Source organism: Arachis ipaensis, chromosome B7 (genome assembly GCF_059453495.1).
Source record: "Arachis ipaensis isolate K30076 ecotype BB chromosome B7, ASM5945349v1, whole genome shotgun sequence".
NCBI classification, from domain to species: domain Eukaryota; kingdom Viridiplantae; phylum Streptophyta; class Magnoliopsida; order Fabales; family Fabaceae; genus Arachis; species Arachis ipaensis.
Window position 1 is genome coordinate 67,105,609 of NC_142442.1, and position 72,089 is coordinate 67,177,697.

Genomic DNA, 72,089 nt, shown 5'->3' on the forward strand with positions numbered 1-72,089 from the left:
TCAATAGCTTGACAGTGAGCTCTTAGAGAGCTTCACAGATACTCAGAGCTTGATGTTGGCCTCCCAACACCAAACTTAGAAGTTGAGTGTGAGGGCTCTGTATGACTCTGTATTGAGAGAAGATTTTCATGCTTCCTCTCCATGGTTACAGAAGAAGATCCTTGAGCCTTAAACACAAGGTGATCCGTATTCAATTGAAGGACTAACTCTCCTCTGTTCACATCAATCACAGCTCTTGCTGTGGCTAGGAAGGGTCTTCCAAGGATGATGGATTCATCCTCATCCTTCCTAGTGTCTAGGATTATAAAGTTAGCAGGGATGTAATAGCCTTCAACCTTCACTAAGACATCCTCTACAGTCCATAAGCTTGTTTCCTTGAATTGTTTGCCATCTCTAGTGAGATTCTTGCAGCTTGTACTTCAAAGATCCCTAGTTTCTCCATTACAAAGAGTGGCATGAGGTTTATACTTGAACCAAGGTCACACAGAGCCTTCTTAAAGGTCATAGTGCCTATGATGCAGGGTATTAAGAACTTTCTGGGATCCGATTTCTTCTGAGGTAATTTCTGTTGAACCAAGGTATTCAGTTCATTGATGAGCAATGGAAGTTCATGCTCCCAAGTCTCATTACAAAATAACTTGGCATTCAGCTTCATGATTGCTCCTAGATACTGAGCAACTTGCTCTTCAGTAATATCTTCATCCCCTTCAGAGGAAGAATACTCAACAGAGCTCATGAATGGCAACAGTAAGTTCAATAGAATCTCTATGGTCTCTGTATGAGCCTCAGATTCCTTTGGTTCCTCATTGGGGAACTCATTAGGGGTCAGTGGACGTCCATGGAGGTCTTCCTCACTGGAATTCACTGCCTTTCCCTCCTCTACAGGTTCGGCCATGTTGGACGTGTTTATGGCCTTGCACTCTCTTTTTGGATTCTCTTCTGTATTGCTTGGGAGAGTACTAGGAGGAATTTCAGTAACTCTTTTACTCAGTTGACCCACTTGTGCCTCCAAATTTCTAATGGAAGACCTTGTTTCAGTCATAAAACTGTGAGTGGTCTTACTTAGATCAGAGATTATGGTTGCTAAGTCAGAGAGGCTCTGCTTAGAATTCTCTGTCTGTTGCTCAGAAAATGATGGAAAAGGCTTGCTATTGCCAAACCTATTTCTCCCACCATTATTATTGTTGAAGCCTTGATTAGGCTTCTGCTGATCCTTCCATGAGAGATTGGGATGATTCCTCCATGAAGGATTATAGGTATTTCCATAGGATTCTCCCATGTAATTCACCTCTTCCATTGCAGGATTCTCAGGGTCATAAGCTTCTTCTTCAGAGGAAGCTTCTTTAGCGTTGCCAGATGCAGCTTGCATTCCAGTCAGACTCTGAGAAATCATATTGACTTGCTGAGTCAATATTTTATTCTGAGCCAATATGGCATTCAGAGTATCAATCTCAAGAACTCCTTTCTTCTAAGTTGTCCCATTATTCACAGGATTTCTTTCAGAAGTGTACATGAATTGGTTATTTACAACTATTTCAATGCGTTCCTGGGCTTCTGCAGGTGTCTTCTTTAGATGAAGAGATCCACCAGCAGAGTGATCCAATGACATCTTGGGCAATTCAGACAGACTATCATAGAATATACATAAGATGCTCCATTCTGAAAACATGTCAGAAGGACACCTTCTGATCAATTTCTTGTATCTTTCCCAAGCTTCATAGAGGGATTCACCTTCCTTCTATCTGAAGGTTTAGACTTCCACTCTAAGCTTGCTCAAGTTTTGAGGTGGAAAGAATTTGGCCAAGAAGGCATTGACTAGCTTTTTCCAAGAGTTCAGGCTTCCTTTAGGTTGTGAGTCCAACCAGGTCCTAGCTTTGTCTCTTACAGCAAAGGGGAAAAGCATAAGTCTGTAGACCTCAGGATTAACCCCATTGGTCTTAACAGTGTCACAGATTTGCAAGAACTCGGCTAAGAACTGATGAGGATCTTCCAATGAAAGTCCATGAAACTTGCAATTCTATTGCATTAGAGAAACTAATTGAGGCTTAAGCTCAAAGTTGTTTGCTCCAATTACAGGGATTAAGATGCTTCTTCCATAGAAGTCAGAAGTTGGTGCAGTAAAGTCACCAAGCATCTTCCTTGCATCTCCACCATTGTTATTAGGTTCGGCCATGTCTTCTTCTTTTTTGAAAAGTTTTGTTAGGTCCTCTCCAGAGTTTTGTGCTTTAGCTTCCTCTTCAGAGTCCTTTCAGGTTTAGGATTAGCTTCAATAAGAATGTTCTTATCCTTGTTCCTGCTCATATGAAAAAGAAGAGAACGGAAAAGAATAGGAATCCTCTATGTCACAGTATAGAGATTCCTTTATGTGAGTAGAAGAATAGAAGAATAGAATGAAGAAGGAAGAAGAAGAAGAATTCGGACACAGAGAGATGGAGAGGGTTTGAATTTTTAAGAAGAAGAGAGGTGTTAGTAAATAAATAAATAAATAGAAAGAGATGAGAGAGAGAAGAGTATTCGAATTTTAATTATAAAAAAGAAAACTATTTTTGTTTTTATTTTAATTATTGGTTAGTATTCGAAAATTAAGAAAAGAAATAAAATAAAATTTGAAAACTAAATAAATTAATTAAAAAGATTTTTGAAAAAGTGGTTAGTGATTTTCGAAAATTAGAGAGAGAAAAGTATTTAAGTGGTTTTGAAAAAGATATGATTGAAATAGAAAACTTTTATAATCAAACAAAAAGTCAAGTAGTTAATTGAAAAAGATTTGAAAATCAATTTTGAAAAGATAAGAAGTTAGAAAAAAATATTTGAAATTAAGTTTTAAAATAGATATGATTGAAATCTATTTTGAAAAAGATTTGAAAAGGAAATTAAAAAGATTTCATTTTTGAAATTAAAGTTGATTACTTGACTAACAAGAAACTAAAAGATATGATTCTAGAATTCAAAGATTGATCCTTTCTTAATAGGCAAGTAACAACTTAAAAATTTTGAATCAAAACATTAATTGTTAGCATTAATTTCAAAAATATGAAATAAAAATAAGAAAAATATTTTGAAAATCAATTTTTAGGAATTTTCAAAAATAGGAAAGAAAATTGAAAAAGGTTTGATTTTTGAAATTTTAAAAATTTTTGACTAAGTCAACTCAAAATTTCGAATTTTATGAGCAATTAAAGGAAAAGATATATTTTTTATTTTTGAATTTTAATGAGGAAAGAGAAAAATAATACAATGACACAAAACATAAAAATTTAAGATCAAAACTAATAATGCATGCAAGAACACTTTGAATGTCAAGATGAACACCAAGAACACTTTCAAGATCATGATGAACATCAAGAACATATTTTTGAAATTTTTTTTTTTAGAAAAGAAAGACATGCAAGACACCAAACTTAGAAATTTTTAATCTATAGACACTAATAATTCAAGAATGCATATGAAAAACAAGAAAAGACACAAAACAAGAAAAATTAAAGATCAAACAAGGAAAATCATTAAGAACAACTTGAAGATCAATGAAGAACACAATGCATGAATTTTCAAAAATTAAAGAAAAATTAAAACATGAAATTGACACCAAACTTAAAATTTAACACTAGACTCAAACAAGAAACAGAAAATTTTTGGTTTTTATGGTTTCATTTTTTTTTCTTGTATTTTTCGAAATTTATTTTGGAAAAAGAGAATAAAGAAATTCAAAATTTTTAATAAGAATTCCAGGAATCATACAATGTTAGTCTAAAGCTTCGGTCCAAAAATTTAGACATGGCTAAATAGCCAGCCAAGATTTATGTGAAAGCTTCGGTCCAAAAGATTAGACATGGCCAAATGGCCAGCCAAGCTTCAGCAGAGCATTACATACAACAGCCAAATTGATAGGAATCAAAAAGCTCCTGTAATGATAAGTGAAAGCCTCAGTCCAAAAAAAATTAGACATGGCTTAGCAGCCAGCCAGGCTTCACATGTCATCTGAAACTCTAGAATTCATTCTTAAAAATTCTTAAGAACATAATTAAATTTTTTTTTATTTTTTTCGAAATTAAAAATAAAAAAGATTAAACATAAAATAAAATTACCTAATCTAAGCAACAAGATGAACCGTCAGTTGTCAAAACTCGAACAATCCCTGGCAACGGTGCCAAAAACTTGGTACGCGGAATCGTGGTCTCATACTTTTATCACAACTCCACGCAACTAACCAGCAAGTGCACTGGGTCATCCAAGTAATAAACCGTACGTAAGTAAGGGTCGATCCAACGGAGATTGTCGGCTTGAAGCAAGCTATGGTCATCTTGTAAATCTCAGTCAGGCGGATTCTTCCAACCATGCGTTACTTCCTTCCATGGCAAGCTGTAAGATCCTCTCAGTGAAAATGGTCCTCTACGGTTTCTGCACGACTAATCAACTGTCAAATTTCTCGTCTCGGATGAAAAATACCAGGTACAGCTACCGCATGGCTAATCATCTGTCGATTCCCACTAGAGTCGGAAAATAATCCATTGATCCTTTTGCACACTGTCACTTGTGCCCAACATTCGCAGGTTTGAAGCTCGTCACAGTCATTCCTTCCTGGATCCTACTCGGAATACCACAGACAAGGTTTAAACTTTCCGGATCCCAGGAATGGCTGCCAATAATTCTAGCCTATACCACGAAGATACTAATCTCACGGACTCGGTCCGTGTATTAGATATCCAAGAGAATATACTCCGGCTGTCGTCCAATGACTACGTTTAACATCATGTAGATCGCTTTGTGGTTGTCAGGCACGTGATCTTGGCTAAGCGAGTAACGAAGATTGGGTGATTGTCACGGGTCACCCCTTCATTCTGACTTAACTGAATTAAGTACGAGAGTATATCTTGGAGAAGAAGTAGGCGTGAATTGAATAGAAAACAGTAGTAATTGCATTAATTCATGAAGAATAACAGAGCTCCACACCTTAATCTATGGGGTGTAGAAACTCCACTGTAAAAAAATACATAAGTGAAAGAAGTCTAGGCATGGCCGTGAGGCCAGCCTCCAAACGTGTACAATGGTCTATGATAGCATAAGATTAAAAAAGATATAAAATAAATCTCTAAAAGTAGTTTTTACACTAAACTAGTAACCTAGGTTTACATAAAATGAGTAACTAAGTGTAGATAGTGTAGAAATCCACTTTTGGGACCCACTTTGGGCCATCAAATCCTTGAGATGTTTTAAACGCCGGTGTTTTACGCCAAGATGTTTTAGGCTGTCTTTGAATGCCAGTTTGGGCCATCAAATCTCGGGCAAAGTATGGACTATTATATATTGCTGGAAAGCTCAGGATGTCTAGTTTCCAACGCAATTAAGAGCGCGCCAATTGGGCTTCTGTAGCTCCAGAAAATTTACTTCGAGTGCAGGAGGGTCAGAATCCAACAACATCTGCAGTCCTTTTTCAACCTCTGAATCAGATTTTTGCTCAGGTCCCTCAATTTCAGCCAGAAAATACCTAAAATCACAGAAAAACACACAAACTCATAGTAAAGTCCAGAAATATGATTTTTGAATAAAAACTAATAAAAATATAATAAAAGTAATTAAAACATACTAAAAACTATGTAAAAACAATGCCAAAAAGGGTATAAATTATCCGCTCATCAAACAACCTATATACTTCATCAGCAAAGCACTACAAGGATCCGAACTAAACTACCAAAAAATAGAAAAATTCACCTACGCCCTCATATTTACGTCTCGACGACTTCGCCCATATTTTCAAGCCCACATCATCAAGGTTCGGACCAACCAGCCAATAAAAGGTATTCTGTAGAAAATAGACTTAGCTGGAAGAATCTTACAGTGGGCAGTCGAGTTGTCCGAATTCGACATTCAATATGAAGCTCGGACAGCCATTAAATCACAGTACCTGGCCAACTTCATTGTAGAGTTTACTAACACCCCAGAAATCCCTACAGAGTGGAATCTCTACGTAGAAGGTTCCTCAAACAAACCAGGAGCAGAGCAAGCGTGATAATAGAAAGAAATCAGGGAACCCAAATCGAACTCTCCCTAAAGTTTGAGTTCCCTGCTTCAAACAATCAAGCCAAATATGAGGCATTGCTAGCTGGTTTGAAGCTGGCTAAGGAGGTTGGAGCTCAAAAATTTATTATCTTCAGCGACTCACAAGTGGTCACCTCACAAATAACAGGGAGCTACCAAGCCAAGGATCCCACCATGAAAAAGTACTTGGACAAAACTAGGGAATAGCTTGGACAACTCGGGGAATATCAAGTCCGCCGCATACCTCGGGAATAGAATGTTTGAGCTGATGCACTCTCAAAACTAGCCAGAACCAAACCAGGGGGCAACAATAGAAGCCTCATCCAAGAAATACTGTAAAACCCGTCAATTTCGGAAGAAGAAAAGATCCTAGCCATAACCGGTCTGGATCAAGGATGGATGACTCCCATAATTAACTACCTCAAAACAGAAATACTCCCTGCAGATAAGAAGGAGGCAAAAAGGTTAAAACGGGAGGGACAATACTACACCATCATAAACAATACTCTATATAAGAGAAGAATTTCAATACCACTATTAAAATGTGTGCCGACTTCCAACACAAAGGAAGTTTTAGAAGAAATACACAGTGGCATCTGTGGCAACCATCTCGGAGCACAAGCTCTCACCAAAAAGGTACTCCGAGCCAGATTCTACTGGCCAACTTTACAAAAGGAAGCAACAGAGTTCGTAAAGACATGTCCACTATGTTAGAAATATGCTAATTTCCACATCGCCCCACCAGAGAAACTCATCAGTGTAACCTCACCCTGGCCATTTGCAAAATGGGGACTCGACCTCCTTGGGCCCTTTCCTCAAGGATCAGGACAGGTCAAGTTCCTCATCGTAGGGGTAGACTATTTCACAAAGTGGATTGAGATAGAGCCCCTAGCTAACGCCACTGCTCAAAGAAGTCGAAAATTTCTATATAGAAACATTGTCACAAGATTTGGGGTTCCATACTCCATTACCACAGACAATGGCACTCAATTCATAGATGCAGGCTTCAGAAAATTGGTGGCCGACTTGAAAATAAAGCACCAATTCACATCTGTAGAACACCCCCAGGCTAATGTACAAGCAGAAGCTACCAACAAAGTCATACTGGCCGGGTTAAAATGGAGATTACAGGACGCGAAAGGAGCCTGGGCTAAAGAGCTCCCACAAGTCCTATGGGCATATCGGACAACTCCACACTCCACCACAAAGGAATCACCTTTCCGATTAGCTTACGGAATGGAGGCAATGATCCCAGTGGAAGTCGAAGAAGGATCGCCCAGAGTGATCCACTATAGTGAAGAGGCCAACTCCCAACTTCAAAGGGAAGAACTTGACCTACTTCCAGAAATCCGAGAGAGAGCTCGGATCAGGGAAGAGGCGTTAAAATGTCGAATGGCCTCAAGATACAATTGGAAGGTAGTACAGCGAACTTTGCTAACAACGACCTCATCCTAATCTGAAATAATATCCGAACAAGTCGACCGGGAGAGGGGAAGCTAGCAGCTAACTGGAAAGGACCCTACCGAGTCACTGAAGTACTGGGAAAAGGCTACTATAGGCTGTCCGAACTAGAAGGGCGAGAGCTACCAAGGTCATGGCATGCCTGCAACCTAAGAAGGTATTATAGTTAGAGGTAATAAAGATCTTAGGTCAAGGGGCACTCTTTTTCCTGAAAAGTTTTTTTAACGAGGCGCCAAGCCAAGATCTATGAACTACCTGACTTAGAGAGATAAAGCACATACATGTATATATTTGCATAATTTCTATCTTAAATAAAGTTTCTTCAAACTTTCTACAAATCTTCTTTATCAAGAATTCATCACCCGATTATAAAGCTACAGATCGGCAAAAGTGAAAACCAAAACTCACTGTTCGATCATTATAAAGCCGGCAAAGATGAAAACCGAATTCATTAAAGGTCAAGCGAGGATCAAAATTGGCAAGATGAAAAGCGACAAAAACAGAATAATGCAAGAATTTACAAAAAGCGATCCCTGAATAGAGACCTGACGAGGTATGAAACAAAAATTGGATTGCTAAAAATAACTTAGAATGGACCGACTTAAAAGAAGTCAGACCAGATCAAAGCTACAAAAAGTTATAAAAAGTAACCCATAAAAAGGAGGCCTGGCCAGCCCTGAAATTGGAGTACTAGAAATAACTTAGAAGGGATGAAGTCGGCCCGACAAAACTACAAAAATTTATAAAAAGTAATCCATAGAAAGAGACCTGACAAGGTCCAAATAAAATGGATTACTAGAAATAACTTAGAAGGGACCGACATGATGAAGTCGGCCCGACAATACTACAAAAAGTTATAAGGAAGTAATCCATAAAAAAAGACCTGACAAGGTCCACATAAAATGGATTACAAGAAATAACTTCGAAGGGACCGATATGAAGAAGTTGGCCTAAGCCAATTAAAGGTACAAAGTTATAAAGATAATCCATAAAAAGAGACTTGGTAAGGTCCAACTAAAAAATGGATTACCAGAAATAACTTAGAAGGAACCGACACGAAGAAGTCGGACCAAACTAATTCAAGCATCAGAATTATAGAAAGTAAATTCCAAGGGATTACTAAAAATAATTCGCGAGGACTAAAAAAAAAAAAGAAGTTGACCGATAGAAGGCGTGCGCTATAAGGGAATAAAGCCGGACCCAGAAAGCCATGACCTTAATCTACAAGTACTATATCAAAGAATGCGAAGAAAAATAAGCCGAACAAAGCTAGCCTCAAAGGCCATTTCGAAAGCAGAAACCAAAATAGAAGTATATTGAAAGAGGTTGAGCATCAAGATGCCAGAACTCTAAAGGATGCCAGGAAGTGCTAAACAAAGCTATACGCAAAGCATATCACAAAAGAACAAAGTTGGCATAGTAAAAAGCTCAAGAGGCCACCCAAAAAAGCCAACCTCAAATGCTTAAAGAAACTACTTTGTTTTTCTACATAAAGTTGCTATAGAGAAGCAACCAAAATATCTGAGTTAAGTAGACTACAAGTTACAGAAATAAGAGTTTAAAAGCCCACAGACCAGGCTGTACACAATATATCAAAGAAAACTATAAAGGATTCAAAGACTCCTGATAGCTGAACATTTCCGTCGACTAGGAATTTAATCTCAAAATAAGATTGGCATTGTTTGTATAGTTCCTAGCCAACAAGTAATGCTCAAATCAAATATTCAAAATCAAAACAAAATATAAACCGAGAGTAATTAAACCTCGGGTCGTTCTCCCTAGGACTGCAAATGAAATGTTACTTCTTTCGATTGTGAAGAGGGCAAAAATGGGTTTTGAAATCAAAGAACAAAAGATTAAAAGAACTAAGAAATGGTCAAAATTGTAATTAATGCAATTAAAGGGAAGTGAGATCAAAACTAGTGAAAATTCTATAAACGCAATAAAAGAGCCTTGACTTGGGAGTGAGTATCCAAGGAATCCTATCATGGCCATAACCACAACTATGGTAATTATCACGAGTCAATCTCGCCTAGTCAACCCCAACCATCGAGGAGTAAGTCAAGCAAGCATAATTGACCTTAATCCATAAGTCCTAACCAACTTACCAAACTAATTGATAAAAGGCTAGCGTCAATGGAAACAAGAGCCAACTAACTACCCAAGAATTACCACTAAATGTCAGACATTATGACTCTAATATCCTAAAGACTCAAACCATAAGCCAAGGTGGGAAAATCTACTCAAAATCTAGAGTTGGCATTTTCACAAACATCTTGTGTGCATAAAAGTAAAACATGGAGAATTGCAATGTAAAATGTAAAACTACAACCAACTATCAATAAAACCAAACTTAAACAAGCAATCAAGCATAAAGGAAGCATGAAATGTAAAATTCATCAATCAAAAATTCAAGAAACACAAAATTGCAATATGAACAAAGTAATTTGAACCAAGAGAAATTGAAAGTAAAAGTGCTTGAATTAAAGAGGAAATTGAGAGTACTTACAATTGAAAAAATAAAATCAGAATCAAAGCTTGCTATAAAATACCACAATGGAAATTGATAAACCCTAAGAGAGCTTTCTACTCTACACAAAACTATGTAAAAATTGCTCTAATGCTTCCCCCCTTTGATAAGTGTTGAAGTCTCCTTTATATAGCACTCCAAAATAGCATTTCAGCCTTCCAAAAATGAGCCAAGGGCCCCAGAAATCGCGAAACACGTGCATCATTAATGAAATCATGTGTTGGGACCTGTGCGGACGCATACGCGGCTAAAAATTGACCTGTGCGTACGCACCCATATGGAAATTTCTTCTTGTGCGCACGCACGCAGGTCTGTGTGCACGCACACACGGATTTTCTTGCTTGTGCGCGCGCACGCAAGGCTGTGAGCATGCACACTTCGCTGTGTGTGCTTTTCCTTGTTTTCTTCATGTTTTCTCCGTTGTACATGCTTTCTTCCACTTTTATCCTTCCATTCTTGCCTTCAAGGCCTGAAATCACTCACAAACCATATCACAGCATCGAATCACACAAAGGTGGGATCAAATTGCTCTATTTAAAGCACAAAATTGTATGTTTTCACATTTAAGTTCAAATTAGGGATCAAACACAAAAGTATTCTATTTTGGTGCTTAAGTGTGAGTTTATATGCTAAAATCCATTCAAAGTGAGTTGAAATATACCATCAAATATGGACTCATCAACTCCCCCACGCTTAAACAATAGCATGTCCTCATGCTAAACCAATAAGGAGAATGATCAAAAGGGGTAATCAATTTATTGAATGCAACTACCTATATACATGCGAGTATGTAAATACCATATATCTATCTATTTATCTATCTATAGTACCTATAAGAAATTGGTGAAAGCAAACAATCAAATTCCCAAGCAAGTATAGACAAACAGGGCTAAGCAAGGAAATAATCCAATTTAACCCAAAAATCTAGAGAATTGATTTACTCATCAAAATGAAGTAACTTGCATGAACACATGATAAGAAGCATGGAAACATAGAATTGAGTAATTGAACCCTCACTAGGTGTGTATACACTCTAATCACTCGGTGTCTAAGGGTCAATTCACTCAAGTCTCTTCTAATCATGCTTTCAAGAAGTTGCTTTTCATCTAATAATCAACAACAAGTGATGCATGAATACAATCATCATGAGGACTTATTGGGGTTGTAATGTGGTTAGGGTAAAGGTGAGATAGATATGGCTAAGTGGACTAAAATGGTTGAATCCTTGATTAGTTTAAGTATCCATGTCAACCTGTATCAGTCAAATCAAAACAAAATGCAATCCTAAGCTTCCATAAATTCTTTTCACTAATTCATGTATGCTTATCTCATAAACCTCACATATGCAATTCTTTATTCAATTGTTTACCCTTTTTGGGTGACTTTGCGCCTTTTATGATGAAGGGTTTTTTTTTTTTTTTTTGAAATGAGAATTGCATATGGTTAAGTAGTTCATAGATGAATGTTCCCATTTTCCAAAGTTTTCAATGAGATACCCAAATTAAACATTTTCATTCCCTACCAATGTTTCCCAAAAGATTTCCCCACACTTACATGAAACACACTTCTTTAACCTAAGCTAATCAAGGATGCAATCCAAGGTAATTCATGGTTTTTCGCTTAAGGTTGTGATGTGCTAATATCAAGAACAATGGGGTAAATAAGGCTCAAAAGGGGTTAACAATGGTGAATGCAAGGGGTAAGGCTATATGGGTAAAGTGAGCTTTTAAACAAAGATGACCTCAATCATGCTCAATGCAATTCAAGACATCAATCAATGGAAATAAAGAATCAAGCAAGACTAAGATCACAATCATAGAAGAGATTTATCACACAATAAACAAAATTAGTGGTTAAAGTGTGTAACCACTCAATATAGCTCAAAGACTCATAAGGTATTTATTCTTTACTCTTCTATGTTCCAAAAGAAATAATTCAAGCAAGTTTGGAAATAGTTTTTTCAATCAACTTAATAGAATGCCCTTGGCAAAAATTCTTGGAAAATTTGTTGTTTTTTTTCACCAAAATTATTTTCTATATGTATGATGTGATGGATGCAAAATTTTTCAAAATTTCCTAGCTCTTTTCCTAATTTTCAACAAGCAAAAGTTAACATGAACAATTAGGATCAAGATAACCAGGCATATGCTATTCACATCATCCAATCAAAATCCATATCTATACTATATACCAAGCAATATAAAGATGCAATATATATATATATATATACCAAGACTAGGGATGCAATACTAAAGATGACTAAAAGCAACTAATATATATATACCGAAAAGTAGTAAGCAATATGAGAAAGTAAAGTGCTGTCAATATCCACAAAAGCATAATAAAACTAAAAGTAAACTACATGAGAGTGTTCAGGAGAGAATATTTACACCCAAAAATAGAAGATCCTCCCCCACACTTAAGCTATGCACTGTCCTCAGTGCCAAAGGAATCAATCGGGAGAGGCCAATCATGTGAGGTTCCACCGCCTGGCGGTGGTGGGTGGTGATGGCGCTGGTAAACAATAAGGGCGCTAGATGGCTGTGTGGTGGTCTGTGCTGCTGGCGGGTCCACTGCCTGGTCAGCTGCCTCCGCTCTCGGCTCGGCTGCAACTGCCGGCTCCTCCACTGCATGCTCCTCAGCTCTGTCAACTACTACCTCCTCAGTCATGGGCTCCTCAGGTATCTACTCAGGTGGCTGGACTACCTGGCCAGCTTCAGCTACTGGCTCCTCAGATGCAGGCTCCTCGGCCTCTGGCTCTGGCGTATCTGGATGAGGTGGCCCAGGGTCTCTACCCTCAAACTTCGCCACTATCCACTGGAAGCGGCAAGCGTTACGGCGCTCATAGCGGTGGACGGCCTGAAGGATCTCCCGACACATCTCATAGGGTGTCTGAGGTTGGTGTAAGGGTGCGGGTGCTGAAGGAGGTGCTGAAGGCTCTGCTGCTGCTGATGGAGGCTCAATAGTCTTCCTTTTCTTCTGAGGCGGCCCGTCATAATCGCCGTATGGCAGATACGGCTGCTTACTGTTGTAGACAGACGTCCAGTCTGTTGGACGTCTCTCTACCCCAGATAAGGCTGCTAATCTGGTAATGAGGGATGGGAAAGGAATGTTGAATTTCTGTTGTAGGTTCACCTTCATCATCGACTCTCTAATAAGGGGAAGAACAGATATCCTCTTCCCCTCCAGAATAGACCATAGTATCACTACCACACGAATCCTAATATGTGTGGCATGCGTGCTTGGAAGGATATAATCGGCAATGATCTGCTGCCAGATCCTTGCGTCCAGGTTAAGGTCCGTGCACGTAATGCTCGCGGGGATAGGCTGCTCTCCCTTGCTATATTCCCACTTAGCCTCAGGCTGGCCAATCTTTTTCAGGACCGCATCCAAAGAAATTTTTCCTTTGGTGATGTCCGTCATTATTTGAGTGAGAGCATCCCTAGCCGGAGGAATATGCGGAATGTCCAAGAGGGCCTCTAAAGCAGTATCAGAGGTGTTCAAGGTGACACCTCTGAGAAAAATTGTTTTGGCATCCCTCGTTAGGATATTTGCGTAAAATTCTTTGACCTGGTGTTCATTTACTTCCACCGGATTGAATTTTACGAATTCCCAATGATAGAAATTGATTCTGTTTAGAATGGCATCCACATATTTTTCAGGCAGGTTTAGCTTCCTCTCATAATAAAAGGCGCGCTTTTCTAGCTTTTTGTATTGCTCTTGGGCCTCAAAATTGATAAAAGTGTCTAGATGGTCACTGGGAGGCACGGGAGGAGGGCGAGCCAAGGGGTTGGCTTTCTCTTTTCCCTTGTGACCCATCCTGAAGAAGACAAAAATAGAACACAACTCAAGGAACAGATAAAATCACAGAAAGAAGAAGGATATAATCAAACAATTCAATTAAGAGCCAGTCAGATAAACAAATGCCAATCAGGGAAAAACATGTGTAAATAGTAAAATGTTCCAAAGAGAATGCATTTTCCCAAAATCAAGCAACCTAGGTGACAAATCAATGAGTAAACAATAGTTGGAAGCATAGATGGTACTTAGGTGTATGTGAATTGAATGGAGAGAAATTGATTGTCGCCATTGTGCTTTAAAGGTTGAAAAATTTTGTAAAACTTGGCACAATGGGTACAAATCAGATTCAGAGCGAAAGCCTATTCATATTCATGTTTAGAAGATAGGAGATCACCACATATACACAAGGTTGCATTGCTCAAAAACTTAAAGGAACAAGTTATTATGTACATGGCTTTGATGTTAAACACACATGAATAAGCAGTTATTTAATTCACCAAATAAACATTATATTTACTGCTGCAAAAAGCGCCAAACAGAATTGAAGATTGATACTATTCAAGCTAGTTTGGGTTTAAAACAAGATGGTTTGGCAGTTAGCATATAATGCATGGAATCAGCATGCTATACACTTAAAAGTACCAAATAGGAGGATCAAAGATGTACATTCCAATCAAATTCGGTTTCAGGACAAGATCAGCAAAGAAGTGCATAATAGCATGTTAATTCAAAGAATGATATGCTCAGCAAAAGGCGACATCAAACACGAGAATTACATAGGCAAAGTGACATTCAGATTGATGTTTTGAGTAGGAGTACATAATATACTAAGCAAATCATCTCAGACTGCAAATAGAATAAAAGAAGATGTGCACAATCAGAAATTAATAATGCCAAATGGAAGAAAATGCAAAAACCTATGTTGAACAGACACAGAATTTGAACCAGAATTTCCATTCAGGCATTTAATCAGGTATGTCATGTGCAGAAATTGACAAGCAGCATTCACAGTTCAAGTAAGAACAGCAATTTCATCCAGTGCAAAAAATGATTCAAGTATTCAGCCAGCATCACATATTCATATTCAATCCAAAAAATTATAAATCATCTAACCTAAAACCACCTAGAAACTAAAGCAGAATTAAAAACAAAAGTAAAAGGAAGCAGTAAAATAAAGTAGTAAAGAAATGGAACAGGGGTGAAGGAAAACAAGGGTCAGACCTGCAATGTAGAGGGAAGGAAGGGTGGTAGATGGAGAGAGGCGCAGCAGCACAGGGGACCGCCGCTGCTGGGTGCTGCTCGCCGGACAGAAAGGCGCGGCCTAGGGCAGCGCTGGCGCGGTGGCAGAGAAGCGTGAAACAGGGACAAGGGGAGAGAAATGTAGTGCGAGAGAGAAGAGAAAGGAAGAGAGAGATGGAGGGAGGGAGAGTGACGGCGGCGGTAGTGTGGTCGCCGACGGTGGTTGGTTGTAGGGTGGAGGGACGAAGGGGCTAAGAGGGAGGGTATGTGTGGTGGTGGTATGGTTACTGAGAGAAGAAGAAAGGTTTGGGGGGGTTGTGGTAACTGAAGCGCGAGCCCTGATAAACCCCGTTTTTAGGGTTTAACATGTATAGAATTTAAGGGTTTTATCAATGATCTTCCACACTTATTCAGATAAAACTGCATGATTTTGTGTTCCTTTCCTTATTTTGCCTCATAGATGAAAATATGCTTTTTTTGCATCAAAATTGATATATTGTAATCCCCCTCAATTACCATTCGATGCCTTGATCTGTTTGTTAAGTGGTTTCAGAAGTTACAGGGCAAAAATGGCTAAGAGGAATGAGGGAAGCATGCATGAATGGAAGGAGCAAGGAATAAATTAAAGAATTGAAGTTTGGAGATGTGCGCGCACGCGCACCGTGCACGTACGCGCGGTTGTGTACCCCCAGAGCCGGCTGAGTGGAGCCGAGATGAGAAGCCGGCACGCTCATATGGCTGGGCTACAAGTCATTGGACGCGCGCGCGCACTATGCGCCTACGCGCAGATCGCAGAGGACCCCAAGTGCGCATACGCGTGCCGTGCGCGTATGCGTCGATGGACGCACGTGATTTTTTAATCAAAATACGTGACCAGTGATTTCAGGCTAGGCCCTGTTTTGGAGCAGAATTTTGGAGGGAAAAGCTTAAGAAGGCCAAGGATTAGGAGTGTTAGGACAATTAGTCATAATTCTAGATATTTTAGGGAGTTAGTTACATTTTGTTTTTAGAGAGAGAAACTCCAACTTCTGTCTAGGATTTCACTTCCTCCATTGCAATTCTTCTTTGATTTCTTGGTGAGATCCATTGCTAATTCACTTTCACTTTGATACAAGTTGTAGATCCGCTCTTCTCCTACTCTTAATTGATGTTCTTTTGATTCAATCTCTTAGATCTAAGATTTGTTTGACTTTGTTACTTTGAATTTGGATTGATGAATTGTGGATTTTCATTCAATTGCTTGACTGTTGATGATTGTTTGGATTAGATAGCTTTAATTCAATTTTCTTCTTTTAATTACACCATGTCTTCTATGATTGCCTACCAATTATTTGTGAAAATGACAACCCTAGCTATGGAGTAGATTTCTCTTACTTGGCTTAGGGGTTGAGTTATTGGAGACACTTGAATAGTGGATATCAATTGTAGATTATGAATTGAGAATTGCTAATTGACTTGGAGTGCACTAAAGCTAGACTTCCCTAGGGTGAGACTAGGACTTGTGACTCAAGTTAGTTACTCTCACTTGACTTTCCTCCATTGTTAGGGGGTTAACTAAGTGAAGCAACAATCAATTCTTATCATAATTGAAGGAAGCTATAATGATGGAACTTCCAATACTTACCTTTAGCCAAGGCCTTTATCTCAATTAATTGTGGTTTGCTCTTATTAGCTTAAATTCTTGCACAAATTCTCAAAACCACAAAAGATTTCCTAATCAAGGATGTGCATTTTAAGGCAATTCCTAGGGAGAACGACCCGGGATCAACACTCTCGGTCAGAGATTTTAGAATTGTTTGATGCGATATTTGCGTGTTGGTTAAACTATATTCACGATTGAATTCATCACTAAATTCTAACCGGCATAAGAATATTTGGTTCATCAAGCCCCTGATCTTTTCGAATTAATGTTCGAAAAGTGACCTGTGCAGACGCACAAGGTCGTGTGCGGATGCACACAGGGGAGAAAGAGAGGTATGTGCGCGCACAGGGTCATGCGAGCGCTGCAAGCAGAAGGTGGAACGCAACCTGTGCGGGCGCATACTTGGTATGCGGATGCACAGGGGAGGGAAAAGGGTTGGGAGCATACACACAGCTTGTGCGTGCGCTGCGACCAGGGGGTGTTGCTCAAGCAGTTTTTCTTTTTTTTTTAGAGAAAAAAAAGGGATGCCTACGGCCGCACACATGGTGTGCGGCCGCACGCATGGTGTGTGGACGCATAGAAGAGGGAAAAGAAGAAGCTGTGCACGCGCACAACTTGTGCGTGTGCGGTGAACAGAGGGGCTTTTGGGGGCGTGCGTACGCATACTGCTGTGCGGACACACAGGGATGGGAAACAGGGGAGCTGTGCGCATGCACAGGTCTGTGCGGACGCACAGGTCTCTGTTCCTGTAACAAGAATTTTGGATCTAGGGCACCAAATTTGACATTCCAAACAGGTTTTCAAGCCCCAAAACATCACAAAACTCCCAAAAAAAAACCTTATTTCATTAAAACTACTCGACAACCATCAAAATAAAATAATCAACCAAGGAAACTAACCAATTATTTATGAAACAAAATCTAAAAGTGAATAGGTTAGAAGGATATTACCATGGAGGGTGCCTCCCACCTAGCACTTTGGTTTATAGTCCTATGTTGGACTTGGTGAGGAGATCCTTGTTAGGGCGACTTATGCTTTCACTCCTCCTTGAATCTCCAACCAAGTTTGCTATTGATCCGACCTCCGGGGTCCCAACTAAGTTGCATCGAACTCATAAGAGACTTCAAGCTAGTAACGAGGATCCTTAAGTATTGATTCTTGAATTTGATGCTCGGATCCCACACTTGAGTTCCTCTATCACCATTGATACGCTTGTGCACTCTCCGGAATCCACTAAAGTGACTCATGCACCAAAATTGAGCTCCAAATGTTGAGTCGGCTCCTTTGATGAACTTTCCATTTCTTAACCAATCAACATTCTTCTCTTCACCATCCACTACTCCAAGAAAGGTTCGAAGTTGGCCATCCGTTTCTATAACGACGTATTGATATGGGCTTCGAAATCTTGTTAGAGAAATCTTCACCTGTTCAATTCGTTCTTGCACAACTATCTTTACTTCTTGGCAAACAGAATCTTCCTCAACCTCTTTTGAATCTTCTTCATTATCACTCAAGTCAAATATCGGAGGTTGTGTGAAGTCCACATCGACATCTCTTTCCAAATCTAATGATGCAGGTTCATGAAGGTCATAGAAGGAATTACCCAAGTTGGACAAAAAATCTTGAATGATGGAATCCTCTTGATCAATTCCTATCCACTCTTCATTTATCTCCTCTTGCACTTCATATGGTGTCTTGCCATCTTCTACTTGATTTTTCAATTCTTCTTTCACTCCACACTTCTCACTTGGTTCCACATATTCATCCACTAGAGTTTGTTGCTCGTGGCATGAACGTAATAAATCTAAATAACCCAAAGCCTTGGCTAAGGTAGACATGACTTGCTCTTGCTTCTTCCAGAACTCTTGTTGTTCTTGAATGAGCATGAAAAATACTTCTTGTGTGGTTTAATCCGTATACGAAGATGAGGATTGAGGCGATGAAGGTTGACAGTCAAACTCATGAGGGTAAGGGTTTTGCATGTAGTGAGGGGGTGGTGTGTAAGATTGGTAACTATAAGGGTAAGTATTTGGGTTCCATTAGGGTGCATAGTGGCAATGGTGAGAAAAAGTCATTAAGAAAATATAAACAAAATCCTACTAACAAAAATGAACAAACAACCAAAAAGAGCTATTTACACTACTAACATATTCACAACAACCAAAAGACATAACACCATTTGCAGATCCCCGGCAACGGTGCCAAATTTGATAGGTTGAACATTTCCGTCGACTAGGAATTTAATCTCAAAATAAGATTGGCATTGTTAGTATAGTTCCTAGCCAACAAGTAATGCTCAAATCAAATATTCAAAATATAAACCAAGAGTAATTAAACCTCGGGTCGTTCTCCCTAGGATTGCAAATGAAATGTTACTTCTTTCGGTTGTGAAGAGGGAAAAAAGGGGTTTTGAAATCAAAGAACAAAAGATTAAAAGAACTAAGCAATGGTCAAAATTGTAATTAATGCAATTAAAGGGAAGTGAGATCAAAACTAGTGAAAATGCTATAAACGCAATAAAAGAGCCTTGACTTGGGAGTGAGTATCCAAGGAATCCTATCATGGCCATAACCACAACTATGGTAATTATCACGAGTCAATCTCGCCTAGTCAACCCCACAAGCAAGCATAATTGACCTTAATCCAAAAGTCCTAACCAACTTACCAAACTAATTGATAAAAGGCTAGTGTCAATGGAAACAAGAGCCAACTAACTACCCAAGAATTACCACTAAATGTCGGACATTATGACTCTAGTATCCTAAAGACTCAAACCACAAGTCAAGGTGGGAAAATCTACTCAAAATCTAGAGTTGGCATTTTCACAAACACCTTGTGTACATAAAAGTAAAACATGGAGAATTGCAAAGTAAAATGTAAAACTACAACCAACTATCAACAAAACCAAACTTAAACAAGCAATCAAGTATAAAGGAAGCATGAAATGTAAAATTCATCAATCAAAACTTCAAGAAACACAAAATTGCAATATGAAAAAAGTAACTTGAACCAAGAGAAATTGAAAGTAAAAGTGCTTGAATTAAAGAGGAAATTGAGAGTACTTACAATTGAAGAAGTAAAATCAAAATCAAAGCTTGCTATAAAATACCACAATGGAAATTGATAAACCCTAAGAGAGCTTTCTACTCTACAATACTCCTACTCCTAATTACTATGATAACTATGTAAAAATTGCTCTAATGCTTCCCCCCTTTGATAAGTGTTGAAGTCTCCTTTATATAGCACTCCAAAATAGCATTTCAGCCTTCCAAAAATGAGCCAAGGGCCCCAGAAATCACGAAACACGTGCATCATTAATGAAATCACGTGTTGGGACCTGTGCGGACGCAAAGACATGTGCGTCCGCACACGCGGCTGAAAATTGACATGTGCGTACGCACACATGGAAATTTCTTCTTGTGCACGCACACACAGGGCTGTGCGCACGCACACACGGATTTTCTCGCTTGTGCGTGCGCACCAAAGGCTGTGCACACGCACACTTCGCTGTGTGTGCTTTTCCTTGTTTTCTTCATGCTTTCTCCCTTGTACATGCTTTCTTCCACTTTTATCCTTCCCTTCTTGCCTTCAAGGCCTGAAATTACTCACAAACCATATCACGGCATCGAATGACACAAAGGTGGGATCAAATTGCTCTATTTAAAGTACAAAATTGCATGTTTTCACATTTAAGTTCAAATTAGGGATCAAACACAAAAGTATGTTATTTTGGTGCTTAAGTGTGAGTTCATATGCTAAAATCCATTCAAAGTGAGTTGAAATATACCATCAAATATGGACTCATCAACTCCTCAGTGGCAGCATCTCGGGGTGAAGGAGGACGAGTCTGAAGGGGGACAGCGTCGACAATCCCATCCGCCCGATTCAGGATCTGAACATCAGGATCCGAATCAGGGTGTTCGACCTTGGCTGCAGGTGTTGAAGAGGTCCGGGCAACAGAAGCCTTGGTGGATGGCACTGGAGGTGGATCTGCATCATCATCTTTATCCGTGGCAGGGACGATCTTCCCATCTTCCACAACATTATCTAAGCTGAAGAAAGAAAGGTCGAGATCAGGAGCATGAACTCGGACCTGATCCTTCAGGTTCTCATAAGCAGGAGTCACACTGCCCACAAGATGGCTCTGAAGCTCGGCATAGTCAGCTCGAGCAGATTTCAAACTCTTCCTAAGCTCCATCATCTCACCATAAGTCAAGACATAGCTCTCCTTATGCTTCAGTGCCATATCCTCAGCCAACTTCGCAGAGGCCACCGCAGCAGTAGCTCGAATCTTCTCACCCTCTAACTCTTTTTTCAGCCTCACCATCTTCACCTCAAGCTCCTCCTTCAACCCCTTGATCCTGTCGAACTACGATTTGGCCTCCTCCATAAAAGCCTTTGTGGCATGAATGGGAAGATCCTGGGCAGTTCGGTATAAAGCCGCTCCCATATGTGCCATCTTAATACTACTCCGGTTAATAAAGTCCAAATGACGATGGAGGGAGACATCATCAGTAGGAACAACACCATAAGGAGCAATTTGTTGATCAACAAATCCAACGGCATCAAAGTCCGGGGCGTCCAAATTGAAAGGCTCAACAGTCCTCTGTCTTTTTGGAGAAGGGCCAACATTAGGAGAAGAGGTAGCAACAGAAGTCTGGGGAGGATCAACCAAAGGGACCTGAGGAGTCGGAATAATCCTCCTCGGTCCAACAGAGCTCAAGATCGGCTTCTTAGGAGGAACTTGGGAAGATCCCTCCCCTACAGCCTTGGCCGAGATGTTCTGGGTAGCGGTAGCCTTCCTCGCCTTCTTAAAGGCTTTCATGGAATCATTGGTCTTGGCCATCTCTGAAAAAAATTAACCAAAAAAAAAATTATAAACTGGAAAGAAAAGAAACAAAAGTAAGTAAAACAAAGCAAAGGAAGTCGGTCACTACCCAGCTCAACTCGGACAAGAGGGGGGTCCCCCAAAAATCTCTTTGTACCGAGATGGGGAAGTTGCCCCCAAATATCTTCCAACACATTCACAAAATCCTACTCGACCTCATCAAGCATCTCCCACGAGTATCGAGACACCACAACATTCTTTTGCCAACACAAGGGGAAGGCAGGTTCATTATTCGACTCTAAGAAAAATGGCCGAGCTCCCTCAACAGCTCGGACCTTAAAAAAGTAATTCTTAAAGTCCCTAAAGGACTCGTCATACATAGCAAACACTTTATGTCCTTGAGCAGACCGAAAAGAAATCCAAGAAGCTTTCTTTTTAAAGAGATCCCGGGTTTAGTTAAAACAAAAAGATAGAGAAGGAGAGTTTGAGAAGGTTTGGCATCCAACTCTTGGCAAAGAAACTAAAAAATCTTAATAAAGCCCCATGAGTTAGGATGAAGCTGGGACAGAGCTACATTACATGACCACAGCAAATCAGTCTCGAAAGAGGTAAAAGGTAGGGTAATATTCATCTGGCTAAAAAAGTAATCGTAAGCATAAAAGAAAGGGCGTTCCCCCGGGGTTAGAGAAGGAAAGCAAACCCTCTCGTCAGAATCCGGCGCCACCAACTCATAGTTCTTCTCCTGCTCCCTACTACTATAGATTCGATGATGTTTTCTAAGCTCCACGCAGAACTCAGAATTAACTACGAAAACACACATCAGAACGAGGGAGTCCAACCAGTCAGACATTCCCTCGGGGACTTTGGAGGATGTCTCGATAATATTTTTGCGAGAAGACATGGTCAACTAGTCCTACAGCAAAGGAAAAGAGAGAGGATTACTAAATAACAACTCGGGCATAACAAAAACAGCTCGGACGAAAACAGATACAATAGCAAAAGGAGACCCCGGGACACAACCCAAGGTCCAGGGGCATCCTTTGGAGGCGGTAATAGAACGAAGACTTGGGGAAATCTACAAGGAAAATCTACAAGGTCATCTCAACAAGAAAAATAACCTTCTTTCTTTCAGGAAAATCTACAAGGTCATCTCAACAAGAAAAATAACCTTCTTTCAAACAAAAGACACTCCGAGAAGAAAATCACAAAATCAAAAAGTCATCAAAAGTAGCCATCTTTCAACAAAACTACTAGCGAAGGAAACTGTCAACAATCAAACAGATCAAAATCACCAAAAGGCACAATCTTTTTTAGAATCAAGCAGTTCATAAGCCACAAAAGGTACGGTCAGAAGCAGTGACAACATGCAAAACCCTAAAAGCATCAAATTATCAGGGAATACACCAAGGAGCATATATAAGTCGAAGGAACTCATGCGTCACAGCAACAATCAAGCATGACGATATGAAAAGGTTCAAGCTTTCCAATGCAAATTCAAGCAAAATCAAAATTTTGCCAAAAGATAGAACAATGCAAGCACAAAGAACGGTGAAAGAGGTAAAAGAAAGAAACAGAAAAGAAAACCTACCTGCAAAAGGGAGGAGACGATGAACACTGAGAGGTTGAAGACGAAAAACGAGACCAAAGATCACCTTTCAAACAAGCGAAGCACCAACAACCACCAAATGGCGCCACGGAGAGAAGCGTGAAAACGTGAAAACAAAAGTCCCAGGCGAGCCAGAAAAAACGGAAGGGAAAGGATGGAGTTACAGTGAAGCAAGAAAGAGGAGAAACGGAGAACAGAGACTCTTTGAAAATTTGAAATGAAGAAAGGAGTGGGAAGCAAAGGAAATGGCAAAGGAGGAAGTTAAGGAGCATTTAAAGCCCTCGCGCGTTCCCAAGGCAAGGAACACACGTTTTCAAAATTAAAGGAATAAAGAAAAACGTTCCACATTCAAAGGGAAGCTCTACAAAAGAGATCAACAAATGCTCGAGCTCAGCTTTTCCAGAGAAGGATTGAAGTCCTAAAAAGGACTCGACCTCAAAAAAAAAAAAGACCACACTTGAGCAGGGGCACTGTTCATACCATGTGTCGAGCTGTCCGACCCGGGCTGATTGACGACAAGTCGACCACCTCTTCGGGTCAGGATTACCGGACCTCTTCTTAAAGAGTTCGGCCAAATCATCATGAAGAAGCCCAAAAAGGGCCCAAATAAAGGGACATAGCCCAATCTAAAGGCAACTAAAGCCCAGGAAGATAAGGGCGGCCCCCCAGAAGATAAAGATGACTTCACTCAAAAATAAGATAAGATAAGATAACTATCTTATCTCCAGAAAGGTCACTCCACACTACTATAAATACACTGGAGCACCCAGGTATAACTCATACTCTGATTCTACAAAAAACCTGCTTAATACCCTTGCTAACTTAAGCATCGGAGTCCCTTGCAAGTACCACCACCCTCCGGTGACGAAGGATCAGAATTATCACCAAGTCGAACAAGTCGGACACGGCGGCTCCGGCCACCATCAATAAGTCGGACACAACAGCTCTGATCAGTACAGAAGATCTCGTCTGAGATTGACCCACAGTTTCAGGTAACCCTCGGAACAGTGTGCAAAATTAAACTCCACACAACTGAACTGACAAGTGCACTGGGTCATCCAAGTAATACCTCAGGTAAGTGAGAGTCAAATCCCACAGAGATTGTCGGATTGAGCAAGCAATGGCTGCCTTGTAAATCTTAGTCAGGCGATTAGAAAAGATGATTGTTTGTTTGAAAGCATAAACGAAATACGAGATTGATGTGAAAATAGTGATAAAGATTCATTTAAGCCTTCGGAGATGCGTATTCTTTCCAGATTAACTTTTCTTACTGTCTACTTCAATAACAAATGATTCATTCAATGGCAGCTGGTACACGAAATTGTGATCATCAATGGTGCCAACAACTTGGTACGCACAATTGTAATCTCAACTCTTTATCACAACTTCGCACACCTAACCAGCAAGTGCACTGGGTCGTCCAAGTAATAAACCTTACGTGAGTAAGGGTCGATCCCACGGAGATTGTCGGCCTGAAGCAAGCTATGGTCACCTTGTAAATCTCAGTCAGGCGGATTCAAATGGTTATGGTGAATTGATAATAAAAACATAAATAAAATATAAACTGGGATAGAGATACTTATGTAATTCATTGGTGAGAATTTCAGATAAGCGTATAGAGATGCTTTCGTTCCTCCTGAACCTCTGCTTTCCTGCTGTCTTCATCCAATCATTCCTACTCCCTTCCATGGCAAGCTTTATGTAGGGCATCACCATTGTCAATGGCTACATCCCATCCTCTCTGTGAAAATGGTCCAATGCGCTGTCACTGTATGGCTAATCATATGTCGGTTCTCGATCATACTGGAATAGGATTTACTATCCTTTTGCGTCTGTCACTACGCCCAGCACTTGCGAGTTTGAAGCTCGTCACAGCCATCCCTTCCCAGATCCTACTCGGAATACCACATACAAGGTTTAGACTTTCCGGATCTCAAGAATGGCCATCCATGGGTTCTAACTTATACCACAAAGATACTAATATCTCGGACTCGGTCCTCTGTATTAGATATCTAAGAGATACTCATTCTAGCTTGTTTGCATGTAGAACAGAAGTGTTTGTCAGGCACGCGTTCATAGGTGAGAATGATGATGAGCGTCACATAATCATCACATTCATCATGTTCTTGGGTGCGAATGGATATCTTAGAGAAGGAATAAGCTTGAATTGAATAGAAAAACCAGTAGTACTTTATATTAATTCATGAGGAATAGCAGAGCTCCACACCTTAATCTATGGAGTGTAGAAACTCTACCGTTGAAAATACATAAGTGATAAGGTCCAGGCATGGCTGAATGGCCAGCCCCCTAAACATGATCAAAGGATCAAAAGATAATCCAAAGATATCCAAAGATGTAAATACAATAGTAAAAAGTCCTATTTATACTAAACTAGTTACTAGGGTTTACATAAATGAGTAAATGATGCAGAAATCCACTTCTGGGGCCCACTTGGTGTGTGCTTGGCTGAGCATTGAGCTTTACACGTGTAGAGGCTTCTCTTGGAGTTGAACGCCAGTTTGTAACCTGTTTCTGGCGTTTAACTCCACTTTGCAACCTGTTTCTGGCGTTTAACTCCAGAATGCAGCATGGAACTGGAGTTGAACGCCAGTTTGTGTCATCTAAACCCGAGCAAAGTATAGACTATTATATATTGCTGGAAATCCCTGGATGTCTACTTTCCAACGCAATTAAGAGCACGCCATTTGGAGTTCTGTAGCTCCAGAAAAGCCACTTTGAGTGCAGGGAGGTCAGAATCCAACAACATCTGCAGTCCTTCTTCAACCTCTGAATCTGATTTTTGCTCAAGTCCCTCAATTTCAGCCATAAAATACCTGAAATCACAGAAAAATACAAAAACTCATAGTAAAGTCTAAAAATGTAAATTTTAATTAAAAACTAATAAAAATATACTAAAAACTAACTAAATCATACTGAAAACTATGTAAAAATAATGCCAAAAAGCGTATAAATTATCCGCTCATCACAACACCAAACTTAAATTGTTACTTGTCCCCAAGCAACTAAAAATCAAATAGGATAAAAAGAAGAGAATATACTATAAATTCCAAAATATCAATGAAACTTAGCTCCAATCAGATGAGCGAGACTTGTAGCTTTTTGCCTCTTGAATAGTTTGGCATCTCGCTTTATCCATTGAGGTTCAAAATGATTGGCATCTATAGGAACTCAGAGTTCAGATAGTGTTATTGATTCTCCTAGTTCAGTATGTTGATTCTTGAACACAGCTACTTTATGAGTCTTGGCCGTGGCCCTAAGCACTTTGTTTTCCAGTATTACCACCGAATACATAAATGCCACAGACACATAACTGGGTGAACCTTTTCATATTGTGACTCAGCTTTGCTAAAGTCCCCAATTAGAGGTGTCCAGGGTTCTTAAGCACACTCTGTTTTTGCTTTGGACCTTGACTTTAACCGCTCAGTCTCAAGTTTTCACTTGACACCTTCACGCTACAAGCACATGATTAGGGATAGCTTGGTTTAGCCACTTAGGCCAGGATTTTATTCCTTTAGGCCCGCCTATCCACTGATGCTCAAAGCCTTGGATCCTTTTTATTTACCCTTGCCTTTTGGTTTTAAGGGCTATTGGCTTTTTGCTCTTGCCTTTTGGTTTAAAGAGCTTTTGGCTTTTTCTGCTTGCTTTTTCTTTTTCTTTTTCTCTTTTTTTCGCATTTTTTTCTGCAAGCTTTTGTATTCACTGCTTTTTCTTGCTTCAAGAATCATTTTTATGATTTTTCAGATTATCAGATAATATTTCTCCTTTTTATCATTCTTTCAAGAGCCAACATTTTTAACATTCATAAACAACAACTTCAAAAGACATATGCACTGTTCAAGCATTCATTCAGAAAACAAAAAGTGTTGCCACCACATCAAAATAATTAAACTAGTTTCAAGGATGAATTCGAAACCATGTACTTCTTGTTCTTTTGTAATTAAAACATTTTTCATTCAAGAGAGGTGATGGATTCATATTCATAACTTTAAGGCATAGACACTTAGACACTAATGATCATGTAATAAGACACAAATATAAATAAACATAAAGCTCAGAAATCGAAAAACAAAAAATAAATAGACAAGGAGATTAAGGAATGAGTCCACCTTAATGAGGGTGGCGTCTTCCTCTTCTGGAAGAATCAATGGTGCTCTTGAGCTCCTCTATGTCTCTTCTTTGTCTTTCTTGCTCCTCCCTCATAGCTCTTTGATCTTCTCTAATTTCATGGAGGATGATGGAGTGCTCTTGGTGCTCCACCCTTAGTTGTCCCATGTTGAAACTTAATTCTCCTAGGGAGGTGTTGATTTGCTCCCAATAATTCTGTGGAGGAAAGTGCATCCCTTGAGGCATCTCAGGGATTTCATGGTGGGGGATTTCCTCATGCTCTTGTTGAGGTCCATGATCTCTTGTTTGCTCCATCCTTTTCTTAGTGATGGGCTTGTCCTCTTCAATGAGAATGTCTCTGGCCTTAGGTGCCCTAGATGGTTATGAAAAAACAAAAAGCAATGCTTTTACCACACCAAACTTAAAAGGTTTGCTCATCCCCGAGCAAAAGAAGAAAGAAGTGAGTAGAAGAAGAAGAGAATGGAGGAGATAGAGGTGTGTGAATGGTTTGGTCAAGGGGGTTTAGGTGGTTATGATGTGTGAAAAGGAAGGAGTGATGGTTTGAATTTAAGTGGGTGGGTGTAGGTGGGTTGTATGATGGTTTTGGAGGAGTAATGGAGGTGATTGGTGGAGGTTAATTGAGGAAGAATATTATGAAAAGGGATGAAGATGAGAGAAGAAGTGGTAGGGATCCTATGGGGTCCACAGATCCAGTGGGGCCAAGGACTTAACATCTCTGCTCCAATTAGGCGTGTAAAACGCCCTTGCTGTGCAATCCTGGCATTTAACGCCAGACTGCTACCTGTTTCTGGTGTTAAACGTTCAAATGTAGCTTGTTTCTGGCGTTTAACGCCAGGAAGATGCTTGTTTCTGGCGTTAAATGCCAGCTTGGTACCTGTTTCTGGCGTTAAACGCCAAACAGATGCTTGTTTCTGGCGTTTAAACACCAGACTGCTCTCCTCCAGGGTATGCTGTTTTCAATGCTATTTTTCATTCTGTTTTTTATTTTTTAGTAGTTTTTGTGACTTCACATGATCATCAACCTAATAAAACACAGAACAACAAAAAGAAAATAAAATAGATATGATTAAATAACATTGGGTTGCCTCCCAATAAGCGCTTCTTTAATGTCAATAGCCTGACAGTGAGCTCTCATGGAGCCTCACAGATGTTCAGAGCATTGTTGGGACCTCCCAACACCAAACTTAGAGTTTGAATGTAGGGGTTCAACACCAAACTTAGAGTTTGGTTGTGGCCTCCCAACACCAAACTTAGAGTTTGACTGTGGGGGCTTTTGTTGACTCTGCAGTGAGAGAAGCTTTTCATGCTTCCTCTCCATGGTTACAGAAGGAGATCCTTGAGTTTTAAACACAAGGTTGTCCACATTCAGTTGAAGGACTAACTCTCCTCTGTCCACATCAATCACAGCTCTTGCTGTGGCTAGGAAGGGTCTTCCAAGAATGATGGATTCATCCTTATCCTTCCCTGTGTCTAGGATTATGAAATTAGCAAGGATGTAAAGGCCTTCAACCTTTACTAACACGTCCTCTACTTGTCCATAAGCCTGTTTTCTTGAGTTGTCTGTCATCTCTAATGAGATTCTGACAGCTTGCACCTCAAAGATTCTAAGTTTCTCCATTACAGAGAGTGGCATGAGGTTTATCCCTGACCCAAGGTCACATAGAGCCTTCTCAAAGGTTATGGTGCCTATGGTACAAGGTATTAAGAACTTTCCAGGATCCTGTTTCTTCTGAGGCAATGTCAGTTGATCCAGATCACTCAGTTCATTGGTGAGCAAGGGAGGTTCATCTTCCCAAGTCTCATTACCAAATAATTTGGCATTCAACTTCATGATTGCACCAAGGTACTTGGCAACTTGCTCTCCAGTAACATCTTCATTCTCTTCAGAAGAAGAATACTCATTAGAGCTCATGAAAGGTAGAAGGAGGTTCAATGGAATCTCTATGGTCTCTAATTGAGCCTCAGATTCCTTTGGTTCATCAGAGGGAAACTCCTTGCTGATCACTGGACGTCCCAGGAGGTCTTCCTCACTGGGATTTACGTCCTCTCCCTTCCTTGTAGGTTCGGCCATGATGGTTAAATCAATGGCCTTGCACTCTCTTTTTGAATTCTCTTCTGTATTGCTTGGGAGAGTACTAGGAGGAGTTTCAGTGACTCTTTTACTCAGCTGGCCCACTTGTGCCTCCAAATTTCTAATGGAGGACCTTGTTTCATTCATGAAACTTAAAGTGGCCTTAGATAGATCAGAGACTATATTTGCTAAGCTAGATGGATTCTGCTCAGAATTCTCTGTCTGTTGCTGAGTCGATGATGGAAAAGGCTTGCTATTGCTAAACCTGTTTCTTCCACAATTATTAAAGCCTTGTTGAGGCTTTTGTTGATCCTTCCATGAGAAATTTGGATGATTCCTCCATGAGGGATTATAGGTGTTTCCATAGGGTTCACCCATGTAATTCACCTCTGCTATTGCAGGGTTCTCAGCATCATAAGCTTCTTCTTCAGAAGATGCCTCTATAGTACTGTTGGATGATTCCTTCAATCCATTCAGACTCTGAGAGATCATATTGACTTGCTGAGTCAATATTTTGTTCTGAGCCAATATGGCATTCAGAGTATCAATTTCAAGAACTCCCTTCCTCATAGGCGTCCCATTATTCACTGGATTCCTTTCAGAAGTGTACATTAACTGGTTATTTGCAACCATATCAATGAGTTCTTGAGCTTCTGCAGGTATTTTCTTTAGGTGAATAGATCCACCTGCAGAATGGTCCAGTGACATCTTTGATAGCTCAGACAGACCATCATAGAATATATCCAGGATGGTCCATTCTGAAAGCATGTCAGAAGGACACTTTTTGGTCAGTTCCTTGTATCTCTCCCAAGCTTCATAGAGGGACTCACCTTCCTTTTGTTTGAAGGTTTGAACATCCACTCTAAGCTTTCTAAGCTTTTGAGGAGGAAAGAACTTAGCTAAGAAAGCCGTGACCAGCTTATCCCAAGAGTTCAGGCTATCTTTAGGTTGAGAGTCCAACCATACTCTAGCTCTGTCTCTTACAGCAAACGGGAAAAGCATAAGCCTGTAGACCTCGGGATCAACCCCATTGGTCTTAACAGTATCACAGATCTACATGAATTCAGTTAAGAACTGAAAAGGATCTTCGGATGGAAGTCCATGAAACTTGCAGTTCTGTTGCATCAGAGAAACTAATTGAGGTTTAAGCTCAAAATTTTTTGCTCCAATGGCAGGGATTGAGATGCTTCTTCCATGTAAATTGGAATTTGGTGCAGTAAAGTCACCAAACATCTTCCTTGCATTGTTATTATTTTCGGCCATGTCTCCTTCCTTTTCGAAAATTTCTGTCAGATTTTCTCCAAAGAGTTGAGCTTTAGCTTCCCTTAGCTTCCTCTTCAGAGTTCTTTCAGGTTCAGGATCAGTTTCAACAAGAATGTTCTTATCCTTGTTTCTACTCATATGAAAAAGAGGAGAAAACAAAAGAAAATATGGAATCCTCTATGTCACAGTATAGAGATTCCTTATGCAAGTATAAGAAGAGAAGAATGTAAGAAGGAGAAGATGAAAAATTCGAACACAGAGAGGGGGGTGGGGTTCAAATTTTTGGGTGGAGGAGAAGTGTTAGTAGATGAATAAATAAATAGAAGGAGGTGAGGAAGAGAAGAATTCGAAAATTTAAATAAAATAAAATAAAAATATTTTAAAATTAATGTTAAAATTCGAAAATTAAAATTGAAATCAAATTAAATTGAAATCAAAACAATTAGTTAATTAAAAAGGAAATTTGAGAAAGAGAGAAGGGATTTTCGAAAATTAGAGAGGGAGTTAGTTAGGTAATTTTGAAAAAGATAAGAATCAAATAAAAAGTAAAGTAGTTAATTGAAAAAGATTTGAAAATCAAATTTGAAAAGATAAAAAGTTAGAAAGGATTTTGAAATTAAATTTTGAAAAAGATGTGATTGAAATTTAATTTGAAAAAGATTTGAAAAAGAATTTTAAAAAGATTTGATTTTGAAAATTAAAGTTGATTACTTGACTAACAAGAAACAAAAAGATTTGATTTTAAAATTTAAAGATTGAACCTTTCTTATTAGGCAAGTAACAAACTTAATATTTTTGAATCAATCACATTAATTGTTAGCATTGAATTCAAAAGTATGGAATAAAAATAAGAAAAAGTTTTGAAAATTAATTTGAAATTTTCAAAAATATGAAAGAAAAATTGAAAAAGATTTGATTTTTGAAAAAAATTTGAAAAAAGATAGAATTTTTAAATTGAAAATTTGATTTGACTCATAAGAAACAACTAAATTTTAAAAAGTTTTGAAAAAGTCAACTCAAATTTTCGAAAATTTATGAGTGAAAAAGGAAAAGATATTTTTTTTTATTTTTGAATTTTAATAAAGAAAGATAAAAAAGGAAAAGATATCTTTTTGATGTTTTTCTCTCTTTTTTTTTTTTCATTAAACAGCAAGAATGAAACAAAACATGAAGAATTAAGATCAAAACCAAAAATGCATGCAAAAACACTATGAATGTCAATATGAACACCAAGAACACTTTGAATGTCAAGATGAACACCAAGAACTTATTTTTGAAAAATTTTCAAAAAAAGAAAACATGCAAGACACCAAACTTAAAAATTTTTATTCTTTAGACATTAATGTTTCAAGAATGCGTATGAAAAATAAGAAAAGACACAAAACAAGAAAATATGAAGATCAAACAAGAAGACTGCCAAGAACAACTTGAAGATCATGAAGAATGCAATGCATGAAATTTTCGAAAATAATTTTTTAGAAAATTAAAAAGATGAAATTGACACCAAACTTAAAACTTGACTCTAGACTCAAACAAGAAACACAAAAAAATATTTTTGATTTTATGATTTTATAAATTTTTTTTTTATTTTTCGAAAATTAATTGGGAAAAACGAAAAAAGAAGAAATTATTTTTTTTATTTTTCAAAAATAAGAAATAAAAAGCTTAAAATCAAAATAAAATTACCTAATCTGTGCAACAAGATGAACCGTCAGTTGTCCAAACTCGAACAATCCCCGGCAACGGCGCCAAAAACTTGGTGCACGAAATTGTGATCATCAATGGCGCCAACAACTTGGTACGCATAATTGTAATCTCAACTCTTTATCATAACTTTGCACAACTAACCAGCAAGTTCACTGGGTAGTCCAAGTAATAAACCTTACGTGAGTAAGGGTCGATCCCACGGAGATTGTCGGCCTGAAGCAAGCTATGGTCACCTTGTAAATCTCAGTCAGGCGGATTCAAATGGTTATGGTGAATAGATAATAAAAACATAAATAAAATATAAACTGGGATAGAGATACTTATGTAATTCATTGGTGAGAATTTCAGATAAGCGTATAGAGATGCTTTCGTTCCTCCTGAACCTCTGCTTTCCTGCTGTCTTCATCCAATCATTCCTACTCCCTTCCATGGCAAGCTTTATGTAGGGCATCACCGTTGTCAATGGCTACATCCCATCCTCTCTGTGAAAATGGTCCAATGCACTGTCACTGCATGGCTAATCATCTGTCGGTTCTCGATCATACTGGAATAGGATTTACTATCCTTTTGCGTCTGTCACTATGCCCAGCACTCGTGAGTTTGAAGCTCGTCACAGCCATCCCTTCCCAGATCCTACTCGGAATACCACAGACAAGGTTTAGACTTTGCGGATCTCAAGAATGGCCATCCATGGGTTCTAACTTATACCACAAAGATTCTAATATCTCGGACTCGGTCCTTTGTATTAGATATCTAAGAGATACTCATTCTAGCTTGTTTGCATGTAGAACGGAAGTGTTTGTCAGGCACGCGTTCATAGGTGAGAATGATGATGAGCATCACATAATTATCACATTCATCATGTTCTTGGGTGCGAATGGATATCTTAGAGAAGGAATAAGCTTGAATTGAATAGAAAAACCAGTAGTACTTTATATTAATTCATGAGGAACAGCAGAGCTCCACACCTTAATCTGTGGAGTGTAGAAACTCTACCGTTGAAAATACATAAGTGATAAGGTCCAGGCATGGTCGAATGGCCAGCCCCTTAAACATGATCAAAGGATCAAAAGATAATCCAAAGATATCCAAAGATGTAAATACAATAGTAAAAAGTCCTATTTATACTAAAGTAGTTACTAGGGTTTATAGAAATGAGTAAATGATGCAGAAATCCACTTCTGGGGCCCACTTGGTGTGTGCTTGGGCTGAGCATTAAGCTTTACATGTGTAGAGGCTTCTCTTGGAGTTGAACGCCAGTTTTTAACCTGTTTCTGGCGTTTAACTCCACTTTGCAACCTGTTTCTGGCGTTTAACTCCAGAATGCAGCATGGAACTGGAGTTGAACGCCAGTTTGTGTCGTCTAAACCCTGGCAAAGTATGGACTATTATATATTGCTGGAAAGCCCTGGATGTCTACTTTTCAACGCAATTGAGAGCGCGCCATTTGGAGTTCTGTAGCTCCATAAAATCCACTTTGAGTCCAGGGAGGTCAGAATCCAATAGCATCTGCAGTCCTTCTTCAACCTCTGAATCTGATTTTTGCTCAAGTCCCTCAATTTCATCCAGAAAATACCTGAAATCACAACACAAACTCATATTAAAGTCCAGAAATGTGAATTTTAATTAAAAACTAATAAAAATATACGAAAAACTAACTAAATCATACTGAAAACTATGTAAAAATAATGCCAAAAAGCGTATAAATTATCCGCTCATCAGCAGCCATAAGTGACTAACTCATGTCGTCTCATCAAGTTAATCTCTTCTAACCACAGTAGTCCACCATATCCGATCAACTCATGTCCTCTCATCAAGTTGACTCATAGCTTCTCACTGTAGCCAAAGATGAAGCTCTAAGCAAACCACACCCCTTAGCGATCCTACTCAAAACGCCACACGTAAGGTCGGATCTTTCGGATCAGAAAGTGCTGCTTCTCTGACTCTAGCCTTAACGCCATAGAGACCTCAGTAACCCACGGTCAACGAGATTTTATGTCATGTATCCAATGTTGCCCAGGCATGCTCTTGGAATCCGCAATGCATTCTCTAGCTTTAGTTCAATGCTATCCGGGTCTGGACTCGCATAGAACCCATGTAGAACAAGGATGAATGTCACGGTTCACCCTCAATTCATTGAGATTGAAGAATGAGAACGCATAAGAGAATAAATCAGACATATTGAAATAGAAACGGTAATATTATTAATCCATGAGAATCAGCAGAGCTCCTAACCCTAACTTAGGAGGTTTAGTTGCTCATAGCTTATAGAAAATAGTGTGTAGTTCGAAAATAGGGTGGTAGAAGATCCTAACATGGCTGGTCTTCCCCTTTAAATACTAATATAATAACTAGAGATTACAGAATTCAGACAGACTAGACTCGTAGTGCAAAAATCCACTTCTTAGGCCCACTTGGTGAGTGTTTGGGCTGAGCTTGGGGTGACTCCACGTGCTGGGACTCCTCTTGGGGCATTAGATGCCAGGCTTGCTCATTTTTGGGCATCTAAACACCAGCTTGCTCCCTTTGGGGCGTTGAAATGCTGGGCAAAAGGTTAGATGGGTGTTCAATGCCCGTTTTGGGCCATCATTTCCAAAGATAAGTATGGACTATTATACATTGCTGGAAAGCCCTGGAAGTAAGATTTTCAATGCCATTGAGAGCGCGTCAATTGGACCTCTATAGCTCCAGAAATGCTCGTTCAAATGTATAAAGATCAGAATTTGACAGCATCTGCAGCCCTTTCTCTGTCTCTGAATCAGGCTTTTCCAAAACTTGCCGGAATCCCCCAAAAATCATCTAAAAACATAGGAAAAACACAAAAACTCAAAGTAGCATCCAAAAAGTGATTTTTGCACTAAAACCTACTAAAACTTCTTAAAACTTAACAAAACATAACCAAAAGCACTAAGAAAATAGTACTAAAAAGTGTATAAAATATCTGCTCATCAGAACACCAAACTTAAACTGTTGCTTGTCCCCAAGCAACCAAAAACAAGATATGATAACGTAAAGAAGAATACATTAAGTCTTAGAGCTCTCAATGAAACTTAACATCTAAATATTTGAATGGGGCAGTTAGCCTCTTGAATTCTGAATAGGTTTGACACCTCACTTTCCTTTAAAACTCAGAAGGATTGACATCTTTAGGAACTCAGAATCCGGATGATATTATTGATTTTCTTAGTTTAGCTTTTCTTGATTCTTGAACACAGCTTCTTTTTTAGCCTGGCCGTGACCCTAAGCGCTTTGTTTTCGAGTATTACCACCGGATACATAAAAGCCACAGATACTTATCTGGGGGAACCCTTGGATTCAACTTTAGCTTTGCTTAAAGTCCCAGACAGTAGTGTCCATAGTTCTTAGGCACACTCTTTTGCTTTTGGGATCATCACGACTTTAATTGCTCAGTCTCAAGCTTTTCACTTGACACCTTCACACCACAAGCATTTAGTTAGGGGAGGCAACTCATTTGAACTTTTTAGGCCAAGTTTTTGTTTCTTTAAACCTTCCTAACCATTGATGCTCAAAGCCTTGGATCCTTGCTCTTGCCTTTTGCTTTTTAGAGCTATTGAACATATGCACCTCTTTTTGTTGATAAAAGAAAAATTTTGGTGTATATACCTTTTGAAAAAACAAAAAGAGAAAAAGAAAAAGAAAAGAAAATAATAATTTAAATAAAGGATGCATATGTGTGTTAATTGAAAAGAGGATGCATGAGTGAATGTGAGAAAGAGGATAAATGGGTAGTTAGGTTGTTTTGTTATGCATATAGGATGATATAGGATTAGGTGGGATACTTGAGCTAATCAAAGATCCAATCTATTAACCCACTTAACAATATTAATCCTACCCTTACCCTAGCCCCATTACACTCCTCAAAAGTCTTCATGATATTTGCATTCATACATCAAGTATTAGTTGATTGTTAGATGACTTGCAAATCTTTGAGAAACATGATTAAAGGAGGATTGAGTGATTAAGCCCTAAACGCTAAGCGATTAGAGTGTATACACATCCGCTGAGGGGTTTGATCGCTCAATTCTATGTTTCCATCTCTCATATTGTATCTTCTTGCAAGTTGCTTGTTAGTTTTTGAAAATTTTAAATCAAATCTTTGGACATTGATCACATTACATCATTTCCTTGCTTTGGCCTAAGACTTGTTTTGGATTGATTGAAATTCTTTTGTTTGTTTTTGCCAAACTCAATAGGAACCATAGTGTAGATATAGATAGATAGCATTTAGTATAGTTGCATGCATATAAGTAGTTACATTAAATAAATTGCTTGCCCTCCTTATCCTTCTGCTTTGATTGTGATTAGCATGAGGACATACTATTGTTTAAGTGTGGAAGACTTGCTAAATCCATATTTGACGATATATTTTGGTTTGATTTGAGTGGATTTCATCACATAAACCCACATTTATTCATCTAAATAGCATACTTTTGTGTTCTCTCCCTTAATTGAGCCTAATTGTGAACACATGCTATTTTGTGCTTAATTTAATCACTTTTATCCCACTTTTATCTCGTTCGATGCCTTGATGGTTTTGATGAGTAATTTCAGGTATAATAGGTTGGAATGGCTTGATAAGAGTGGAAGAAGAGCATGCAAGAGGGAGAAAACATGAAGAAAACAAAGGAGAAGCACACATTGGAGTGTGCGTGCACACAACATCCTGTGCGCGGGCACAAGAAGAAAATCAGCATGTGTGCGTACGCACACGTCCCAGCACGTGACTCACTTAATGGAAATCGCTAGGGGCAATTTTTGGGCCTCCAGAGCCCAATTTTTGGACTTTCTGAAGCTGATTCTTCCTATATTAAACAAGGCCTCACTCCATGTGAAAGGGAGGGAGAAATTAGGGTTAGTTTAGCATTATGTAGGTTGTTTTCTAGAGAGGGAAGCTTCCTATTCTCTCTAGAACTAGGGTTTCTTAGTTTAATTTCTTGTAATTTCTACTTTTAATTCTTGTTTTCATTTACTTTTCCTTGTCATTTATTGTTATTGCATCTTTGTTCTTCCTTTCTATTTGTTATTTCATTTCTTTTGTCACTTTTATGTTTATGCACACTTTGTTACTTTAATTTACATTGAATGCAATTTATGTTTTCATGTTCATTTATTGCTTTCTTTAGTTGTTATTTTCATTTTCATGCAATTGGTAGTTATAGATTTATTTTTATTACAATTTAATATTATTTTATTTTCATGCACACCAAGTGTTTGATAAAATGCTTGGCTTAGTTTTTGCTTAGTTTTTCTTCATTCTTGGCTTGGAATTGATGACTTTGATGCTCCTTGAATCATTGATGTCCATTCTTGGTTGATATATTAGAGTAGTTAGTTGATTTGGTTTCCATTGACTCTAAGTGACCCATTAGTGTTGACTTAGGACTTATGGATTGAAATCAACTACGCCTATTTGACTTATCTTCGATGTAAGGTTGACTAAGTAGGATTAACTCTTCATAATCATCATGTGTTTGTGGTCAATGGATAGGATAGGTAATCTTAGTTCTCAATTACTTGCCAAGAGATTTCTTGCATTTGAAGTTAAATTTCTTTGACTTTTATTTGCTTTGACTTTATTTCTTTCATGTTTAGTTTTCACACTCTTGGTTGAGAAATTGGGTGTTTGGGTGGAATTGAGTTGTGGATGTCCATTTCGCATTGTGTGAAGATTGTTAATTGGTTTGACTCTAAGTGACCCACTAGTGTTGACTTAGGACTTAGAGATTGGAATCAATTATGCCCTTTTGACTAATTCTCAAGTAGGATTGTCTAATTGGGATTAATTCCACACAATTGCCATGTTTGTGGTCCATAACTAGGATAGGAATCCTTAATTCCCCAATTCTCACCAAGAGTTCTTTTTAGTACTTAATTTCCATTTTTATTGCCTTTACTTACTTTCCTTTAATTCCTTGCATGCTCATTTAATTTCTTGCTATTTACATTACTTGCTCTCTTGCAATCATCCAAACCCCCATTTCCTCTCATAGCCAATGATATGACACTTCATTTGCAACTCCTAGGAAGAACGACCCGAGGTTGAATTACTCTTGATCTCGGTTACTTTAATTAGAATTAATATTTGATCGTGAGAATTCATTGTTGGTTTGGACTATGCTACCAACGAATTGATGCTTATTTTTATTGATTCCAAAATATATAAGAATTCTCACGTTATCAAGGAGCTTGTCATGTCTCTGCCCCAGAACTGTGCCAATGGCATGGTCATTGGCATCACACATTAAATTGAATGGTAGGTCCCAGTTGGGGGCAGAAATGACGGGTGCAGTAATAAGCTTGGCTTTCAGAATTTCAAAGGCATGCAGACACTCTTTGTCAAAAACAAATAGAGTGTCAATGACTAACAAGTTGCACAAGAGCTTTGCAATTTTTGAAAAATCCTTTATGAACCTCCTATAAAATCCTGCATGTCCCAGAAAACTTCTGATTGCCTTAACATTAGTGGGTGGTAGTAATCGTTCAATTACTTCCACCTTAGCTTGATCCAACTCTATCCCTTTGTTTGAAATCCGATGTCCACGAACAATTCCTTCAATTACCATGAAGTGGCATTTTTTCCAGTTTAAAACTAGGTTTGTTTCTTGGCATCGTTTCAAAACTAAGGCCAGATGGTTAAGGCAGAAGTTAAATGAATCTCTAAAGACAGAGAAGTCATCCATGAATACTTCAAGGAATTTCTCAACCATATCAGAGAAAATGGATAGCATACACGTCTAAAAGGTTGCAGGTGCATTGCATAAGCCAAATGGCATTCTTCTGTAAGCAAACACTCTATATGGGCATGTGAATGCTGTATTTTCTTGATCCTGAGGGTCTACTGCAATTTGATTGTAACCTGAATAACCATCCAAGAATCAGTAGAATGCATGCCCTACTAGTCTTTCCAGCATCTTATCTATGAATGGTAAAGGAAAATGATCATTTCTTGTGGCGTTGTTGAGTCTCCTATCGTCAATACACATACGCCACCCTGTAACTATTCTTGTGGGAATCAGTTCATTCTTTTCATTATGAACCACTGTCATTCCTCCTTTCTTGGGTACGACTTGGACAGAGATCACCCAGGGACTGCCTGAAATAGGATAAATAATCCCAGCCTACCACAGCTTTGTGCTTATTTTTGCACCATTTCCTTCATGGCTGGATTCAGGCGCCTTTGTAGTTGCACCACTGGTTTGGCGTCATCTTCAAGCCGAATTTTGTACATGCATCGGGTTGGACTAATGCCTTTAAGGTCACTTATGGTCCATTCAAGAGCTATCTTGTGTGTCTTCAACACTCGGATTAGTGCTTCTTCTTCCTGTGGCTCTAAAGCAGAGCTTATAATCACAGGGTAAATATCCCCATCTTCTAGAAATGCATACTTTAAGAATGATGATAATGGCTTGAGCTCGAGTTTGGGAGGCTCAGTGTAACGGCCTAGCCTTTAGCCAAAAAGAAACGACGATTTTTCGAGATCAAACAAAAATTTTATGGAATTTTTAGGAATTTTAGTGCATATAAGCACCTCCACTGCACAGGTGCTATGTCATCAAGCTACTGAGTCAGCAGCTTGACTGCACCAGACACCTCTCCTAATCTAAGCAGGCACGTCGCGAAAAGTTGCATTTTTGAATAACTTCGGGTCCGAATTTCAAAATTATGATATCTGTGGTTAGTCTTATTGTGACGAGCCGGTCTCAAATTTTGAGAGAAAAATTATATTAATATAATATTCATATGTTATTATTTTATTCGGAATATTATATTTTTATTTCTTCTGTTGTGGTTAATGTTGATCTATGTTTAGTAATATAATATTATTATTTTAATATTAAAATATTAAAATATTATTTTATTGTTTATATTATTTTAATAATAATAATAAAATATTGATAAAAAGACAGTTTTTCCTAAAAGCCTCAGGAAGGCAGTTTTGAGTCTAGAATTCTTTAATTCTCTTTATTAAACACCTAAGGAAAAGTTCAGGAGAAAGTATCGAGGTATGTATGGTAATAAAAAAGGAATTAAAAGTTATATTACAGTGTGCTTGACTCTACAGAGTAAACAGAGAACTGTGAAATGAGATCACTGTGATGTTGTGATGCTTGAATTATGATTGTGGAAAGATGATAAAGATGATTGATGAGTGATGGAAAGAATGGTTATATGTGACTTATGATCCTTCGGGTGATGCTTGAGAATATTGTGCGGGGACGCTCGTATTGTGCTATTGCTTCCCAGACAGGCTGCGGTAAAGAGAGTACCAGCACTGCAAGCTAAATGCTTGGTAGAGGCCTGACTCGCATACCTGCGGTATATTGAGATTTGAGCAAATACCATCCCTGCAAGTCGAGAGTACTTGGTAGAGGGTATGCGATACTTAATCTGGGATTAAGTTCTGGGAATGGCCTATATGACTTGGAGGGTCGGATTGCGTCGGGTGCGGGTCGAAACCGACAAATGAGCTCATTACCTGCAGTAGGACCAGACATGCATCATACTTGTTTGTGCATATTTTAATTGGTTTGCCTATGTGTACCACTCTGTTTAATTGCTAACTGCTATACTTGACATAACTACTCTTGATTGTGTTTGAACCTCATTACTTGTATTTGTAACTGATTATTTGGATTGTGGTGATTGGATGTTGATTGAGTTGTTTGGGCCTGAGGTCGTGGCTGGTATGTTTGAGGTTTAGTTCTGTATAAAGTATCTGACTGGTTCAGCATAGACTTAATGAACCTATGCTTGGAACAGGATGATTATTTATACCGCGTAGGTAACTTCTTTTATGTTTATAGTCTAGTAAAGTATGAAAAATCAAACTCTTACAGCATAGACTTAATTGAACCTATGCTTGGGACAAGTTGGTCATTCATTCCATTAGGAAACTTTTAAGTTTCTTATATCTGGAAAAGGAGTTTGGATTCTTGGTTAATTAACTGATTTCTTTTAAAAAGGTTTTGAATATTTGATTGTTAAACCATCGATTTTCAAAGGATTTAGAAACTTGCAAACGGACATTATAAATGGACTTAACTGTAAACCCCGACCTTACTAAGAACTCCCCAGTTCTTACCCCTTACACCTCTTCAGATGAACACGGGAGTCCTGCCCTACGAGATTAATCATCCGTACATCCACGACGACCTAGTGCGCAGCTGCGAGTATTACATCTATTGTGCGGCATCTTGTGTACGTAATTATATAGTACGTGACCCTGAGATCGAGGATATCTCTTTTGCAAGTAATGAGTCAGATGAGGCACCAGTGAGAAGGCATCATCACCTGCCCAATGGTTTTCTGTGAGGGGCTTTTGGATTAGAGATGAGGAGACCTTTGAGGCGTCCACTCTAACTCCGGTACCTTAGAGTATCTCCCTCACTTTTACTAGCATGCTCAGAGGGAATAGGCATGTCATAGAGTTAGGCTAGCCTAGGTACTAGCTTAGGGGCTTTTGGACAGCCCAGGCCCCGGGACGTCTTATGTACATATATGTATATATTATATGAGCCACTAACTGAGAGATGTTGTATCTTAGTCCTGTACTTGTTTAATTAAGCTACTCTTGTATCATGATGTGTATTATAATGTGATGTTTTATTATTTCCTTCTACTATTCTATGATTGTGCATGCTTATGTTTTCTTATATATTATATCTATGCGACTCTAAACTACTATTGTTTAAAAAAAATTTAATTGCTCGAAAACTCGCGATGTGTTAACAACGAACAGGCTTATATTTATTAAATATTACTTAAGTTGGGAAAACAAGTTGGTAACGTTCAGCTTCTAGTATGATCATGACATGCTGGAAGTTGGGCCGTTACAATTTGGTATCAAAGCGGTCCTCCTTGTTAGAGCCTAGAGAATGGACTGAATCATGCTTTATCGCATGCTCTGTTGTGTGTCTCATGCTTATAGGATATCCATGTGATATGTGTTGCATGATTGTCTTTGTGCCTTCATTCTGAGAATGTTCATGCCCAACTTGAGGTATTGAGACTGATCACCGTGGTATCGATTGTTTGGTGTAAACAAGATTAGGATGAGTTCACAGAGACGTAGCACTCGAGGAGAGACTACTACTAACATTCCGTACGAAACGATGATAACCTTTTTTCGGCGATTCACGTTGTGGCTGAAGCTATGCGAGAAACGGTGACTGCTACTACTCGAGCAGTTAATCGTTTGGGAAAGCGTAATAGTGGTAATGGAGGAAGAATGAGATAGGATATGGGTAAGAGATCTCAGCAGGCACAGGTGCGACCAGTATGTAGGTAGTGTGGAAAGGAGCAAGAAGCTAGACCTTGTCAGTCTACAGGTATTATCTGTTTCTCTTGTGGTCAGCCTAGACACATGGCAAAGGACTGTCCGAAGAAGCCAGTACAAGGGGTAGATAGGCCGCGACAGCAAGGATGTGTGTTTGCTATGACTGCTGACGATGCTATGAAATCAGACTCCCTAATCCAAGGTTAGTGTTATCTCAAATCTCGACTTTTAACTGTATTGTATGACTCTGGTGCATCGCATTCTTTTATTTCTGCGACTGTTGCGCATGAGTTGGGATTAGATTCTACTGTGTTAAATTATGATATGATTGTTCATACACCTATATTTCAGAATGCCTTAACTAGACGAGTGTGGCAACATGTACCTTTTGTTATTGAGGTTAGGACTTTCATACATGACTTGGTCGGCTTTCCTTTATGTGGTTTAGATATTATCTTAGGTTTAGATTGGATATCTAAGCATCATGTTTTCCTTGATTGTTTTAAACGAACTGCTATATTCCCAACATTTGGCATGCATATTGAGTGAGTTGAGTCTTGTATGTTCTATTCGAATTCCCTATGAGTTACCTTTGGTAGTAGTGGGTTAGAGGGTTATGTTCTATTATCTACTAGCTCAAAGAGTTGTGAACAAGTTTTGGAGCAAATCTGAGTGGTAAAGGAGTTTTCTGATATTTTCCCTGATGATATACCTGAACTTCCACCCCAGAGAGAGATAGAATTCAGTATTGACTTGGTGCTTAGAACCGGACCAATTTTTATAGCATTGTATCGGATATCGTCATTGGAACTGTCAGAGTGGAAGAAACAATTAGATGAGTTATTGAGAATGAAGTTTATTCGTCTGAGTGTATCACCGTGGGGAGCTCCAATGTTACTGGTAAAGAAGAAAGATAGTGGGACGAGATTGTGTGTAGATTATCTGCAACTAAACAAGATTACCTTCAAGAATAAGTATTCACTACGGAGGATAGATGATCTAATGGACCAGCTGAGAGGTGCGACAGTATTCTCTAAGATTTCTTTGCGGTCGAGTTACCATCAAATTTGAGTGAAGGACTCGGATATGGTTAAGACTGCCTTTCAAACTAGATACTAAGAGCATGGAAGTTGTATATGAAACTGTTAAAGTATGAGTTTTGTTCAGCAAAAGTGGCATTCGTGGGACATGTGATCACACAAGACGGTATAATGGTAGATCCTTCAAAGATTGATGCAATGATACAATGGAAACAACCTACAACGGTTAAAAAAGTTCGTAGTTTCTTGGGGTTAGCAGGATATAATTTGTGGTTTATTGAAGGTTTTTCACAGATAGCTTTACCGTTGACTTACCTCATTAGGAAGGAAGTTCCATTTGAATGGATAAAAGAGTGTAAAGAAAGTTTTGAAACTTTAAAGAAAAAGTTGACGACGGCATCAGTTTTGATGTTACCAGTCCCACAGGAACCTTCTGAAGTGTAGTATAATACTTCTTTTAAGAGATTTGGATGCGTATTCATGCAGCATAGGAATATAGTGGCATATGCTTTGAGACAGCTGAGACCTCATGAAAGGAATTATCTGACACATGATCTAGAATTAGTGGCAGTGGTTTTTGCACTCAAGATCTGGAGACAGTATTTGCATGGAGCTCAATTGAAAGTTTTCTCTGATCATAAGAGTCTGAAGTATATCTTTGATCAGAAAGACCTTAATATAAGACAGAGGCGATGGATAAATTCTTGAAAGATTATGACTTTAAGTTAAGTTATCATCCTGGAAAGGCAAAAGTAGACACAGCTGATTTAAGTTGGAAGAATCTGGGCATATCCTGGATGATGATGAAGGAAGAAGAAATGATCTCGGCCTTTGAAAGTTTAAAACTAGGAATAAGAGAGACAAAGCTGCATTTTAGTACAACATATCACCTACAGACTGATGAGAAGATAGAACGACGATTCGTACTTTGGAAGATATGTTGAGATCTTGTGTGAAACATCAACAAGGTAACTGGGACAAATATTTTCCATTGGTTGAGTTTGCTTATAACAATGGTTATCAACAAAGTATCGAAATAGCACCGTATGAAACCCTATATGGGAGAAAGTGTCAGTCAACGTTATACTGATATGACAAGGAGGAAGGTAGGATTTTGGGCCAAAATTAGTACAAGAGACTATTGAACGGATTAAGTGCATTTGAGAGAAGATTCAAACTGCTCAAAGTCGACAGAAGAGCTATGCAAATATTAGGCATAGGCCCTTAGGGTTTAATGACGGTGACCATATTTTCTTAATAGTGACACCTACAATTGGCATACGTAGAACTCTTAGAACTAAGAAATTGAGTCCACGATAGTTAGGTATTTTTCAAGTTCTTAAAAGAGTCGATCCAGTAGCATACCAAATAGCCCTCCCTTCTTATTTGTCAAACCTTCACGATGTTTTTCTTGTTACACAACACAAGAAATATAATCCCTACAAAAGCTACATTTTACAACCAAAGACAGCACAGCTACGAGCCGACTTAACATATCAAACTTTACCAGCCAGAATTGTGGAACAAAGTGACAAACAGCTGAAAGGGAAGACGGTACCATTGGTTAAGGTGGTGTGGGAACAAACTAGTATTGAAGAGTACAAATGGGAACTATAAGACAAGATGAGGAAAGACTATCCATTTCTCTTTAGAGGTAATTGAAATTTTGAGGACAAAATTTTCTTTTAGGAGGGTAGAATGTAACAACCTAGCCTTTAGCCAAAAAGAAACGACATTTTTTCAGGATCAAACGGAAATTTTATGAAATTTTTAGGAATTTTAGTGCATATAAGCACCTCCACTGCACAGGTGCTATGTCATCAAGCTGCTGAGTCAACAGCTTGACTGCACCAGACACCTCTCCTAATCTAAGCAGGCACATCGCGAAAAGTTGCGTTTTTGAACCACTTCGGGTCCGAATTTCAAAATTTTGATTTCCATGGTTAGTCTTATTGTGACGAGCCGGTCTCGAATTTTGAGAGAAAAATTATATTAATATAATATTTATATATTATTATTTTATTCGGAATATTATGTTATTATTTCCTCTGTTGTGGTTAATGTTGATCTATGTTTAATAATATAATAACTGAGCTAGAAATCTACCGGTAATAGATAATACCGGCATTCTTAGATGAACTTAGCAATGCTAATGCTTCATCATATATCTTTTATTATCATGATTATCATGTTACTAGTATCCTTTAGTAGTGTAATATGATGTATCTAGTTTTAGTAATTATCTTCAAAATGATATTTTATTATTAAACTCTGATGAGTCAGCACCCTGTGACACGTGGCTCTCCCAGAGTTAGCCACCACATGTTTTCTTTCTTGCTCTCCAAGAAAAGGTTTCTTAAGGGAAAAGTAAGAAACACTTGTATTCTAATACATCTAGCTTTAGTAATTATCCTTTCTTGAGATATTTTTACACCAAACTTTAGGATAATGCTTATCCTAAACCCATGGGTCCCAAGACTCATCATTACCATCACCTTTTCTTCCAAGACAAGCCAAAATGCGAAAATTCCATGAGAGAAACCAAGAGAACTTCCATGAAAGCTTCAAGCTTCTTTCTCCGTTCTTTCTCAAACTAAAACCCCTATCAAAAATCTAATCCAACCAAAATGTTCACCTCTTCTTCTTCTTCATTTCTATATCAATTTTCATGGATTAAATCAAGGCATGATGGCTGCTCCTCCTCCTTGAAGTTTCAGCCATGGTGGAAACTCAAGCTGATGATGTTTTCTTCATGTTTTCTCTTAGGATCTCTTGTTCAATCACCATAGGCTCTAACAAAACATGATTTATAGCTGTCTTGAGGTGAGAAAAACCTTCTTTTCACCATCATGAAGCTTCAGCCCTTCATGGTTCATATGGTTCTAAAGTTGTTTTTTATGTTAAAATAGGCATAAAAGTGCTTTTGGAAGCTTGTTTTTGGTTCAATTCTTGGCAGCTGCAAATGAGGTAAGGTTTGGTAAATTAATCAATTATTGGTTGTGTTCTTGAAGTGTTAAATCAGATCTTGTTGCTTGAGACTTAATTTTAGTGTTTGTGTGGTGGTTTGATCATGAAATCTTGTTGTTTAATGCTTGAAAATCAAGTTTTTGATGGCTCTGATGTTGCTGTTGTTGCTGCTGGAAAACGTGGCTTTCTAGCCATGAAATTCAAGAGATTTGATGTGTTTTTTTATGTGTATTTGATGGCTGAAATGTTGCTCTTTGGTTTGGTAAAAATCAGGTAAAAATCGATTACCGAAAAGATTGAAAAACTAGCTGAAAATCAAGTGGAAATCTGATGAACTTTTGCAAAAAATGTTTTTGGTATTTGGAAGGATGTGAAAACGTTTATTTGGTGATTTTGGGGTCAAAATTCAATTATTAAAAAGTTGAGGGTTGAAAGTTAATTAATAGAAAGTTGAGGGGCCAAAGTGCAAATATTAAAACCTAAGGGGTCAAAATGTAATTTCCAAAAAGTTCAGGGATCAAAATGTAATATTTGAAAGTTGAATAAAATATTATTATTTTAATATTAAAATATTAAAATATTATTTTATTGTTAATATTATTTTATTAATAATAATAAAATATTGATAAAAAGACAGTTTTTCCTAAAAGCCTCAGCAAGGTAGTTTTGAGTCCAGAATTCTTTAATTCTCTTTATTAAACACCTAAGAAAAAGTTCAGGAGAAAGTATTGAGGTATGTATGGTAATGAAAAAGGAGTTAAAAGTTGTATGACAGTGTGCTTGACTCTATAGAGTAAACAGAGAACTGTGAAATGAGATCACTGTGATGTTGTGATGCTTGAATTATGATTGTGGAAAGATGATAAAGATGATTGATGAGTGATGGAAAGAATGGTTATATGTGACTTATGAGCCTTCAGGATGCTTGTGAATATTGTGCGGGGACGCCCGTATTGTGCTATTGCTTCCCAGACAGGCTGCGGTAAAGAGAGTACCAGCCCTGCAAGCTGAATGCTTGGTAGAGGCCTAACTCGCATACCTGCGGTATATTGAGATTTGAGCAAATACCAGCCCTGCAAGTCGAGAGTACTTGGTAGAGGGTATACGGTACTTAATCTGGGATTAAGTTCTGGGAAGGCCCTATCTGACTTGGAGGGTCGGATTGCGTCGGGTGCAGGTCGAAACCGACAAATGAGCTCATTACCTGCAGTAGGACAAGACATGTATCATACTTGTTTGTGCATATTTTAATTGGTTTGCCTATGTGTACAACTCTGTTTAATTGCTAACTGCTATACTTGACGTAACTGCTCTTGATTGTGTTTGAACCTCATTACTTGTGTTTGTAACTGATTATTTGGATTGTGGTGATTGGATGTTGATTGAGTTGTTTGGGTCTGAGGCCGTGGCTAGTTTGTTTGAGGTTTAGTTCTGTATAAAGTATCTGACTGGTTCAGCATAGACTTAATGAACCTATGCTTGGAACAGGATGATCATTTATACCGCGTAGGTAACTTCTTTTATGTTTATAGCCTAGTAAAGTATGAAAAATCAAACTCTTACAGCATAGACTTAATTGAACCTATGCTTGGGACAAGTTGGTCATTCATACCATTAGGATACTTTTAAGTTTCTTATATCTGGAAAAGGAGTTTGGATTCCTGGTTAATTAACTGATTTCTTTTAAAAAGGTTTTGAATATTTGATTGTTAAACCATCGATTTTCAAAGGATTTAGAAACTTGCAAACGGACATTATAAATGGACTTAACTGTAAACCCCGACCTTACTAAGAACTCCCCAATTCTTACCCCTTACACCTCTTCAGATGGACACGGGAGTCCTGCCCTACGAGATTAATCATCCGTACATCCATGACGACCCAGTGTGCAGCTAGGAGTATTACATCTGTTGTGCGGCACCTTGTGTACGTAATTATATAGTACGTGACCCTGAGATCGATGATATCTCTTCTGGAAGTAATGAGCCAGATGAGGCACCAGCGAGCAGGCATCATCACCTGCCCAATGGTTTTCTGTGAGGGGCTTTTGGATTAGAGACGAGGAGACCTTTGAGGCGTCCACTCTAACTCCAGTACCTTAGAGTATCTCCCTCACTTTTATTAGCATGCTCAGAGGGAATAGGCATGTCATAGAGTTAGGCTAGCCTAGGTGCCAGCTTAGGGGCTTTTGGATAGCCCAGGCCCCGTGACGTCTTATGTACATATATGTATATATTATATGAGCCACTAACTGAGAGATGTTGTATCTTAGTCCTGTACTTGTTTAATTGAGCTACTCTTGTATCATGATGTTTATTATAATGTGATGTTTTATGTATTTCCTTCTACTATTCTATGATTGTGTATGCTTATGTTTTCTTATATATTATGTCTATGCGACTCTAAACTACTATTGTTTTAAAAAAAATTAAATTGCTCGAAAACTCACGATGTGTTAACAACGAACAGGCTTATATTTAATAAATATTACTTAAGTTGGAAAAACAAGTTGGTAACGTTCAGCTTCTAGTATGATCATGACATGCTGGAAGTTGGGCCGTTACACTCAGCCTCCTGTTTAGGAGCTTTCAAAGTCTCCATTATTTCTTCTGGTGCCTCCAAGTCAGGCTTGGCATCATAAAAGATGTCATCCAGATCTTCTTTGAGTTTCTCAACTGCATTAACTTCTTCCACCAGGGCGTCAATGATGTCAATGCTCATGCACTCCTCTGGGGTGTTTGGATGCTGATAAATCCCATTTGTAGGGTTTATCTTGTGCTTAATTTAGGGAATTTTATGACCTTTTACCCACATTTATTCAATGAATAGCATGGTTTCATGATTGTCTCCTAATTTGTGCTTAAGTGTGAAAACATGCTTTTTAGGCCCTTAATTGTTTAATCTTGATTTACCTTTGATTCCATTAGATGCCTTGATATATTTGTTAAGTGATTTCAGATTTAGGAGGCAAAGATTGGATCAAGGGAATGAAGAAAAAGCATGTAAAAATGGAGAACTCATGAAGAAATGAAGGAATCGCAAAAGCTGTCAAGCCAACCTCTTCGCACTTAAATGACCATAACTTGAGCTACAAAGGTCCGACTGATGTGGTTTCAGTTGCGTTGGAAAGCTAACATCCGAGGCTTCGAAATGATATAAGATTTGCTATAGTTGCATCGCGCATAAAGACGCACATGCGCACGGTACGCGTCCGCACCGATGGGTGCACATGGTTCACTTAATGCAACTCGTGGCCAGCGATTTTAGAAGCCTTGTGGGCCCAATCCAACTCATTTCTGATGCTATTTAAGCCAAGGATTGAAGAGGAATTAACACACTTTTGATCATTAGTCATAGTTGAAGTTTTAGGAGTAGTTAGAGTTAGTTTCTAGAGAGAGAAGCTCTCTCTTCTCTCTAGAATTAGGAGTAGGTAGATTAGGAATTCTTAGATCTAGGTTTAATTCATGCTTAGATTTACTTTTTCTTTTGTAATTCTTCTTCTTCTATATCTCTTCTCTCTAGTTTAGCATTTAATTATTGCAATCCTTTACTTTTATGTTGATGCACTTTTGTTCTTTTATTTCTCTTTAATGCAATCTATGTTTTCATGTTCCTTTATTGTTGATTTGCTTTATTGTTGTTTAATTCCTTGTAATTGAGTAGTGTAGATTTACTTTCTTTATAATTTTATTATGCTTTCCTTTTATGCCTTCCAAGTGTTTGATAAAATGCTTGGTTGGATTTTAGAGTAGAATTTTATGCTCTTGGCTTGGGAAGGTAACTTAGGAACTCTTGAGTTACTAATGTCCAAGTGATTGACGATTGGGAGCCATTAACGCTAGATCTCACTAATTGATTTGGTGGAGAACTAGGACTTATGGACTTGGATTGATATAGCTCACTTGACTTTCCTTTACTACTAGTTAGAGGATGACTTAGTGGGATTGATCCTTGCCAATTCTCATGTTGTGATTAGTGATAAGGATAGAGATCCTTGACCACCAACCTTTGCCAAGACCTTTTTAGTTGTTAGTTTATTTTTCATTGCCATTTACATTTCATGTCACTTATCCCAAAAACCCCAAAACATACCTTATAACCAATAACAATAACACTTTATTGCAATTCCTAGGGAGAACGACCCGAGGTTTAAATACTTCAGTTTATAGCTTTTAGGGGTTTGTACTTGTGACAAATAAATTTTTGTATGAAAGGATTATTGATTGGTTTAGAAACTATACTTGCAACGAGACTTCATTTGTGAATTCTATGCCATCAAAAATCCAATCATCAAAATGGCGCCGTTGCCGGGGAATTGCAATGGTGTTGTGTTATTGGATATTGTATATATATGAATAGTGTGAATATGTTTGCTTTTGTTAGCTCTTGCTAGTTTTAGGATTTGGTTTTCTTTGTTTCTTATTTGAGTTTATTTTCCTTTTCTCTTGCTACCATGAATTCTCACTTTGGCTATGAGTTTGGTTCTAACTATGTTGTAGGAAATGAGGACTATAATGAGAATGTGTATCAAGGATGGGATAACCAAAGGTGGGAGGAGCCATAGGCATATGATCAATCCTCTTGGAAACAACCTCCACCAAAGCACTATGAAGAAGAGTCGTTCTATGATGCATACCAATCCAATGGCTATGGTGAATCTCCTTGTGACTTTCAAGAACCACCCTCATATGCGTATGAGCCATATCCTCAACATAACCCTCAACCATAGTCACAAGCCTCTTTTCACCAAGCACCTCTATATGACCCTAATCCATATCCATCCCACCAACCACCTTTTGAATCATATGAGCTATACATGGAACCACCATTCCAAGATTACTACTCCCAAAAACCACCTCAATATACACCATCATACCCTTACCAAGAAGGACCATCTTCCTATTATGAACCCTTTCTCCAAGACAATGAACCCTCCTACCTACTCCAATCTTCAATGGATGAAATCCTTAGCCTTATACTTCAAGGGCAAGGAGAAATGAAAAATGAGACACTAGAATTTGTAGCTATCTTGACCAAGGTAGTAAGCACCTTAGCCTCCCAATATTTGAGCACTCAAAGCACTTCCATAGTCACATGTGGAGAATCAATCGAAGAACAAAGCATGAAGGAGAGATTGGAAACTCTGGTGGGAAGGAGGAATGCCTCTTTGTGTTAGAATAATTGGAGAAGCCTAGGATCATTGAAGAAGAAGAAGAAGTGGTTGAAGACTTAGGAGATACGGAACCTCCTTGGGAACCTAGAGTTGAAGAGAACCTCTCCAAGAAGATTGAATTTGGTGTTGAGAAGGAAAGTGCACAACCTCCAAAACAATTATTGAATGAAGACTTGGAAGAAGTGGATCAAGAATTGAGTTCCCTTAGTGATGAAGATCATGCATCTAACCTTCTTGGTGATGAATCCTTTGAATTTGAAGAACCTTATCCCAATGAGATAGAAAGCAATGGAGAAGTAGATTTCTCTCAACCTCCCATTTATGATTTGAGTGATGGAGAAGAGGTAGATGAAATTGATGAACAAAGGGTTGAAATTGAAGAAAGTTGTCAAGAGGTGGAGGTAGTCAAAGAAGAACATAAGGGAGTAGAGCTTACAAGCACATTGGAGATACCTCTCCCTCAGCCACCACCATCTATTCTTTCATTCAAGTGGGTAAATTCCTTATACTTAAGCTTTATTATTCCCCTTGAATATGGTTTACTAGAGACAGATGGTCAACTTAGATATATTTGTGGCTTTAAGAGCAAAAGAGAGATGGCTAGTGGTTGGAAATATCATTCTAGATTCATGATGGCTACACGTTTGAAACTTAATTGCAACGGTTGGTGTAGAACTAGATTGCTTGGGTCTAGGAAGTTGTTTGGAAGCTTCTTTGAGAATTCTAAGGTCGTGCCACCCGGATGGAATAATGATGATCAATTTAAGGACGGGTGTCAAAACAAAGTGTGTGATCCCGGATCGCACAAGGAAAATCAAATTTGGGAGCTCATGGTTTGTGAAGAACTCCATCAAAGCTTGAAGATATTAAAATTGAAGAATGGAGCTTATTGGAAATGCAAGCATTGGTGGATGTTCAAGGATAGCTTTAAGCACAAGCCACCTTGAGAGGAGCTCCCCATAAGTCCAACTTAAGGACAATAAACAAAAGTGATAGGTGGGAGACACCCCACCATGGTAAATTCTTTTCATTTTTCCCTTTTATACATATTGGTAATTAGTTTAATTTCAAGTTTTGTTGAGTTTGTTGAGTATAATTAGTAGTTTAGTAGGTTAAATAAGGTTTTATGGTATTTTGGTAGCTGTTTGGAGGTTTAGAATGCTTGGATTGGTGCAAAAACATAGAAAAATTTTGAAAAACAGAGCACCATCCACGCGTACGTGCACTGCACGCGTACGCGCGCATCAAGCATTTTCACCCCTCCACGCACATGCGCCATGTTCGCGTACGCGTGGATTGAAAAATTTCATCCCTCCATAAATTGACCCGAGAGTTGCGCCTACACTGCGCCAGCACCATGCCTGAGGCACAAACCAACCCGCGCGTACGCGCACCTGGCGCGTACGCGTCCTTGATGCTAATTGCGCAATGCGCGCGGACGCACGCTGTGCGCGTGCGCGCCGATAGCGCCACCTGCCCTCCTGGTACATGTTCTAGAGAGTTGGGCCAAACTTGGGTTGACACTGTGCCCCGCGCCCAACCTCACCCACGCATGTGCGCACCTGGCGCGTACGCGCCCTTCGGCCAAACTGCGCATCGGCATGTACGCGTGCATGACGCGTCCGCGTTGATAAAAAAAAAGAATTTTTTTCCCTCTTCCATTTTCTTTTGTTTATTGCATACGTATACTCCTATTCTTTACTTTTCAATTTTGTTTTTATAGCCCGTTTTCATTTTTTTCTAAGTTTTTTTTTTTAATAATGGTGTTGAATTCTTATACTCAATTGTTGAGAATTTCTTGAATTATTTTGGTGCTTTGTGACTTGTTGTACTAATTGTAATGTTTGTTCTACACACGAGATTAGTGCGTTAGTCCTTCCTAACTCATTACTCTTTGTTCTTGTGCTTCATTGTCATTGAGTTAGGATGGGACCAATTGCCCTCATGCTTATCACTACTCTTATTTATGTCAATTCTTATTTGATCTTGATGCTCAATATGCTCTTCATGCTTTGATTTCACTCTTGCATCAAGTGTTAGTTAATATGCCTTAGCTTATATTGTTTTCTCGCTCACATGTTGTAACTACCATGTAGTGAGAACCTTACCCTTATTTGGCATTAGCCCCCGCCTATGTTCTATTTGCTTTAATATCTTTTTTGTAGGCTTAATTTTCTTTCTTTTTCTTTCCTTTTAGGTTGGCCACCAAGAAAGGAAGAAAAGGAAAAGCTTTTAAATGGGGTAACAAACAAGTCATCCGCACAATCTTTTGGCGGAGCTCATCAATTGTAGCAACCTATACCCCCTTGCTCATCTTTGAGTGCACCGAGGATGGTGCAAACTTTTAAGTGTGGGGAGGTCGTCCGACCGGTCAGCGATTTTGGGTGAGAAATTTCTAATCTCAACACTTTTGCATTTCATTTTAGGTTTTTAGGATTTTTGTTGCATTTTCTTAAATTTTGCATATATATACACAATAAGCTTATTCAAAATAATAAGATTTTTCAAGATTTCTATCTATAGGGCACCTCAATTGATTTGAGTAAAAACTTTTCATAGAACTTGCTTGAATTATATATATTGTGGATCATGTTTTTGAGCTAAGAACACAAGCAAGTGAGATTTGAGCCTAATTGTGTCGTTACATCTTATAACCACTTATTTTTCTTCTTGTGTGCAATTGTTCTCTTTCTATGATTGTGATCTTTAATTTGTTTGATTTTTTATGTCTATTATTTTGTGTATTCATGCACTTATATGATTGAGGCCATCGTTTCATTTAGCTCACTTACCCAAATAGCCTACCTTTTATCATCCATTGTTAGCCAATTTGAGCCTACGATTAACCCACTTGTTCTTAATTTAGCACATTACAAGCCTAAAGCGGAAAACAATAAATGTCCTTTATTTGGATCTTTGATTGGCTTAGGCTAGTGAGTGTGTAACATTCAAGTGTGGAAAAACTTGGGACATTGGGTAAATAAAAGGGTAGTTTTGTATTTTTGTTGTAAATATTGGGAATTAGATACATGCTAGACCTTATGCATTGATGTCCTTGCATATAGCTTGAAAGAAAAAAAATGAGAAAGACAAAAGAAAAAAAAGAGAAAAAAATATGGAAAAGAAAAGAAAAAAATAGAAAAAAAAAAGAGAGAAAGAAAAAAGAAGAAAAAGAAAGAAATAAAAAGGGGACAAAATGCCCCCAAAGTAAAGTAAAGCTCAATAAAATCAATGCATATGAGTTGTAATCAAGAAGAGAATGCATGAGTATGTAAAAAGTGGGAAAAAAATGGGTAGTTAGGTTAGCTTTTGAATTGTATAGGATGTCATAGGTTAGGTGGGAAGTCTAAGCTTATCAAAGATTCAAATTTCAAGCTCACTTAACCATATATGCATCCTACCTTGACCCTAGCCCTATTACAACCAATGAAAAGACCTCATGATACTTGTATGCATGCACGAAATAAATGTCGATTGTTAGAAGAAAAATAAATCTTGGAAAGCATGATTAGGGGAGAATTGAGTGAATCAACCCTTAACACTTGAGCGAATAGAGTGCAAACACTACCGGTGAGGGTTCGATTGCTCAATTACATGTTTTCAACCTATGATCATCACTCCTCATGCAAGTTTGTAAAAATATTTAATAACTCAATTCAATTGTGGTTTGGAATGGTTGTTAATACCCTTAGCCCTTGTGTAGATATGATTCTTAGGAATTGACTTATTTTGACCAAGCAATTGCATTCATGTAGATAGTTGCATCTAGGTAGGGTGCATTTAGTTAGATTTCATTGAATAAATGTTGATATCCTTTGCTTTCTCTTGGTTTAAGCATGAGGACATGCTTGGTTTAATTGTGGGGAGGTTGATAAACCCCATTTGTAGGGTTTATCTTTTGCTTAATTTAGGGAATTTTATGATCTTTTACCCATATTTATTCAATGAAATAGCATGGTTTCATGATTGTCTCCTAATTTGTGCTTAAGTGTGAAAACATGCTTTTTAGGCCCTTAATTGTTTAATCTTCATTTACCTTTGATTCCATTAGACGCCTTGATATGTTTGTTAAGTGATTTCAGATTTAGGAGGAAAAGATTGGATCAAGGAAATGAAGAAAAAGCATGTAAAAATGGAGAACTCAAGAAGAAATGAAGGAATCGCAAAAGCTATCAAGCTGACCTCTTCGCACTCAAATGACCATAACTTGAGCTACAGAGGTCCGAATGATGTGGTTTTAGTTGCAATGGAAAGCTAACATCTGGGGCTTCGAAATAATATAAGATTTGCCATAGTTGCATCGTGCATAGAGGCGCACATGCGCACGGTACGCGTCCACACCGATGGGTGCACATGGTTCACTTAATGCAACTCGTGGCCAGTGATTTTAGAAGCCTTGTGAGCCCAATCCAACTCATTTATGATGCTATTTAAGCCAAGGATTGAAGAGGAATTAACATAATTTTGATCATTAGTCATAGTTGAAGTTTTAGGAGTAGTTAGAGTTAGTTTCTAGAGAGAGAAGCTCTCTCTTCTCTCTAGAATTAGGAGTAGGTTAGATCTGGATTAGGAATTCTTAGATCTAAGTTTAATCCATGCTTAGATTTACTTTTTCTTTTGTAATTCTTCTTCTTCTACATCTCTTCTCTCTAGTTTAGCATTTAATTCTTGCAATCCTTTACTTTTATGTTGATGCACTTTTGTTCTTTTATTTCTCTTTAATGCAATCTATGTTTTCATGTTCCTTTATTGTTGATTTGCTTTATTGTTGTTTAATTCCTTGCAATTGAGTAGTGTAGATATACTTTCCTTGCAATTTTACTATGCTTTCCTTTTATGCCTTCCAAGTGTTTGATAAAATGCTTGGTTGGATTTTAGAGTAGAATTTTATGCTCTTGGCTTGGGAAGGTAACTTAGGAACTCTTGAGTTACTAATGTCCAAGTGATTGACAATTGGGAGCCATTAACGCTAGATCTCACAAATTGATTTGGTGGAGAACTAGGACTTATGGACTTGGATTGATATAGCTCACTTGACTTTTCTTTACTACTAGTTAGAGGATGACTTAGTGGGATTGATCCTTGCCAATTCTCATGTTGTGATTAGTGATAAGGATAGAGATCCTTGACCACCAACCTTTGCCAAGACCTTTTTAGTTGTTAGTTTATTTTTTATTGCCATTTACATTTCATGTCTCTTATCCCAAAAACTCCAAAACATACCTTATAACCAATAACAAGAATACTTTATTGCAATTCCTAGGGAGAACGACCCAAGGTTTAAATACTTCGGTTTATAGATTTTAGCAGTTTGTACTTGTGACAAACAAATTTTTGTATGAAAGTATTATTGATTGGTTTAGAAACTATACTTGCAACGAGACTTCATTTGTGAATTCTATGCCATCAAAAATCCAATCATCAGATGCTGCATGGCCTTAACAGCATTCAGCACAAATTCATCCTCATTGACTCTCAGGGTTACTTCCCCTTTTTGCACGTCAATGAGGGTCCTCCCTGTAGCCAGGAAGGGTCTTCCTAAAATAAGGGATGCACTCTTGTGCTCTTCCATCTCAAGCACCACAAACTCTGTGGGAAAAGCAAAGGGTCCAACCCTAACAATCATGTCTTCAACCACGCCTGATGGAAACTTGACAGAGCCATCAACAAGCTGAAGGCATATGCGGGTTGGCTTGACTTCTTGAGTTAAACAGAGCTTCTTTATCAATGATGCAGGCATCAGGTTAATGCTTGCTCCAAAATCACACAGGGCTGTCCTTGTGCAGGCATCCCCTAGGGTGCATGATATCATAAAGCTCCCAAGATCCCGAAGCTTCTCTGGAAAGCTCTTCTGAATTAGTGCACTGCATTCTTCAGTGAGAAAGACTGTTTCTACCTCTCTCCAATCCTTTTTATGACTTAATATGTCCTTCATAAACTTAGCATAGGAAGGTATCTGTTCAAGAGCCTCTACAAAAGGGATCTTGATCTCTAGTGTCTTGAGATAGTCTGCAAAGCGGGCAAACTATTTATCCTTTTCTGCTTGACAGAGCTTCTGGAGAAATGGCATCTTGGTCTTGTATTCATCAGCCTTAGTTAATGTAGGCTGAGTACCTACAGTGCTTGAAGAGGCGTTACTGGTTTTCTTAGGAGGGATGTTCTCAGCACTTGTACGTGTCTGATCACCCCTGCATGGGCGTTCAATGCCCTTGCTACCCTCTTTGTAAAAACCAGAGTTTTCCACAATAAAACCGAAGTAGATTCAAAATTTAGAAGTTTTAAATTGAAATTATAAAGGTGAAATTTGAATTCAATAGATTTTTCTGAGTTGGAAAATGTATCTTTTTCGAAAAGTTTTGTAAAAATGCGTACTAGCGCTTAAGCCGGCAATACCGGCTCTAGTCTGTCCAGTACTGCATATTTTAGAAAATAAGATTTTGAAAATTAATTTATTGTTTTAAAAGGACAAAAATGATTTAGAATTGAAAATCAGACACTAATCTGAAAGGTTTTGGCCCAAAGTGGGCCAAACGGACCAAAAACGCTAACGGATTAGAGCGGACCCAAGGCCCAACATATATATGCTCATTAAATGAGAATTTCAGCTCATTTCCACCCCAAAATAAGAAAGGGGGCGCTGCATAGAGAAGAGAGGAGAAGAGGGTTATCTTACTATTCATTATCGCCTTCTGGGAACCATAATTTGAGCTACGGAACTCTGATTGACGAGTCATTTGCTGCCACGCAAAGCTCTCGCGAGCTCTTCGTTTCTATTTAAGCAAATCTGGTAAGAAATTGTGTCTCAAGCTCCAGTTTCATGCCCTAGTTTCTGTTCGTTTTTTGTTATAGTTTTTTAGTAGATTTTGTGATTTTGGTTGTTTAGGTGATCTCTAGTAGCGGGTAATCGTTGGGCTTTGCCCCAGTCCTCTTTTGACAAGGTAAAGTTCCTCATATACCCTTATAGTGTTGTATGTTGTGGTTTCTAGGTTTTGATTTTGGTGATATATGTGTTGTTAGTTTGAGCTTTGGTGCTTTTGGAGTTATGTTGGCTTTTTGGGGGTTTCATGCATGGAGGATAATCAGTCACGGTATGGTTTCAGTTTCTCTTATGCAATATGTAATGTTTCGTGAACCTTAGCCTAGTTGACCTTAAGATAGGATTGAGTATTTTGGGTGTATGTTTAATTGTATGTGATTTTGATGTTTGAAGATAAATTGTATGATGGTGATGATGATATGGAGTTTTAGGATGAGGAATATATGAATTTCATGATGATTGTTGGTATTTAATGATTGTGAAGGTTGATGATGAATGTTGTGATGTATTGTTGTTGATGAGGGTTTGTTGATATGGTTAATGATTGATAATTGGTGTTGTTGATGAGAATTGATAGATAAAGTGGTGGTGTTGTGTGGAATGAATTCAAATAATAATAATGGTGATTATATGATTTGATGATGAATGATGATAATTGGGTATATAGCTTGTCTATATAATAATGTTATTGTAATTGGGATTAGTGAATGAATTGAGGAATGGAAGCAATTTGGGTATTTTGGTAGTGATATGTGTTAGATTCGTGATAGGAAAAGTTAGAAGAGAATGAGTGATTAGGTGTGGAAATGTCTGGGATATGGTTGAGAAATAACGGTAAATGTGTGGTAGTGTTTTGGTAATGAATTATGGTTGTAAATGTTTGGTTTGGATATAGAGCAATTGATTTTGGATTGAGAGGTTTGGTGAAATAGAGTTTTAATATTTTTGGTAAAAACAGATTTTTGGTAAACTTTGACAAATCATAACTTGAGCCTCAGTTTTCAAAATTTGTTGAAATTCACTTTTAATTAAAGGTCATTGAAAAATATTTAAATGGATATAAATTTTGTAGGGAATAGATTTTTGTAGAGGAAGTTATGATCATTCAAAGTTTGGTGTCAAAATCTAAATTCAGTGAATGCTACAGAATTTGTGATTTTTGGTTTGTGTGCGCACGCAGAGCCTTGTGCACACACACATCCTGTATGTTTTTGAAAGTGTGCACATGCACACACGAGGTTACAGCTACTGTTGGGAGCGCTAGCACGCTCTGTGCACACACTCAACCAACGAAGCTTTGCAAGCTGTGCGCACGCACACGTTGGAAGGTGCACTCTGTTGAGGGCGTTTGCACGCCTTGTGAGGATGAACATTGTTGAGATTTTGCTCCCTGTGCGTACACACACCTCTATGCATACGCACACGTCTTGAAAATTTTTCTGGGCGTGCGCACGCACACCCCTATCCATACACACTGCCCTATTTTTCAATCAAAACCTTGTTTTCAATTGTTTCACCTTTCTGGCAAGCTTGTAAACTTTCGTAACACTTATTTAAAACCTTTTTGCCAGTTTTAGGATCTTAAATCAAGGGAAAAAATAATAAAAGAATAGAAAGGGTATCTTAGTTATGAGTTAGAGCCAGTGACCTAGGTTTGGATGGTTTGTGCTTCTTGTTTTGAGTGGGGCGTATTGAGTTGTGAAGTATATGGCTGAATAGATTTTTGAGAAGTTGGAAACTGGTGATGGGTAGGACGAGTTGAAGGCTTGGAAATGAATGAGGAAATTATTGGATTATATGGGAGTGTGCGGAGTCTATATCTCCAGCATAGCTGATTCCTCTGCTGCATGATTAGTTGTTGTTAAGAGTGTGCAGGGCCTATATCCTTGGTGTAGTAGATTTCTATGATGCATGAGTAGTTGTTGTTGTTTCCTTCTCTGCTGTATGAAGTATGCGGGGCCTATATCCCTGGCATAGCAGATTTCTCTACTACATGAGTAGTTGTTCTTGTTTCCTTCTCTGTTGCATGAAGTGTGCGGGGCCTATATCCCTGGCGTAGTAGACTCCCTACTGCATGAGTGTGCAGGGCACTATATCTCTGGCGTAGTAGATTCGCTGCTGCATGAGTATACAGGGCACTATATCTCTGGTGTGGCAGAAAAGGCTACATCCTGAAGGATGTGTCGTGTTGGCATTTACAGACCGACAAGTGATATCACGAGCCAATCGGACAGGCATTCATCATATGCATCTCTTATGTGCTTGTTTGCTTTGATTACTCGAGTTTGCCTAACTGTGTAATATGCCTATTTGCTTCTTGAATTACTTGTTATATATGATTACTACCTGTGTTTTACTTGCTCGCATTATCTGTGATTGTCTAGTGTTGAGGACGTTAAGTAGGCGGTAGTGATGAGGTCGCTCGGAGGGTAGGTTGGTGAAGGCTGTGGGACAGCAGTGACTAGTTTTAGTTAGAAATCCCCTAAGATTAGATACTTTTGTTTATTATTTACGGTTTAAGTTATTTATTTCGTTAAGCTTGAATATCTGGTTGGTATGAAGCTCTAGGATTGCCTTTGGCATCCAGGAGTCTTATATCTTACATTACTGGGCACAGCTACCATACTAAGAACCTCCGGTTCTCATTCCGTACCTTGTTGTTTTTTAGATGTAGGTCGCAACCCACCTCGGTGAGTTGTTTCGATGGAGACAGAGCGGAGGATCTTGGATATGTTTTGGAGTCCTTTTTTATTATTTTGTATTAATCTCTCACTTTTGTATTTATTTTTCCTAGAGGCTTACTTTAAGCGAGAAAACTTGTATAAGCTGTTTTAACTTTCAGAATTCTATACTGTCTGTGTATAGCTAGCCGGCTTAGACTCCGCGTGTAACGACCCAATTTTTGGTACGTCATGATCATACTAGAAATTGACCGCTAACAACTTGTCAACCTAATTATTATCTATTATTTATTATATGAGCTTGATTCGTTGTTAAAAGCGTAGTTATTTTACGAGGTACTTTTTTTAAAAAAAAATGTTTGGATTAAAAACAGAATCATTTATAATCAATCCACAAATAGTAACAGATAAAACATTTATAAACAACCATACAAAAATATATCACAAGCAGTTGATATCATTCCGTGATCCAGCCTTTATTAGAGTATAGCCTTTTAGTTAGAACACCCCTAGATATAGCTAAATAATATCTATATACATATATATACATACAACATCCCAGGTCCTGACCTATTCAAGAAGTCCCTGAGCTGGCGCCCAGGCTAGCCTAGACTCTATACTCACCTAGTCCCTCTAAACTACTAAAGCGAGGGAAAGTACGTTCTAGGTCTTCAAAACTCAAGTCAGGTGGAACATCATCAAAAGGTGGAAGGTCGTCTACTACTCCTCTGCACGATCATATGTCATCAAAGAGCGTCTCTCAAGTACTTCATCGAGTGGCCACATAACAACAACATCGTATGGAGGACTTAGGCTAAAGTTCGTGTACAAACAGGGTGCAGATGTTGGCTGGCCTCACAGTATATACATATAAACAGGTAACGGAGTTCACTCTAGACTCAGAAGACTACCTAGAGCGGAATCCTCTTTGCAGAACAGTCATCAGCAAACTACGGAAGGGTACTCATTCTTCCATCTGAAGAGGGAAGGGAGAGAGAAGGGGTAAGAACTGGGGAGTTCTTAGTTGGGCCGGGGTTATTAGTTACGTTCATTAATTCCGTGTTGTTTAGCAGATAAATAGCAGAATACCGAGAAGCAGTAGACAGAAGAAACAGATAAATAGAGAAAATAGAGAAAATAAAAAGCAAAACACAAATAAAAGAATACAAGAAAACAAAACATAGACACAGAGAATAGAATGAAAACAAAGAAGGCATACATTCAAACAACAATCATAACAGAGGAAATGCGCAACCAAGAATGATGCATGTCTGTCCTATGCAGGCCATGAGCTCACGTGTCGGTTTACACCTTGCAGCCCGACATTACCTAGGAACTAGTCCTAGATATGGCTTATTTTCTGTAGGTGAACTTCGGCTTACAGGAATAGTTTAAACACAACACAAAAACTTTCTGTAGGTGAACTTCGGCCTACAAAAATAACACCTCTGTAAGTGAACTTCGGCTTACAGAAATAGTCTAATTACAGCATAACAACTTTCTGTAGGTGAACTTCGGCCTACAGAAATAGCACCTCTGTAAGTGAACTTCGGCTTACAGAAATAGCGCCCCTGTAAGTGAACTTCGGCTTACAGGTATTACAACTCTCTGTAGGTGAACTTCGGCCTACAGGAGCAACACGCTGAGATACACAATTGATATTCACTGCAGGTGAACTTCGGCCTACAGGAATAACAACTCACTGTAGGTGAACTTGGGCCTACAGGACCTCTAGGGCCAATACAAAAGCATCAGATGAACATATAATATAATATCATGCCACAAGGCTTAACTCTTTATTTTTATACTCTTCTCTTCTATTCTCTTTGTTAAATTACTTTTTTCTCATTATCATCATTCATTATCATTCTCATTATTCATCATCACTTTCACATTCTTATGCAATACTTCTTTCTTTCTCTGTTCAATCATACTATACAAACTTTACAGCTTTTACTTTTACAACATCTTAACTCAAACCATTTCGCTTTATCGGATTACTCTTTTCTCTGTATCTCTTTATTCTTCTCTGGTTACTCTATTCTCTGTGTTTCTTTACTCTGCTTTGATTTCTCTGCTCAACGTATGTATTTAAAGCTTATGTAAATTTTGGTATGAATAGTTAGTCTGTCCCAAGTATAGGTTCATTAAGTCCATACTGAAACAATTAACTTTTCATATAATACCTAACCCTAGTCGCAACTCAAGGACTAACTGTGTTGCCCTAGTTCGTTCACTAATCTCTGTCTGTTTTTGTCATTAAAACTTTACAGACTTTTTCTTCGACTTTTATCTTTTCTTCAACTTTTTATCTTTCTTTTATCTTTGCCTCACTAACATGTTATTACCACTCCCTAAGTGTTTTATGAAAGTAATTATTAGATTCTGCGCTTAAAGTTGTCTTTCTAAAGCTTTTACAGAAAACTACCTTTTCCGTATTATTTTAATATTTTTATTAAAATATTATTTTTAATTAAATATTATTATTTAATATTTTATTATTATTTATTATTTTATTATTAAATTTTCGAAAATTACCTTGCCTTTACCTTTTAACCTTTAAAATTAACTTTTTACCACCCGTAACTTTTAATATTTCTACTTTAATCACCCTAACTTTCAGAAATTACCAAATAACCCCCAAACACCAAATTAATTACTTCCTTGCCCTTTTATGAATCAAAAAGGTGTTCTTCATTGTTCTTCACCACACTCAGTGTTCTTCATGTTCTTCATAAATTCTTCAGATTCTTTCTCTGTTTTTACCCGTTTTTCAGTCTTTTCAACAACCAATTTTTACCATAATTCATAATAAATTCCCAGCCACTAAAACCCCATATTTTCCACATGATTTCAACACAAATTGAACCTCAATTTAAGCCTAGATTTTCGTTTTTCCAGCTGCTCCAAGAACATGAACTTTAAAGCTTGAATTTCATCAAATTTCATCAAAATTTCACCAAATTTTCACCAAGAATCAATCATATATGCAACAAATTTTTAGCACAGCCAAATCATACAATAGTCACACAACTCAAACACAAATAATCAAGATTAATTTCGTCAAACCCTACCTGGTTTTGCTGCTCCTAATTCGGTTAGACTTTCAGGTAGTCCTTAAGCACTTTTTCCTCCTAAATCACATCAAGAACAACTTTAAATCCAAAAACCCTCAACTTACCAAATCTCACTCAGCATGTTAGAAAGTAATTTCTAACCTTAGACTTGCTGTAAATTCACGTTTCTTGGCCCTCAAGTCAAGTTAAGCATGATTAATAAGGAAAAACATCAAGAAAACACATGTTTTGTATGGTTTTCCTTGAAAACCGAATTGAAGAGGGAGGGAGACAGCCATCTCACCTTATTTCCAGCCTTGATATGTTATATGGTTATGTAGAGGAAGAAGAAAGGATCATTTTGGTGAAATCGGAATTTTGATTTGAGTTTTAGTTCAGAAGAAATCAAGCTTTGAAGATTAAGTGTTCATGAAAGTTCCTCTCCTTTCTCTCTTGTTATTTTCGGCCAAAATGAAGAAATGAGATATCCTTGGAGTGTCTTGGGGGTGTAGGGTGAGTTTTGATTGGTTGGCTTGAAGGTGGATTAAAATAATATTAAAATATCTCAGGTGTATAACTACTAAAACTAGATGTATCGGAACACTTATAAAAACATCTCTAAAAATTATTTTATGAGCTAATAGAATAAATGACACTAGTAACATATTTATTATGGGAATAAAACATGTATAATGAGGCCTTAGCATTGCTAAAGTCATCAGAGAGTAACGGTGCTAAGCTGCACCAGTAAACTGTGAACCCGGTTAAACCGATTTCCTGTTTTTCACTAAAACAGACAAGGTAACCTTATAATATCATTCAAGCATCTTCTAATACTAATTTAATGATAATATTATACTATTATCTCTCTTATATCATGAATCGAGTCCCGTTCATCAAACTGAGACTACTTACGAAAATCAAAATTAAAACTCCTAACCGATACAGTTCAAAGACTAGGTTCTTCGTGATTGCATTATCGAGCTTGCCTCGGGAAAGGTTCTAGCTTAAGGATGACATAATGACAATAAGGATTGAGATACTTGTTGATATAGAAGAGGTGTTCCCTTTACTGATCTTCTGGCGAAATCCGTGCCTTCGGAAAAGATCTCGCATACTCGAAAATCAGGGTTGTTACACCGCGAGCCGTGGCTAGAACTTTATACTATCATACTCTTATATTTTGTTATATTATACCTATTTCTTATGAGTTAAGTTGTAGCTACGTGTGTACGGTTTGCGCTTTTTGAATCCTGTTTTTGAGCTGTATCCTTCATCGGGCTTCTCAAATATATTACTTCTTCTATATATTATATGTATAAGCCTTAGACCTGTCATAACCTTTGATTAACCTTTGCTTTACGATGCAAGGTAAGGCTTAGGGTAATTAGGGTGTTATATTTAGTGGTATCAGAGCGGTTCGTCCTGGTGAGCCTGAGGGATGGACCGATTGTGCTTCAATGCATACTCTGTGTCTTTTTCTTTGATGCTATTAGGTTATCTTTTTGATATTGCATAGCATGCTTGTTTGTGAGTGCCTTTTTGGGATAATTGAAGCACTAGGCTTTTGATATTGAGACTGATCACCTTGATATCGATTGTTTGGTGTAGACAGGAACCCTAATGGCTACTCGCAGACGAGGTCGTATGCGTTCACGAGGAGAGGATAGAAATGGGAAACCGGTCAATAACCATGCCAAGTTTATGGCGGCAATGGCTAATCTCGCCAATACCATGGAGGCGAATGCTGCTGCGACTCTGCAAGCTGTGCAGAGGTTAGGTCAACCAGCTGGAAACGAAAATGGTGATGGAAACAGGAATGAGAATTCGGAAGGAAATGGTGATAACATGGGAGGTGCTAGATGACCTTGGATACCTTTCTCAAGGTTCATCCACTGAGTTTCAGAGGTTCAACCAATCCTATGGAAGCGGATAATTGGTTCCAGGCCATGGAGCGTGCGTTACAAGCACAGCATGTTCTGAACAACTAGTTTGTGGAGTTTGTAGCGTATCAGCTTTTGGAAGAGGCTCAGCATTTGTGGCAAGGAGAATGCCGCTTGCTACAGCTTCAGAATGTCAACATTCCTTGGGATGTATTCCAAACGGCTTTCTACAAGAAGTACTTTCTTGAATTGGCAAGGGAAGCAAAGGAGTTAGAGCTTATACAGCTGAAGCAAGGTTTCTTGTCTGTGGCGGACTATACTAGCAGATTTGAGGAGCTCTGTAGGTTCTCTAGGGTGTGTCAAGGTGCCCTGGAGACCTATGAAAGTTGGAAGTACATTAAGTATCAAAGGGGCTTCAAGGATAACATCATGACTGTTGTGGCTCCTTTGGAGATTCAGATCTTCTCCGATCTTGTGAATAAGGCAAGAGTTATTGAAGAATGTGCGAAGACGGTAGCCTCGTCGCGGGACACTCGTGGAAGAAACACTAATAGGGAATGTGACGATTACCTTGCACCGAGGGGACAAAGCTTTAAAGGAAATGGGAACTTCGGAAGGGACAACGATGCTCAGTTTTACCATTTAAGGGGAGGTCGTCTGTGTTTTACTTGTGGGAAGTCTGGACACATATCCAAGTACTGCCGTCGTGGGAAGAACCGAGATGTGAGTAGGAGTCAGCGACCAGGCCGAGTTTTCACTATGGATGCAGGAAAAGTGACGGAATCGGAACCGCTGATAAGAGGTAAGCACATAAAGTTGTTGTGATATGTTATTAGGACCCAGTTGGCTTAGTTTTATCTTAGGGAAGGTTGTCGTAAGTTTGGTCGAACTTAGAAATTCGTTGGAGGGACCAAGAGAAGCAGGATTTTGATGCATATAGCCGAGTAATTCGGATTCTTAATGACGATAATCAGAGTGACGCAGCAGAATGAGAGAGGGAATATCGACACGGTAGAGCGCTTCGAGGAGGACATATCGAGTAATTCAAATTTTCGAGGGCGAAAATTTTATTAGGAGGGGAGGATGTAAGGACCAGAGTTTTTCACAGTAAAACCATTTTAATAAAATAATTTTTAAGTGCCCAAAATAGATTCAAAATTTAGAAGTTTTAAATTGAAATTATAAAGGTGAAATTTGAATTCAATAGATTTTTTTGAGTTGGAAAACATATTTTTTCGAAAAGTTTTGTAAAAATGCGTACTGGCGCTTAAGCAGGCAGTACCGGCTCCAGTCTGTCCAGTACCACGTATTTTGGAAAATAAGATTTTGAAAATGGATTTATTATTTTGAAAGGACAAAAATGATTTAGAATTGAAAACCTGGCACCAATCTTAAAGGTTTTGGTCCAAAGTGGGCCAAACGGACCAAAAACACTAACGAGTTGGATCGGACCCAAACCAGGCCCAAGGCCCAACATATATATGCTCATTAAATGAGAATTTCAGCTCATTTTAACCTCAAAATAAGAAAGGGGGCGCTGCATAGAGAAGAGAGGAGAAGAGGTGATATTATTATTCATCATCACCTTCCGGGAGCCATAACTTGAGTTACAGAGCTCCGATTGACGAGTCGTTTGCGGCCACGCAAAGCTCTCGTCGAGCTCTTCATTTCTATGCAAGAAAATCTGGTGAGAAATTGCGTTTCAAGCTCCAGTTTCATGCCCTAGTTTCTGTTCATTTTTTGTTATAGTTTTTTAGTAGATTTTGTGATTTTGGTTGTTTAGGTGATCTCTAGTAGCGGGTAATCGTTGGGCTTTGTCGCAATCCCCTTTTGACAAGGTAAAGTTCCCCATATACCCTTATAGTGTTGTATGTTTTGGTTTCTAGGTTTTGATTTTGGTGATATATGTGTTGTTAGTTTGAGCTTTGGTGCTTTTGGAGTTATCTTGGCTTTTTGGTAGTTTCGTGTGTGGAGAATAATCGGTCAAGGTATGGTTTTGGTATCTTTTATGTAATATGTATTATTTCGTGAACCTTAGCCTAGTTGACCTCAAGATAGGATTGGGTGTTTTGGGTGTATGTTTAATTGTATGTGATTTTGATGTTTGAAGATAAATTATATGATGGTGATGATGATATGGAGTTTTGGGATGAGGAATTTATGAATTTGATGATGATTGTTGGTATTTAATGATTGTGAAGGTTGATGATGAATGTTGTGATGTATTGTTGTTGATGAGGGTTTGTTGATATGGTTAATGATTGATGATTGGTGTTGTTGATGAGAATTGATAGATAAAGTCGTGGTGTTGTGTGGAATGAATCCAAATAACAATAATGATGATTATATGATTTGATGATGAATTATGATAATTGGGTATATAGCTTGTATATGGAATAATGTTATTGTAATTGGGATTAGTGAATGAATTGATGAATTGAAGCAATTTGGGTATTTTGGTAGTAATATGTGTTAGATTCGTGATAGGAAAATTGGAAGAGAATGAGTGATTAGGTGTGGAAATGTTTGGGATATGGTTGAGAAATAATGGTAAATGTGTGGTAGTGTTTTGGTAATGAATTATGGTTGTAAATGTTTGGTTTGGATGTAGAGCAATTGATTTTGGATTGAGAGGTTTGGTGAAATAGAGTTTTAATGTTTTTGGTAAAAACAGATTTTTGGTGAATTTTGACGGATCATAACATGAGTCTCAGTTTTCAAATTTTGTTGAAATTTACTTTTAATTAAAGTTGATTGAAAAATCTTTAAATGGATATAAAGTTTGTAGGGAATGGATTTTTGTAGAGGAAGTTATGATCATTTAAAGTTTGGTGTCAAAATCTGAATTTTGTGAATGCTGCAGAATTTGTGATTTCTGGTTTGTGTGCGCACGCACATCCTGTGTGATTTTGAAACTGTGCGCATGCACACACGAGGTTATGGCTACTGTTGGGAGCGCTAGCATGCTCTGTGTGCACACACAACCAACAAAGCTTTGCAAGCTGTGCGTATGCATAGTCCTGTGCGCACGCACACGTTGGAAGGTGCACTCTATTGAGGGCGTTTGCACGCCTTGTGTGAATGAACAGAGTTGAGATTTTGCCCCCTGTGCGCACGCACACCTCTATGCGTACACACACGTCTTGAAAATTTTTCTGGGTGTGCACACACACACCCTTGTGCATACGCACACTGCCCTATTTTTAAATCAAAACATTGCTTTCAACTGTTTCACCTTTTTGGCAAGCTTGTAAACTTCTGTAACACTTGTTTAAAACCTTTTTGCCAGTTTTAGGATCTTGAATCAAGGGAAAAATAATAAAAGAATAGAAAGGGTATTTTAGTTATGAGTTAGAGCCGGTGACTTAGGTTTGGATGGTTTGTGTAACTTCTTGTTTTGAGTGGGGCATGTTGAGTTGTGAAGTATAAGGCTGAATAGATTTTTGAGAAGTTGGAAACTGGTGATAGGTAGGACGAGTTGAAGGCTTGGAAATGAATGAGGAAATTATTGGATTATATGGGAGTGTGCGGAGCCTATATCTCCAGCGTAGCAGATTTCTCTACTGCATGATTAGTTGTTGTTAAGAGTGTGCAGGGCCTATATCCCTGGCGTAGCAGATTTCTATGCTGCATGAGTAGTTGTTGTTGTTTCCTTCTCTGCTGCATGAAGTGTGCAGGGCCTATATCCCTGGCGTAGCAGATTTCTCTGCTGCATGAGTAGTTGTTGTTGTTTCCTTCTCTGCTGCATGAAGTGTGCGGGGCCTATATCCCTGGCATAGTAGACTCCCTACTGCATGAGTGTGCAGAATACTATATCTTTGTCGTAGCAGATTCGCTGCTGCATGAGTGTGCAGGGCACTATATCTATGGCGTGACAGAAAAGGCTACATCCGAAAAGATGTGTCAGGTTAACATTTACGGACCGACAAGTGATATCACGAGCCAATAGGACAGGCATTCATCCTATGCATCTCTTATGTGCTTGTTTCCTTTGATTACTTGAGTTTGCCTTGCTTCTTGAAGTACTTGTCATATATGATTACTACCTATGTTTTACTTCCTTGCATTATCTGTGATTGTCTGGTGTTGAGGACGTTAGGTAGGCGGTGGCAATGAGGTCGCTCAGAGGGTAGGTTGGTGAAGGCTGTGGGACAGCGGTGACTAGTTTTAGTTAGAAATTCCCTAAGATTAGATACTTTTGTTTATTATTTACAGTTTAAGTTATTTATTTCAATAAGCTTGAATATCTGGTTGGTATGAAGCTCTAGGATTGCCTCTAGGTGTCCATGAGTCTTATATCTTACATTATTGGGTACTATTACCATATTGAGAACCTCGGGTTCTTATTCCATACCTTGTTGTTTTTCAGATGCAGGTCTGATAAACCACTATTTTATGGTTTATCTTGTACTCAATTGAGTGGTTTTTATCAACTCTTTACCCACTTATTCATACTATTTGCATGGTTTTACATTTGCCTTCCTAATTATGTGCTTTGATTGAAAATATGCTTCTTTGGCCTTAACTTCCCTATGTTTAATCCTCTCTTATTACCATTAGATGCCCTGATATGTATGTTAAGTGATTTCAGAGATTACAGGGTAAGAATGGCTCAGAGGATGGAAAGGAAGCATGCAAAAATGGAAGGAATACAAGAAGTTGGAGAAACTGCTAAGCTGTCCAGCCTGACCTCTTCGCACTCAAATGGCTATAACTTTAGCTACAGAGGTTCAAACAATGCGGTTCTAGTTGCGTTGGAAAGCTAACATCTGGGGCTTCGATTTGATATAAAATATAGCATAGTTTCCATGATGCTAGGTGACACGACTGCGTGCTCCATGCGGACGCATCGCAGTGACAAAAAACCAGCGTGGCAGATTTCTTCTCCAGCAATTTCTGGGCTGCTTTCGACCCAGTTTGCGGCCCAGAAAACACATATTAGAGGCTATAAAGTGGAAAAATGCATCCATTCATGAACAAGCTTTCATATTCACAATTATTAGGATTTAGATGTAGTTTTTAGAGAGAGAGGTTCTCTCCTCTCTCTTAGGATTTAGGATTTAGGATTTCTCTTAGTTTTAGGAGTGCCTCTCGATCCCAGGTTCAATGTTCCTTTTTATTTACTTTTCCAATTTAATTTATGAATATCCATGTTAATATTTGAATATTTTATTTAATATAATTCGAGGTATTTCAGACTTATGATTGCTCTCTTTAATTTATTAATGCTCTCTGTTTATCCAAATTATTTTCATTCAAGTAGACTTTCTTCCCTTTTGGCTTTGGTTAAATAATTGGTGATTCTTGAGTTATCAAACTCATTGTTGATTGAAAATTGGAATTCTTCAAGAAATAATTCGAATTCCAATAACTCTAACTTTTCCCAAGGAAAGACTAGGATCTGAGGAATAAAAATTAATTCATCCACTTAACTTACCTTCATAGTTAGAGGTTAACAAAGTGGGAGAAAAATCCAATTCTCATTACAGTTGATAAGGATAACCAGGATAGGACTTCCAGTTATAATACCTTGCCAAGAGTTTATTTTATTATTATTATTTTATTTTTCTTATCATTCAACATACTGCTTCCTTACTTTCTAAAACCCCTAATTTACAAGACTCATAACCAATAATAAGAACATACCTCCCTGCAATTCCTTGAGAAGACGACCCAAGGTTTAAATACTCGGTTATCAATTTTAAAGGGGTTTGTTACTTGTGACAACCAAAACGTTTGTATGAAAGGACTTTTGAAGGTTTAGAAACTATACTTGCAACGAGAATTTATCCGCAAATTTCTAGACCACGCAAAAGTTCCTCTCATTAAAATGGCGTCGTTGCCG

At 38.3% G+C, this 72,089-nt stretch overlaps 2 non-coding genes across 2 annotated transcripts; both read left to right on the plus strand.

The window, feature by feature from the left end:
* The first annotated feature begins 1,667 nt into the window (after nucleotides 1-1,667).
* On the plus strand, nucleotides 1,668-1,771 carry LOC148552879 (small nucleolar RNA R71). Its single transcript, XR_015893353.1, has one exon. It is a non-coding gene; the product is annotated as a small nucleolar RNA R71 (small nucleolar RNA).
* Nucleotides 1,772-30,122: 28,351 nt separating this feature from the next.
* Nucleotides 30,123-30,230, plus strand: LOC148552880 (small nucleolar RNA R71). Its single transcript, XR_015892767.1, has one exon. It is a non-coding gene; the product is annotated as a small nucleolar RNA R71 (small nucleolar RNA).
* Nucleotides 30,231-72,089: the final 41,859 nt, after the last annotated feature.